The 72,089-nt window shown below is 37.0% G+C and overlaps 2 protein-coding genes and 1 non-coding gene across 3 annotated transcripts; 2 read left to right on the top strand and 1 right to left on the bottom strand.

The window, feature by feature from the left end:
- The first annotated feature begins 20,543 nt into the window (after positions 1-20,543).
- LOC130972055 (small nucleolar RNA R71) lies at positions 20,544-20,651 on the top strand. The gene has a single exon (XR_009083256.1). It is a non-coding gene; the product is annotated as a small nucleolar RNA R71 (small nucleolar RNA).
- A 31,767-nt stretch (positions 20,652-52,418) lies between these two features.
- LOC130969272 (short-chain dehydrogenase TIC 32, chloroplastic-like) lies at positions 52,419-54,971 on the top strand. The gene is made up of 8 exons (XM_057894929.1): positions 52,419-52,664; positions 53,016-53,247; positions 53,381-53,460; positions 53,598-53,751; positions 53,925-54,003; positions 54,099-54,183; positions 54,389-54,435; positions 54,518-54,971. Exons 1-8 carry the CDS (start codon positions 52,559-52,561, stop codon positions 54,680-54,682), a joined length of 948 nt encoding a protein of 315 aa, XP_057750912.1. The 5' UTR covers positions 52,419-52,558; the 3' UTR covers positions 54,683-54,971.
- LOC130969271 (mitogen-activated protein kinase kinase kinase YODA) lies at positions 54,963-62,122 on the bottom strand. The gene is made up of 14 exons (XM_057894928.1): positions 61,919-62,122; positions 61,422-61,506; positions 61,167-61,297; positions 59,336-60,064; positions 58,531-59,241; positions 58,217-58,304; positions 58,025-58,087; positions 57,554-57,714; positions 57,354-57,429; positions 57,181-57,240; positions 56,987-57,094; positions 56,654-56,890; positions 56,286-56,380; positions 54,963-55,931 (listed from the first exon to the last, which is right to left on the bottom strand). The coding sequence occupies exons 4-14, from the start codon at positions 59,899-59,901 to the stop codon at positions 55,424-55,426; spliced, it is 2,673 nt and encodes an 890-aa protein (XP_057750911.1). The 5' UTR covers positions 59,902-60,064; positions 61,167-61,297; positions 61,422-61,506; positions 61,919-62,122; the 3' UTR covers positions 54,963-55,423.
- Between the last annotated feature and the right edge of the window lie 9,967 nt (positions 62,123-72,089).

Raw genomic sequence — 72,089 nt, 5'->3', positions numbered from 1 at the left:
AAGCGCAAACAAGGGTAAAACAAAGTTTCAAAGCGCTAGCTAAAAAGTTGTTATCCAAAAACAACTAAAAAAGCATAAAAGCGGAACAAAAAGTCAAAGCAAAACACCGCATAATAAGCTAAAAAAGTTACTACAAAGTAGCTAATAGCAGAAAGGCGTCCAAAGCGTTCACAGAAACCATCCAAAAACAAAAGAGCCCACAGGCCGGGCAAAGAACCAAAAATAAAAGATTACAGAGGATCAAGGTCCTTTCCGGACTCCACATCAACAGAAGGCTGCGGAGGAAACATAGAAATCGGGACTGCATCGACGGCACCGTCATCCCGGTTTAAAACCTCCACGCCAGATCCATCCCCGGCCAAAGGTGAAGTCGGGTTCGCAACCGGAACATTGGGGTCGGACACCGGAACCTCATCCTCGTTGGGAGCAGGAACAATCTTTCCCTCCACAACAACGTTATCCGTACTAAATAAGCTCAGATCCAGGTCAGGAGCAAGAACCCGGACCTGATCCTTCAAATTTCCAAACATAGCATCCATACTCTTGGCCACATGACCCTCTAGCTCGTAAAAATCATCCCGAGCAGATTGCAACCTCTCCTTTGTCTCCACAAGCTCGGCATATATCCGAGTATAATTCTCCGTCGCCGCCTTCGCCATCTCCTCAGATGCTTTCACTGCCGCCACAGCCGCGGTAGCCTTAGCTTTCTCCCTCTCCAAAGACGCCTCCAGCTCAGTAATCCTAGCAGCCTTCAGTTCACTAATCCTCTCGAACTCAGACTGAGCCTTCTCAAGTCAGGAGCTGGTCGCACCAAGGGGGGATTTCTTGAACTCCCGAGCAATAGCGGCATGAAGACTAGCCATCCGGACACAACTCCGCGCCATATACTGAAAATGATGCTCCATAGACACATCATCAGTAGAAATAAAAGTCTGAGGGAGAATATGCTGTTCAATCCAACCAAGAGCATCAAAATCCTTGTCATTAAAACTCGCAAGCTCTTGAGAAGTCTTCTGTTTCTTGGGAGGAGGACCCGAGGACGAAGGCGGGGAAGAGTGACCGGGTCCAGAGGTCGGAGGATCTTGATTTATAGCTCGGAACTGGGGAGTCGGAATAGTCTTCGACCGAGTCATAACACCCACAGTAGTCTTCTGCGGAGAAGATCGGACAGAAACCTCCCCAGCCTCGATATTTCGAGCAGCCACAGACTTCTTCGTCCGACGAAGGAACTTCATGGAATCCGCCTGAGAAGACATCTCTGCAGAAATAAAAGAAAAAGGATTACCACATCAGAAACTCCACCAAAACAAGCAAAACCAAAATACTAAAAAAGATGAATCTCGGAGAGGTCGGGAACTACCTAACTCGGAACGGAGAAGGCTTGGATCTCCCAACATTTTCTTCGTGTCCAAGTGAGGTGCCCGACCCCATAAACTGCTCACCAAACCCACAAAAGCCTGCTCCACCTCATCTAGACTCTCAAAGGTATACTTAGCAGACACTACATTCTCCTGCCAACAAAGAGGAAAAGAAGGCTCCCCACTCTCATCTAGAAAGAAAGGTCGGACGTCTCCAGTAGCCCGAACCTTGAAATAAAAGTTCTTAAAATCATGAAAGGACTCATCATACAGGGTACAAAACTTCCTTCCCTGGTTAGCCCTAAAAGAGACCCAAGATACCTTCCCTCCACCCGACCCCGGCTTCGTCAACACAAACAAGTAGGAAAAAAGAGAAATAGAGGGAGCGACGCCCAAAAACTGACACAAAAGTTGAAACAGCTTCAAAAACGCCCAAGAATTTGGATGGAGCTGCGTAGGGGCAAGGTTGCAAGACCATAACACCTCGGACTCCAGGTCGGTAAAAGGAAGTCGGACACTCAGCTTAGAGAAAAAACAATCATAAGCATAGAAAAAGAGCTTCTCGGAACTATCTAAGGGCGGGAAGCACACTCTCTCCTCGGAATCCGGGGCTACTAGTTCATAATCCCTCTCAGACTCTCTATTTTCACATATGCTACAGTGCCTACGGAACCTAGCCAAATACTCAGAATCTACCACAGAAGGGACTCTTAGAGGAAGAGGGTCTACCCAACCAAGACCACTTGGAGTCTTGGTCGACACCGCTTGAAGAACCTTTCGAGACATAAAATTCTTACCTACAAGGAAGAATACAATAGCAAAGCAAAAATCACATAAAGCAGACAGCGAAAACCCACTCAGCAAAACAAGAAACAGAAACCCAAACGAAGAAAATGCAGCAAACCCGGAACAGAATACCAGAGAACAAAAAAAAGAGCCCCCCCCCATATACAAACAACAACGCAATGGCGGCGCCTCTTTTCGGGGCAACCCAGGCATAAAGAAAAAGAAACAAACAAGAACCACACAAAGAACAAAAGCATATGTGCACGAGAAAAGAAAAGCATGGGAACAAACCTGGAGAAAAGAAACGAAGACGACAAGCTCCGAAGCAAGGAGAACGAAACACAGAGGAAACCCCAGAAAGGCACACGGCGAGATTCGGGGAAGAAGAGCAAAAAGAAAGAAGAAGCAGCGCTCGAAAAAAGGATAAAACGCAGAAAAGGAGGAAAGGGGCAAATAAATAATGCCTTCACAGAGCCCGAACGGAAATCGAGGAGAAACGGTAAAATGCAATAAATGCAGGAACGGCCATTTTTGAATTTTGAAAAACTACTATGCCCGAGCTCGACCTCCCAAAAAGGACGAACTCGGGCAGGGGCACTGTTCATACCCTGACCGGGCTCCTCCAACTCGGCAAATTCATAAAAGGTCCAACCTCGTCCTAAGGTTCACGCCTGAAAGGTCGGACCTCGGACATTAAAGCAAGGAAGGCCCATCAAAAGGAACGCAGCCCAAAACCTAAAGGCCGAAATAGGCCTAGAGGAGGCGGTTCCACAAAGATAGAGATCAAACTCCCAAAAGATAAGATAAGATAAGAATATCTTATCCAGGGAAGATCACGGCCAACTACTATAAATACACTGGAGCACCCAGGTATGGCATTCATTCTACATTCTACATATATCTGCTTGAACCCATGCTAACTTAAGCATCGGAGTGTCATTGCAGGTACAACCACCAACCACTCTACATATCAAGCTCGGGTCCCTGACCCCCACCTCGGGCCTCTCCAGACGACCGAGCTACACGTTTCAGGTAACCCTCGGAACACTTTTTGTAAAGCGATCGAAATTTTCGAGGGCAAAAATTTTTATTAGGGGGTAGGATGTAAACCCCGGGTAATTAGTAAATAATTAACCAATAAATTAATTATTATTTAAAGAAATTAGAAAATTAAATTTTATAGTTTCATGAAGTAGAAATAATTAAAATATGAAATTTAACACTAATTTTAAAAATTTTGGCCTAAAACCAAGCTAACAAACTGAACCGGTAAAACTGGGCCTAAACCGGGCCCAAGGCCCACTTATATAAACCTAATCACCAGCCTTCTTGTCCATTGCTTCAGTGGAAGCACGTAGAAGAGTGAAAAATTACGTCAAAACCTAACCTTAACGTCTCTAAAAATTCAATCATCCATAACTTTCAATCTGGAGCTCCGATTAATGAGCCGTCAGTGGCCACGCGTTTGTCTCAAAATTCTCTACAAAATTCATCAAACAATTTGGTAAGAAAATGAAATTTTATCACCCAGTTCTCCTCTCTTCAATTCGTGATTTGAGTTTTAGTATTGAGAAATTTGTGATTTTGATGGTTTAGGGGTTCTCTAGCGGTGGATAATCACCGAATTTTGTCCATTTGACTTATGGGTAACGGTAAGGAAATTCTAACCCTTATGAATTGGTGATTTAGTGAGCTCAATGTTGATTATTATGATATTGTATGAATTAGATCGTGTATCTTGTTGAATTGGAGTTAAATTGGTGGATATTGGAAGCTTGGAATTAAATCCTGAGAGCTGGAAATTCAATTGGTGAGGAGTTAGAGCTTTGGAGCTTGAGGAACGGTAGATAATTGAGGTGTTTCGAGCTCAGTGAAGAATCAGCCAAGGTATGATGTTGGTTTATCGTAGATAATATATAATGTTTCGTGAAAACATAGGCTAGATGACCATAGGATAAGTTGTATGATATGGAAGGTTGAGGTTTAGTGACTCGTTGTTGGAAATTATTTAGTGGGTGGTTGAAATGCATGATGATTAATTATTAATGATTGTGAATCATGATGAGGAGAATGATTGATAATTGATAAATGATATTGAATTATAATGATGAGTGTTGAAATGAATAATAAATGTGATAAATAATATTGATGGTAAATGATGATGAGGATAGGTTATGGGGAATTTTTGAATGTATGTATGTATGTATGCATGTATGTATTGTGGATGATTGAATGGTTTGGATGGGACCCGAGAAGGGTGACAAAGTCCGAGTTTTAGGGGAGGTGCTGCCGAAATTTTATGAGAATTTTGGAAAGTTTTGTATTGGTTAATTTGGATGAAGAATAGTTTATCTGATTGAGATTGAATGAATGTATGTTTGTGATACTTGGGCAGTAGCAAGGATTGTGGTTCGTCCCACTTGCTTCGGGTCAATGTTTGAGATACCTGGGCAGTAGCAAGAATTGTGGTTTGTTCCGCTTGCTCCAAGTTGAGATTATAAATACCCACCTAGGTAGTAGCAGCAGTAGTGGTTATTCCACTTGCTCCAGGTTGAGCGCATAGTAGCAAGGAGGTTGTGACTCAGCCTCGGTTGCTCCACGAAGCGTGTTTTTGTCCACGGTTAGCTACCAGGACATGTCAGGATTGACTATATAACCGACAGATGATATCATCAGCCATAGGACAGGCATACATCATAAGCATACCTATTTTGTTTGATTGTGCATTAATTGGGCTTGTTTATGTGGTTATTATGTTTACCTGTTGTATCTGTATCCTACTTGTGTTTGCTTTGTTTGTATTGCTTGTCTATGCACTGGAGTTTTGGAGGATTGGAAGAAGGTGAAAATTAGGGCTTATGTTAGAAAGGAATTAGAAATAAGAACCTTAGATAACCTACCCTATTTATGATTTTCAATTTATAAACTTTAAGATATAAATTTGAGTGTTGGAGTTCTAGGATTGCTTCTGGCTTTTCCGGGACCTTATATCTTATGTACGTCGGCACCTTTACCATATTGAAAATCCACGGTTCTCATTCCATACATATATTGTGGTTTCAAATGTAGGTCAAGAGGTACCTCACTGAGCATTCTGGAGACTCTGTGGAAGCGAAGAACTATGGAGACTTAGAATTGTACTTTATTTATGTTTATATATGTATATAGATTCTCCATCTTGTATTTTAAGCTTGTCCTTCTTAGAGGTTGATTTGGAGAAACAGGTTGTCAGTTTTACGAGTCTGAAATATTTTGGGTTATATATATGCCCGGCCTTTGCTTCGTAGGTCAAGTTCAGAGCTTGATATTTGTATTTTAGAATTTTAATCTATGTTTATGGTCTTATAGCTTTCCTTTCGATCTTGCTTATCCGTCCACGTTTATCTTTCGTGAGCAATGCAATTTCTGTTTCGATTTTGCTTAACTTTTTTTTTCAAGGCTCATAGTTATAACTCCTTTCAACTATATCTATGTACGTATTTTTATTTTAGAGGTCATAGCGCCTCACCACCTTTGATTTACGTCCTAGGCATAAAGTTTTGTATGGTAGGGTGTTACAAGGAGAGGGGTAAATTAAGAAAAAAAATAGGGCAAATTTAATGCAAGTTTTGGTATTGAAAATATGGATAATTTAAATACATAATATTATAGATTGAAGCATGTAACCAAATGTTTAAAATGATAGAAGTCTGAAAATGCTTTAGTTGGTATATATTGCCTTAAACCTGGATCAGTTGTGCAAGATGTGAAGAACCAGCCTTGGGTGCAACTATAACCAGAGTATATGATCTGCAACCAAGAAAAAAAAAGCAAGCAAAAATTCTAAACTTCATCTAACTAATAGTTTAACTGTAGGGGCTTGCTTCCACCCATTGCCTCATACTCAGATCAAATTTTTTGCTTCATAACATCAGATAGCTCTCTCTACAATTCAAATAGCCACACTATTGAATTTTTAATTCCTTTCTTCTTCATTTAAGACTTCCTAATTTTACATGGATATCACATGATTTGAAAATACTACTTCTTGTAATACTAAAAGAAGATACTGGGATAAGAAAACATGACACTTGTTTTTAATCCTGCACCAAACCAAAAAAATTGAAACAATGAACAATATGCGCAGATATATAAAATTTCTTGTGTTAGTCTTTCACGAGATTTAAAATTTTAACAGTTCTAGACTTGTGTCTCACCTGGTTACCATAACTAAATTTCCAGTCAAACATGAATCAAGCTCTATAACTGCACTTTTTCCCAAAATTTATGCAAGTCTGAATAACCAAATTGTTTGTCTGTTTTTGTTTTATGTTTGTTTGGGTTCAAATTTTGTTAAAAATTTTTGTTTTTGGCTAGAATAGGTTGAGCTAATTGAAGTTTTGAAGATAACAATGAAGATTAAAACAGATAAATGTATTCACTTCTTAAGCCATCATAGATATTCATCATTGTTTATAAAAACGTAATACAAATAATTGAAGGTATTAACGTTTTCATCTTTCATTTGGAGAGATGGGCACAATGAAGCATTAATCCTTGTCAAATTACTCTTAATGCTACCAGAAAAGCTAAACTGATAAGATTCAAATCACATATGCTTTCTAATATGAAACAAAACATTACACCTATGGAGAGAAAAAAGATTTTTATACCTGATTTGCCACATTCTCTAAATTGTGTCCCAGCATTCTGAGAGCCTTAGAATAAAGGCTTGAAAGTTGTAAATTTCCATTTTCATTTAGCAATGGCCTACCCTGCACACTTATAATAGGTTAAAAAAATTGGTTAAATATCTTTGCATTGAAAAATGAATCTGCCTCTAGTGAAAATTCAATATGAACTTGTAGATACTCCATGTACATATAGTAAGCTTGCTTAACATTCATTCTCTCATAATATTCATATGTTGCATTCCATTTATGATGAGCGAATCACCAACACTCTCTGCAGTTGCATAGAATGCTTTACTTAGCTCAAACTTCTCCGGAGAGAAAGACGGGGTGAACTCGGCATGATACTTAATGCTTGCAGCAATAGATGCAGAATCTGGCACAAATTTATCTAAAATTTTTGCAAATGTTAATGTTACATACCCAACTAAGAATGAAGTATTAGGAATAGAAGCTTCTAATTATAAAGGGAATCAAATTTCTTCTCTGCCCTTACATTACACTAGAAGGAAAAGGGTGGATGGTAAAATAGGAAATAATAGGGAAGAGAATCATGACAATGTTAGTGGAAAAAATATAAAAGATTGTCAGTAGGGATAATTCTAACAGATTTTCATGATTGGAGTGAGGAGAGTATAAGTATTAGCAAAATAAGGAGAGGAAAGGGCAGACTTATAGAAAAGAATGAAGGATAAACCAGGAGAGTGAGGCTGGCTCTTACCATTACAGCCATCATCCTTTCTTTCTTGTGTTTCCTTTCTTCTATATCAGTAAATTGAGTAAAATCATCTTGTTTTACTCTTTATTGCTCTAGCTGCTCTATTTTGTCTGTTAATTTCACTACCTAAGGTACCAGTTGTTACAACTGGTATCAGAGCAAGATTCTGGGAGTACGTTGTGTATGGTATCCACGCGAGCCGTTACAATGGAAGCAAGGATGGACAGACTAAAACACCGGATAAATATGATGTAGGAGGAACAAACTAAAAATATGGAGATGATTCTGAAGAGACTAGAGGAGTTGGGGCCACGAAAAAGGCAAGAAGGGAATGAGGTGGGTGAGCAACAGAATGAAAATCAGAACGATAGAGAAATAGAGGAAAACTCGACGAAGAAAAGGAGCGAGAATCTGGTAACCCAACGCGTGGAGGTAAGCGGAGGGTGGAACTCCCAACCTTTGAGGGAGAGGATGTGTGTGGGTGGCTGGTGAAGATTGAGAGGTATTTTTGCATGGCACAAATTCAGTCTAGGGAAAAACTCAATTACGTGACGCTGGCATTCAGTGGAGAAGCCTTGACGTGGTTAGAATGACAGGAGGAATAGACTCCATTCTTCACATGGAGGAGATTCAAGGAAGACTTGCTGAAGAGGTTCCAACCTGGTGCTATCCCAAATCCGATGGGTCCGCTTTTGATCGTGAAACATACGAGAACAGTAGCCCAATATCGCCAGGAGTTCAAGTCAGCAGCGAGAACACAACGTGGCCTGGGGCACGAAGCCTTTATGTTCATCTTCTTGAATGGATTGAAACCGGAGGTGTGCACGAAGATTGCAATCTCAGATTTTTCGAACCTCCAAGAGTTGATGGATCGCGCGACAGTGATCGAACACCAAAACAATGTGTGGTGGGATATGGGGATGATTCTGGGAGGAAGAAGAGTGGATTCAGTGACTAGGGGCAGTGGGTTCATTTTGGGTCGGAGCTCCAATTAGATCTGGCAAGGCCCAAGTGTCCAAGTGGGTAATGAGATCCGAAATGGGGGTGTGGCTAATACACAAAGCTTTAAGTCTAATGCTGGGCCAAATTCTATTTCCACTTCAGTGAATTTAGGGGGAGTAAGTAGTAGTGGGTCAAATGGGCTGAGAGACAGAAAAAATGCCTGTTTTAAATGTGGAAAGAAGTAGAGACCAAAACCTGTGTGCCAAATGAAGCATTGTGAAATTATTCTTTTGGGCCAAGCAGAGGAGGAAGAAGTGGCTGAGGAGTGGGATACATGGACCTTGAAGAAAATGAAACTGAACTAGAGACACTGGAGTTGAAGCTCTCTTCTTACAGTTTTTAGGGTTTGACTACCCATAAGACTTTTAAGGTTTAAGGGAGAATGATGGGCCAAAGAGTAATTGTTCTCGTCGATCCTAGAGCTTCCACAAATTTCATAGCAACCAAGGTGGTGAAGAGACTTAGCCTTCCAACATGTAAACTTCGAAAATTCAAGGTTAAAGTGGGAAACGGTACGTATGAGTGTGGGACGAGTAGTGTGACAGGGGTAGAGCTGGAAGTACAAGGAGTCACCATTAGGCAATCTTACTTTGTGATAGAGTTGGGGAGCACTGAGGTGGTGCTAGGTGCTGGATGGGTGGCAAGTTTGGGGAGATTTTGGGCCGATTATAATAAGATGATCCTTTGTTGGGTGGAGTAGGGACGAGAATTGTGCATAAGAGGCGATCCCGCTATGTCCCAGAAACGTGACTCTTGGAAAGCCACCCTCCAATCTTTAAAGGAAGAAGATGAAGGATTCCTTATCACTCCGGTTATGATGTGCAGTGAGCTTGAGCTACTGGCGGTGGAGAATTAGCCCCTCCAAAAGTTGTTACAGCAGCTTGAGTATCTATTCCAAGCCCTTGAAGGACTTCCCCTTAAACGTGCGAAGGATCACGCCATAGTTTTACAGGAAGGAGCTTAGATTCTACGGATTCGGCCATACCGATACCCATATTATCAAAAAATGGAGATAGAAAAAATAGTTGAAGAAATGCTGCAATCGGGAGTAATTCGGCCAAACACCAGTCCTTTTTCTAGCCCAGTCAAACTAATAAAAAAAAAGGATGGTGGGTGGCAATTTTGCATAGATTATCGGGCACTCAATAGGATCACTATAGAGGATAAATTTCCTATCCCTATAATAGACAAGCTGCTGGATGAGTTAGGAGAGGCTAGGGTGTTTTCCAAGCTTGACCTGAAGTCCGGATACCACCAAATTAGAATGAAAGAGGAAGACAATCACAAGACAGCTTTCCGCACACATGAAGGCCATTACGAATTTCTAGTGATGCCGTTCGGACTTACTAATGCGTCTTTGACATTTCAGGCACTCATGAATCAGATACTTCGATCATTTTTTAGGAAATTCATTTTAGTTTTCTTTGATGACATCTTGGTGTATAGTGCTGGATGGGAGGAACATTCGGTCCATTTATCCATGATTTTTAAGGTGCTGCAAAAGAATAATTTGTGCTTGAATAGAAAGAAATGTAGCTTTGCACAAGAAAAGGTTGAGTATTTAGGTCATATCATATCGGCAAGAAGGGTGGAGGCTGACCCAAAGAAGGTTCAAGATATGCTAGATTGGCCAACCCCTAGGGACCTTAAAGGGTTGCGGGATTTTTTGGGTCTTACAAGCTACTACCGACGATTTATGAAATTTTACAGCAAGATAGCATGGCCTCTTACACAACTTCTGAAGAAGGACAATTTTAGGTAGGGAACGGAGGCACAAGAGGCTTTTGAAGCACTTAAGAAAGCCATGGCAACAGTTCCAGTCTTGGCTGTTCCATCTTTCTCTAAGCCTTTTGCTCTGAAGACTGATGCCTCTGGTAGAGGAGTGGGAGCAATCTTACTGCAAGAGGGAAAACCAATTGCGTACATGAGCCAGAAGCTATCAGAGCGTGCCCAAGCTAAGTAAGTGTTTGAGAGGGAACTCATGGCAATAGTATTAGCAGTCCAACGTTAGAGGCACTATCTTTTGGGACAACATTTTACTGTGTATACGGACCAGAAAAACCTCAAATTACTTTGGGATAAGAGAATAGGAGGGGAGAAACAGCAATGGTGGACGACGAAGCTTCTTGGGTATAATTTTGACATAAAGTACAAAGAGGGAAGTGAAAATACAGTAGTCGATGCCCGTTCTCGGAAGTTTTAGCTCTCTTCATTGTCAATTGTGCAGTCAGCCGAGTGGGATAAACTAGAGGAGGAGATTCAAGCAGATGAGAGACTTCGAACCATAATATAGAGGCTGCTCAGAAGGGACGAAGTGCTGTTGGGGTATGAGTTAAAGCAAGGGAAGCTACTACATATGGGGAGGATGGTAATTCCAAAGAATTCGAAGTGGATACCTAGGATTTTACAGGAGTTTCATGACTCACGACTTGGGGCCATTTGGGATTCTTTCGCACATATAAGAGAATTTTGAGAGTGTTATTTTGGGAGGGAATGAAAAAAGCTATTTTGGACTATGTGCGGCAATGTGAAGTTTGTCAAAAGAATAAATATTCGACATTGTTTTTAGCTGGGTAATTGCAGCCACTGCCTATATCTGGGAATGTTTGGTTTGATGTGGCCATGGATTTCATTGGCGGGATCCCAAAAGCAGCAGGTAAGGATACTAAAATTGGTGGTGGTGGATAGGATGTTGAAGTACGGGCATTTTTTTGCTTTACTTCACCCCTTTACTGTAAAGGAGGTGGATAAGGTTTTTGTCCGCGGAGTTGTTTCACTTCATGGCTTTCCTAATTCAATTGTATCCGATAGGGACCATTTGTTTATGAGCGCCTTTTGGTTTGAGTTATTCAAGGCTGTGGGCACCACCCTCAAGATGAGTTTGGCATACCACTCAGAGACAGATGGGCAAAGCGAAGCTGTAAATAAGTGTGTTGAAATGTATCTTCGCTGTTTTAATGGCACCAAACTGAAGCCGTGGCCAAACTAGTTGCATTGGGAAGAGTATTGGTACAACACCAATTACCATGGCTCAATCAAGATGACTCCCTTCAAGGCTTTATATGGGAGGGAACCCCCAGTTCTATTGTGGGGGGAAGGCAAGACCAGTGTGGATGCCATGAAGGTGTTGTTAGAAGAAAAGACCCAAGTGATTGATGAATTGAAGCATTACTTGACTCGTGCTCAAGAGCGCATAAAGCAGTATGCGGATAGAAAGAGAAGGGAGTTGAATTTTCAAGTGGGAGATTCAGTTTATTAAGATTCAACCTTATAGGTTGAGATCCTTGGCTAAACGACACAATCAAAACTTGAGTCTACGATATTATGGCCTGTTTGAAGTTTTGGCAAGGGTGGGACATGTTGCTTATAAACTCAAGCATCCGGAAGGGTCGAAGGTCCATCCTATTTTCCATGTTTTGTTGCTCAAGAAAAGTGTGAAGTCCACTGCTCATTCTCAGCTACTGCCCATGGCTTTGCAAGAAGATTACGAGCTACAGACTGAACCTAAACAGTTGCTGGCAGTGCAGGAGAATACTGCTAGTCCATTGGAGGTCCTAATTAAATGGAAAGACTTGCCAGAATTTGAGAACTCTTGGGAGGCAGCAGCAAATATTTTGGAGGCTTTTCCCTCTTTCCACCTTGAGGACAAGGTGCATCTTCAAGAAGGGGATTGATGAGTGGATAATTTATACGCTTTTTGGCATTGTTTTTATATAGTTTTTAGTATATTTTATTCACTTTTTAGTATATTTTTATTAGTTTTTAAGCAAAATTTACATTTCTGAACTTTACTATGACTTTGTGTGTTTTTCTGTGATTTCAGGTATTTTCTAGCTGAAATTGAGGGACTTGAGCAAAAATCTGATTTAGAGGCTGAAAAAGGACTGCTGATGCTGTTGGATTCTGACCTCCCTGCACTCGAAATGAAATTTTTGGAGCTACAGAAACCCAAATGGTGCGCTCTCAATTGCGTTGGAAAGTCGACATCTAGGGCTTTCCAGCAATATATAATAGTCCATACTTTGCCCGAGTTTAGATGACGCAAACTGGCGTTCAACGCCAGCTTTCTGCCCTATTCTGGCGTTAAACGCCAGAAACAAGTTGCAAACTAGAGTCAAACGCCAGAAACAAGTTACAAACTGGTGTTTAACTCCAAAAAAAGTCTCTACATATGAAAGCTTCAATGCTCAGCCCAAGCACACACTAAGTGGGCCCGAAAGTGGATTTCTGCATCATTTACTTATTTCTGTAACCCTAGTAACTAGTTTAGTATAAATATGACTTTTTACTATTGTATTAGTGGTCTTGGTCATTTTGGTTCCCTCTCTGGGGCCGAAGCCAATGAACACCATTATCACTTATGTATTTTCAATGGTGGAGTTTCTACACCCCATAGATTAAGGTGTGGAGCTCTACTGTTCCTCGAGTATTAATGCAAAGTACTATTGTTCTTCTATTCAATTCATGCTTATTCTTATTCTAAGATATTCATTCGCACACAAGAACATGATGAATGTGATGATTATGTGACACTCATCACCATTCTCACTTATGAACGCGTGATTGACAACCACTTCCGTTCTACATGAAGACAAACTTGAATGTATATCTCTTGGGTTTCTAATCAACGATTCACATCGACTCCCCTCTGATAATGGGGCATCTGAATCTGAGATTAGAATCTTCGTGGTATAGGCTAGAATCCATTGGCAGCATTCCTGAGATCCGGAAAGTCTAAACCTTGTTTGTGGTATTCCGAGTAGGATCTGGGATGGGATGACTGTGACGAGCTTCAAACTCGCGACTGTAGGGCGTAGTAACAGACACAAAAGGATAGTAAATCCTATTCCTACACGATCGAGAACCAACAGTTGATTAGCCATACGATATCTGTGCATGGTATTTTTCATCCGAGACGAGAAATCCGACAGTTGATTAGCCGTACAGAAACCGTAGAGGACCATTTTCACTGAGAGGACGAGAAGTAGCAATTGACAACGGTGATACCCAACATACAACTTGCCATAGAAAGGAGTATGAAGGATTGGATGAAGGCAGTAGAAAAGCAGAGATTCAGAAGGAACAACGCATCTCCATACGCTTATATGAAACTCCCACCAATGAATTACATAAGTATCTCTATCTTTATTTTATGTTTATTTATCTTTTAATTATTAAAACTCTATAACCATTTGAATCTGCCTGACTGAGATTTACAAGATGACCATAGCTTGCTTCAAGTCGACAATCTCCGTGGGATCGACCCTTACTCACATAAGGTTTATTACTTGGACGACCCAGTGCACTTGTTGGTTAGTTGTGCGAAGTTGTGAAAAAGAGTTGAGATTACAATTGTGCATACCAAGTTGTTGGCGCTATTGAAGATCACAATTTCATGCACCAAATTTTCGGCGCCGTTGCCGGAGATTGTTCGAGTTTGGACAACTGACGGTTCATCTTGTTGCTCAGATTAGGTAATTTTTTTCTTGTTTTAACCATTATTTTATTTTCAAAAATTTTTCTTCTTTTTCGCTTTTCCAAAATTATTTTCAAAAAATTCAACAAAATTAGTAAAATCATAAAATCAAAAATATTTTTTGTGTTTCTTGTTTGAGTCTAGAGTCAATTTTTAAGTTTGGTGTCAATTGCATCTTTTTAATTTTCAAAAAAAAATTACAAAAAAAATTCATGCATACTGTTCTTCATGATTGGTGCGCGAAATTGTGAACAATACTTTTCACAACTCTCATAATCCCTGGTCATGAACTCCAAAAACTTGGTGGTTCAATTCCATGGCATTACACAACTTCGCACAACTAACCAGCAAGTGCACTGGGTCGTCCAAGTAATACCTTACGTGAGTAAGGGTCGATCCCACGGAGATTGTTAGCATTGAAGCAAGCTATGGTCATCTTGTAAATCTTAGTCAGGCAAACTCAAATGTATATGATGATGAACGAAAATAACATAGAAGATAAAGATAGTGATACTTATGTATATCATTGGTGTAAGAGCTTCAGACAAGTGTATGAAGATGCCTTCCCTTCCGTCTCTCTGCTTTCCTAATGCCTTCATCCAATCCTTTCTTACTCCTTTCCATGGCAAGCTCGTGTAAGGTTTCACTGTTGTCAGCAGCTACCTCCCATCCGCGCAGTGAAAGCTAATGCACGCACTCTGTGACAGTGCTGCCAATCACCGGTTTGGTTCCCTCCCCTACCGGAATAGAATCACTCTTTTGCGTCTGTCACTAACGCCCAGTAGGTTACAGGTTTGAAGCACGTCACAGTCATTCAATCATTGAATCCTACTCAGAATACCACAGACAAGGTTAGACCTTCCGGATTCTTTTGAATGCCGCCATCAGTTCTTGCCTATACCACGAAGACTCTGATCTCACGGAATGGTTGGCTCGTTTGTCAGGCGAGCACTCGGTTGTCAGGCGATCAACCATGCATCGTGCAATCAGGAATCCAAGAGATATTCACTAAGCCTCAGATGCTTGTAGAACAAGAATGGTTGTCAGTCACCTTGTTCATGGGTGAGAATGGTGATGGGCGTCAATCATCACCTTCATCATGTTGAAGAACAAGTGATATCTTGGATAAAGAACAAGCGGAATTGAATGGAAGAACAATAGTAATTGCATTAATACTCGAGGTACAGCAAAGCTCCACACCTTAATCTATGGTGTGTAGAAACTCCACCGTTGAAAATACATAAGCATAAGGTCTAGGCATGGCCGAATGGCCAGCCTCCCAAAAGTCTAAGATAGCATAAAAACAAAGATAGCTACCCCGATCTCTGATCTCTGATCTCTGATCTCTGATACAATAGTAAAAGGTCCTACTTATAGAAAACTAGTACATAGATGAGTAAATGACATAAAAATCCACTTCCGGGCCCACTTGGTGTGTGCTTGGGCTGAGCAATGAAGCTTTTTTCGTGTAGAGACTCTCCTTGGAGTTAAACGCCAGCTTTAGTGCCAGTTTGGGCGTTTAACTCCCAATTAGGTGCCAGTTCCGGCGTTTAACGCTGGAATTTCTTGAGGTGACTTTGAACGCCGGTTTGGGCCATCAAATCTTGGGCAAAGTATGGACTATTATATATTGCTGGAAAGCCCAGGATGTCTACTTTCCAACGCCATTGAGAGCGCGCCAATTGGGCTTCTGTAGCTCCAGAAAATCCACTTCGAGTGCAGGGAGGTCAGAATCCAACAGCATCTGCAGTCCTTTTGAGTCTCTGGATCAGATTTTTGCTCAGGTCCCTCAATTTCAGCCAGAAAATACCTGAAATCACAGAAAAACACACAAACTCATAGTGAAGTCCAGAAAAGTGAATTTTAACTAAAAACTAATAAAAATATACTAAAAACTAACTAGATCATACTAAAAATATACTAAAAACAATGCCAAAAAGCATACAAATTATCCGCTCATCACAACACCAAACTTAAATTGTTGCTTGTCCCCAAGCAACTTAAGATCAAATAAGATAAAAAGAAGAGAATATGCAATGAACTCCAAAAACATCTATGAAGATCAGTATTAATTAGATGAGCGGGGCTTTTATCTTTTTGCTTCTGAATAGTTTTGGCATCTCACTCTATCCCTTGTAATTCAGAATGATTGGCTTCCTTAGGAACTTAGAATCCAGATAGTGTTAATGATTCTCCTAGTAAAGTATGATGATTCTTGAACATAGCTATTTATTGAGTCTTGGCTGTGGCCCAAAGCACTCTGTCTTCCAGTATTACCACCGGATACATACATGCCACAGACACATAATTGGGTGAACCTTTTCAGATTGTGACTCAGCTTTGCTAAAGTCCCCAATTAGAGGTGTCCAGGGTTCTTAAGCACACTCTTATTGCCTTGGATCACAACTTTATTTCTTTCTTTTTCTTTTTTTTTTTGATTTTTTTTTTTCGTTTGCTTTTTCTCTCTCTTTTTTTTTCTGCTTTTTCTTGCTTCAAGAATCATTTTTAATGATTTTTCAGATCCTCAGTAACATGTCTCCTTTTTCATCATTCTTTCAAGAGCCAACATCCATGAACCACAAATTCAAAAGACATATGCACTGTTCAAGCATACATTCAGAGAACAAAAGTGTTGCCACCACATCAAAATAATTAAACTATTATAAAATTCAGAATTCATGCAATTCTTTCCTTTTCAATTAAGCACGTTTTTATTCAAGAAAGGTGATGGATTCATAGGACATTCATAACTTTAAGGCATAGACACTAAGACACTAATGATCACAAGACACAAACATGGATAACCATAAGCATAAAAATCGAAAAACAGAAGAATAAAGATCAAGGAAATCAAGGAACGGGTCCACCTTAGTGATGGCGGCTCTTTCTTGCTCTTGAAGATCCTATGGAGTGTTTGAGCTCCTCAATGTCTCTTCCTTGTCTTTGTTGCTCCTCCCTCATGATTCTTTGGTCTTCTCTAATTTCATGGAGGAGAATGGAGTGTTCTTGATGCTCCACCCTTAGTTGTCCCATGTTGGAACTTAATTCTCCTAGGGAGGTGTTTACTTGCTCCCAATAGTTTTGTGGAGGAAAGTGCATCCCTTGAGGTATCTCAGGGATCTCATGGTGAGAGGGGTCTCTTGTGTGCTCCATCCTTTTCTTGGTAATGGGCTTATCCTCATCAATGGTGATGTCTCCCTCTATGTCAACTCCAACTGAATAACAGAGGTGACAAATGAGGTGAGGAAAGGCTAACCTTGCCAAAGTGGAGGTCTTGTCCGCCACCTTGTAGAGTTCTTGGGCTATAACCTCATGAACTTCTATTTCTTCTCCAATCATGATGCTATGGATCATGATGGCCCGGTCTATGGTAACTTCGGACCGGTTGCTAGTGGGAATGATTGAGCGTTGTATGAACTCTAACCATCCTCTAGCCACGGGCTTGAGGTCATGCCTTCTCAATTGAACCGGCTTTCCTCTTGAATCTTGCTTCCATTGTGCGCCCTCTTCACATATGGTTGTGAGGACTTGGTCTAACCTTTGATCAAAGTTGACCCTTCTAGTGTAAGGGTGCTCATCTCCTTGCATCATAGGCAAGTTGAACGCCACCCTCACACTCTCCGGACTAAAATCCAAGTATTTCCCCCGAACCATAGTGAGATAATTCTTTGGATTCGGGTTCACACTTTGGTCATGGTTCTTGGTGATCCATGCATTGGCATAGAACTCTTGAACCATCAAGATTCCGACTTGTTGAATGGGGTTGGTAAGTACTTCCCAACCTCTTCTTCGGATCTCATGGCGGATCTCCGGATATTCACCCTTTTTGAGTGAAAAGGGGACCTCGGGGATCACCTTCTTCAAGGCCACAACTTCATAGAAGTGGTCTTGATGCACCCTTGAGAGGAATCTATCCATCTCCCATGACTCGGAGGTGGAAGCCTTTGCCTTCCCTTTCCTCTTTCTAGAGGTTTCTCCGGCCTTGGATGCCATAAATGGTTATGAAAAAGCAACGCTTTTACCACACCAAACTTAAAATGTTTGCTCGTCCTCGAGCAAAAGAAGAAAGAAGAGAGTAGAAGAAGAAGAAATGAGGAAGAGGGGGAAGGTGGTGTGTTCGGCCAAGAAGGGGAAGAAAGGGTGTTTAGGTTGTGTGAAAATGAAGGGTTGGAGAAGGGTATTTATAGGAGAGAGGGGGGGTAATGGTTCGGCCATGGAGGGTGGGTTTGGGAGGTAAAGTGGTTTGAATTTGAAGGGTGAGGTTGGTGGGGATTTATGAAGGATGGATGTGATTGGTGAAGAGAAAGATGGGATTTGATAGGTGAAGGGTTTTTGGGGAAGAGGTATTGAGGTGATTGGTGAATGGGGGAAGAAGAGAGAGAGTGATGGTGGGGTCCTGTGGGGTCCACAGATCCTGTGGTGTCAAGGAAAAGTCATCCCTGCACCAAATGTTGCTCAAAATCACATTTTGAGCTATTTCTGGCGTTAAACGCCGGGCTGGTGCCCATTCCTGGCGTTTAACGCCAGGTTGTTGCCCTTTACTGGCGTTTAACGCCAGTCTGGTGCCCCTTTCTGGCGTTAAACGCCCAGAATGGTGCCAGACTGGGCGTTAAACGCCCAACAGCTAGCATTACTGGCGTCTGAACGCCAGCTTCTTCTTCTCCAGGGTGTGCTATTTTTCTTCCTGTTTTTCATTCTGTTTTTGCTTTTTTCATTGTTTTTGTGACTTCTTATGATCATCAACCTACAAAAAAGATAAAATAACAAAAGAAAATAGTTAACCATAAAACATTGGGTTGCCTCCCAACAAGCGCTTCTTTAATGTCATTAGCTTGACAGAGGACTCTCATGGAGCCTCAGAAATGCTCAGAGCCGTGTTGGAACCTCCCAACACCAAACTTAGAGTTTGAATGTGGGGGTTCAACACCAAACTTAGAGTTTGGTTGTGGCCTCCCAACACCAAACTTAGAGTTTGACTGTGGGGGCTCTGCTTGGCTCTGTTTTGAGAGAAGCTCTTCATGCTTCCTCTCCATGATGATAGAGGGATGTCCTTGGGCCTTAAACACCAAGGATTCTTCATTCACTTGAATGATCAACTCTCCTCTATCAACATCAATCACAGCCTTTGCTATGGCTAGGAAGGGTCTGCCAAGGATGATGGATTCATCCATGCACTTCCCAGTCTCTAGGACTATGAAGTCAGTAGGGATGTAATGGTCCTCAATCTTCACCAAAACATTCTCTACAAGTCCATGAGCTTGTTTTCTTGAATTGTCTGCCATCTCTAATGAGATTCTTGCAGCTTGCACCTCAAGGATCCCTAATTCCTCCATTACAGAGAGGGGCATGAGGTTTACACTTGACCCTAAGTCACACAAGGCCTTCTTGAAGGTCATGGTGCCTATGGTACAAGGTATAGAAAACTTCCCAGGATCTTGCCTCTTTAGAGGCAGTTTCTGCCTAGACAAGTCATCCAGTTCTTTGGTGAGCAAGGGTGGTTCATCCTCCCAAGTCTCATTTCCAAATAACTTGTCATTCAGTTTCATGATTGCTCCAAGGTATTTAGCAACTTGCTCTTCAGTGACATACTCATCCTCTTCAGAGGAAGAATACTCATCAGAGCTCATGAATGGCAGAAGTAAGTCCAATGGAATCTCTATGGTCTCATTTTGAGCCTCAGATTCCCATTGGAACTCAGAGGAGATTGGTACACGCCCACTGAGGTCTACCTCAGTGGCGGCCTCCTCCTCTCTTTCCTCTCCATATTCGGCCATGTCTATGGCTTTGCACTCTCCTTTTGGATTTTCTTCTGTATTACTTGGGAGAGTGCTAGGAGGGAGTTCAGTAACTTTCTTGCTCAGCTGACCCACTTGTCCTTCCAAATTTCTGATGGAGGACCTTGTTTCATTCATGAAACTTTGAGTGGTCTTTATTAGATCAGAGACCATTGTTGCTAAGTCAGAAGTATTCTGCTTAGAACTCTCTGTCTGTTGCTGAGAAGATGATGGAAAAGGCTTGCCATTGCTAAACCTATTTCTTCCACCATTATTGTTATTGAAACCTTGTTGAGGTCTCTCTTGATTCTTCCATGAGAGATTTGGGTGATTTCTCCATGAAGAATTATAGGCGTTTCCATAGGGTTCTCCTAGGTAATTCACCTCTTCCATTGAAGGGTTCTCAGGATCATAAGCTTCTTCCTCAGATGAAGCCTCCTTAGTACTGTTTGGTGCATTTTGCATTCCAGACAGACTTTGAGAAATCAAATTGACTTGTTGAGTCAATATCTTGTTCTGAGCCAATATGGCATTCAGAGTGTCAATCTCAAGAACTCCTTTCTTCTGACTAGTCCCATTGTTCACAGGATTCCTTTCAGAAGTGTACATGAATTGGTTATTTGCAACCATTTCAATCAATTCTTGAGCTTCTGCAGGCGTCTTCTTCAGATGAAGAGATCCTCCAGCAGAGCTATCCAAAGACATCTTGGATAGTTTAGAGAGACCATCATAGAAAATACCTATGATGCTCCATTCAGAAAGCATGTCTGAAGGACATCTTCTGATCAATTGTTTGTATCTTTCCCAAGCTTCATAGAGGGATTCTCCATCCTTCTGTCTGAAGGTTTGGACTTCCACTCTAAGCTTACTCCATCTTTGTGGTGGAAAGAACTTTGCCAAGAAGGCATTGACTAGCTTTTCCCAAGAGTCCAGGCTTTCTTTAGGTTGAGAGTCCAACCATATTCTAGCTCTGTCTCTTACAGCAAAAGGGAATAGCATCAGTCTGTAGACCTCAGGGTTAACCCCATTAGTCTTGACTGTGTCACAGATTTGCAGGAATTCAGCTAAGAACTGATGAGGATCTTCCATTGGAAGTCCATGGAACTTGCAATTCTGTTGCATTAGAGAAACCAATTGAGGCTTAAGCTCAAAGTTGTTTGCTCCAATGGCAGGGATAGAGATGCTTCTCCCATAAAAATCAGGAGTAGGTGCAGTAAAGTCACCCAGCACCTTCCTTGCATTGTTGGCATTGTTGTTGTTTTCGGCTGCCATGTGTTCTTCTTCCTTGAAGAATTCGGTCAGGTCCTCTAAAGAGAGTTGTGCCTTGGCTTCTCTTAGTTTTCTCTTCAAGGTTCTCTCGGGTTCAGGGTCAGCTTCAACAAGAATACCTTTGTCTCTGCTCCTGCTCATATGAAAGAGAAGAGAAACAGAAAGTGTGGAATCCTCTATGTCACAATATAGAGATTCCTTGAAATGTCAGAGGAAAAGAGAAATAGAAAGAAGAAGGAGAGGAAGAATTCGAACTTTAATTAGATAAGGTTCGAATTGTGCATTTAGAAGGAGTGGTACTCCATAAATAGAAGGATGTGGGAAGGAGGGAAGAGAATTTTCGAAAATTCATTTAAAAGATTTTGAAAACATTTTGAAAATTTGATTGATAATTTTCGAAAATTAAAAGTGAAAAAGAAATCAAGTGATTTTTGAAAAAGATTTTGAAATTAGAAATTAAAAAGATTTGATTGAAAACTATTTTGAAAAAGATGTGATTAAAAAGATTTAATTGAAAAGTTATGGTTTTAAAAAGATGTGATTGAGAAGATATGATTTGAAAATAATTTTAAAAGATATGATTTTAAAAATTAATGACTTGCCTAACAAGAAAAGATATGATTGAAACATAAAACCGTTCTAAAAAAAAGGCAAAAAATGTTCAATCAAATCATTAATTGTTAGTAAGTATCTTTGAAAAAGGAAAGAAATTGATTTTGAAAACATTTGATTGAAAAGATATGATTTGAAAAAGATTTGATTTTGGAAAACTTTGAAAACTTGAAAAAATCTGATTTTGAAAACAGAATCTTCGCCCTAGCACCATCCTGGCGTTAAAAGCCCAGAATGGTATACATTCTGGCGTTTAACGCCCAAAATGCTACCTCTTTGGGCGTTAAACGCCCAACCAGGTGCCCTGGCTGGCGTTTAAACGCCAGTCTGCCTTCTTCACTGGGCATTTTTGAATGCTCAGCTTTTTCTGTATAATTCCTCTGCAGTATGTTCTGAATCTTCAATTCTTTGTATCATTGACTTGAAAAGACACAAATTAAAAATATTTTTGGATTTTTAATAATCAAAATGCAAAAGGAATCAATTAACAATGCATGCAAGACACCAAACTTAGCAGTTTGTATACTACTGACACTAACAATATGAGAATGCATATGAGACACACAAAATGCTTCAAGTCAATAGAATTCAAAGATTAGAACACAAAAATCATCAAGAATTACTTGAGGATCCTTAAGACACATGAATGAATGCATGCAATTGACACTAAACTTAAGATGAGACACTAGACTTAAGCATGAAACATCAAATATTTTTGGTTTTTATGATTTTGTAAAATTTTTTTGTGTTTTTCAAAAATTAAGTGGGAAAAGGTATCAAAATCCTTGATGAGAATTCCAGGAATCAGTGCAATGCTAGTCTAAGACTCCGGTCCAGGAATTAGACATGGCTTCACAGCCAGCCAAGCTCTCAAAGAAAGCTTCGGTCCAAAACACTAGACATGACCAAAGGTCAGCCAAATCTTAGCAGATCACTGCTCCAAGAGCAAAATTGATGAGAATCAACAAGCTCTTGTGGTGATAAGTTGAAACCTCGGTCCAATCAGATTAGACATGGCTTCTCAGCCAGCCAGATTTCAACAAATCATCATGAAACTCTAGAATTCATCTTCAAGAATTTCGAAAAAAATAAATACCTAATCTAAGCAACAAGATGAACCGTCAGTTGTCCAAACTAGAACAATCCCAGGCATTGTTACCAAAAGCTTGCTCAAAACTTGAACAATCCCCGGCAACGGCGCCAAAAACTTGGTGCGCGAAATTGTGAACAATACTTTTCACAACTCTCATAATCCCTGGTCATGAACTCCAAAAACTTGGTGGTTCAATTCCATGGCATTACACAACTTCGCACAACTAACCAGCAAGTGCACTGGGTCGTCCAAGTAATACCTTACGTGAGTAAGGGTCGATCCCACGGAGATTGTTAGCATTGAAGCAAGCTATGGTCATCTTGTAAATCATAGTCAGGCAAACTCAAATGTATATGATGATGAACGAAAATAACATAGAAGATAAAGATAGTGATACTTATGTATATCATTGGTGTAAGAGCTTCAGACAAGTGTATGAAGATGCCTTCCCTTCCGTCTCTCTGCTTTCCTAATGCCTTCATCCAATCCTTTCTTACTCCTTTCCATGGCAAGCTCGTGTAAGGTTTCACTGTTGTCAGCAGCTACCTCCCATCCGCGCAGTGAAAGCTAATGCACGCACTCTGTCACAGTGCTGCCAATCACCGGTTTGGTTCCCTCCCCTACCGGAATAGAATCACTCTTTTGCGTCTGTCACTAACGCCCAGTAGGTTACAGGTTTGAAGCACGTCACAGTCATTCAATCATTGAATCCTACTCAGAATACCACAGACAAGGTTAGACCTTCCGGATTCTTTTGAATGCCGCCATCAGTTCTTGCCTATACCACGAAGACTCTGATCTCACGGAATGGTTGGCTCGTTTGTCAGGCGAGCACTCGGTTGTCAGGCGATCAACCATGCATCGTGCAATCAGGAATCCAAGAGATATTCACTAAGCCTCAGATGCTTGTAGAACAAGAATGGTTGTCAGTCACCTTGTTCATGGGTGAGAATGGTGATGGGCGTCAATCATCACCTTCATCATGTTGAAGAACAAGTGATATCTTGGATAAAGAACAAGCGGAATTGAATGGAAGAACAATAGTAATTGCATTAATACTCGAGGTACAGCAGAGCTCCACACCTTAATCTATGGTGTGTAGAAACTCCACCGTTGAAAATACATAAGCATAAGGTCTAGGCATGGCCGAATGGCCAGCCTCCCAATGGTCTAAGATAGCATAAAAACAAAGATAGCTACCCCGATCTCTGATCTCTGATCTCTGATCTCTGATACAATAGTAAAAGGTCCTACTTATAGAAAACTAGTACATAGATGAGTAAATGACATAAAAATCCACTTCCGGGCCCACTTGGTGTGTGCTTGGGCTGAGCAATGAAGCTTTTTTCGTGTAGAGACTCTCCTTGGAGTTAAACGCCAGCTTTAGTGCCAGTTTGGGCGTTTAACTCCCAATTAGGTGCCAGTTCCGGCGTTTAACGCTGGAATTTCTTGAGGTGACTTTGAACGCCGGTTTGGGCCATCAAATCTTGGGCAAAGTATGGACTATTATATATTGCTGGAAAGCCCAGGATGTCTACTTTCCAACGCCGTTAAGAGCGCGCCAATTGGGCTTCTGTAGCTCCAGAAAATCCACTTCGAGTGCAGGGAGGTCAGAATCCAACAGCATCTGCAGTCCTTTTGAGTCTCTGAATCAGATTTTTGCTCAGGTCCCTCAATTTCAGCCAGAAAATACCTGAAATCACAGAAAAACACACAAACTCATAGTGAAGTCCAGAAAAGTGAATTTTAACTAAAAACTAATAAAAATATACTAAAAACTAACTAGATCATACTAAAAATATACTAAAAACAATGCCAAAAAGCATACAAATTATCCGCTCATCAATGATCTTCAAGTTGTTCTTGGTAAGTCTCCTTGTTTGATCTTTAAATTTTCTTGTTTTGTGTCTTTTCTTGTTTTTCATATGCATTTTTGAATTCTTAGTGTCTAAATATTAAAAATTTCTAAGTTTGGTGTCTTGCATGTTTTTCTTTTCTTGAAAATTTTTCAAAAATAAGTTCTTGATGTTCATCATGATCTTCAAAAGTGTTCTTGGTGTTCATCTTGACATTCAAAGTGTTCTTGCATGCATCATTTGTTTTAATCCAAAATTTTCATGTGTTAAGTCATTTTGTGGTTTTTCTCTTTCCTCATTAAATTCAAAAAAATCAAAAAAATATCTTTTTCTTATTTTACTCATAAATTTCAAAATCTTTGGGTTAACTTAGTCAAAAATTTTAAAAAATAAGTTGCTTCTTGTTAGTCAAGTCAAGATTTCAATTTTAAAAATCTTATCTTTTCAAAACTTTTTCAAAAATCAAATCTTTTTTATTTTTCTTTTATATACTTTCAAAAATTTTTTAAAATTGATTTCCAAAATCTTTTTCTTATCTTTATTTCATAATTTTGAAATTAACACTAACAGTTAATGTTTTGATTCAAAAATTTAAAGAGAGTGCAAGGCCATAACCTTACTTGGTGTGGCCGAACCTAAAGAGGAGGAGGAGGACGTGATTCCCAATGAAGAAGACCTCATGGGACGTCCTCTGGACAAAAAGGAGTTCCCAGTTGAGGAACCTAAGGAATCTGAGGCTCATCTAGAGACCATAGAGATTCTATTAAACCTACTTCTACCATTTATGAGCTCTGATGAGTATTCTTCCTCTGAGAAGGATGAAGATATTACTGAAGAGCAAGTTGTTAAGTACCTTGGAGCAATCATGAAGCTGAATGCCAAGTTATTTGGTAATGAGACTTGGGTGGATGAACCCCCCTTGCTCACCAATGAACTAAATGACTTGGCTAGGCAGACATTACCTCAAAAGAAATAGGATCCTGGTAAATTCTTAATTCCCTGTACCATAGGCACCATGACCTTTGAGAAGGCTCTGTGTGACCTGGGGTCAGACATAAACTTAATGCCACTCTCTGTAATGGAGAAATTAGGAATCTTTGAGGTACAGGCTGCCAAATTCTCATTAGAGATGGCAGACAAATCCATGATAAGGGCTTATGGACAAGTAGAGGACGTGCTAGTAAAGGTCAAAGGCCTTTACATACCTACTGATTTCATAATCCTAGACACTGGGAAGGATGAGGATGAATCCATCATCCTTGGAAGACCCTTCCTAGCCACAGCAAAAGCTGTGATTGATGTGGACAGAGGAGAGTTGATCCTTCAATTGAATGAGGACTACCTTGTGTTTAAAACTCAAGGATCTCCATCTGTAACCATGGAGACGAAGCAAGAAAAGCTTCTCTCAATGCAGAGTCAAACAAAGCCCCCACAGTCAAACTCTAAGTTTGGTGTTGGGAGGCCACAACTAAACTCTAAGTTTGGTGTTGAACCCCCACATTCAAACTCTAAGTTTGGTGTTGGGAGGCCCCAACAATGCTCTGAACATCTGTGAAGCTCCATGAGAGCTTGGTGCACAAAATTGTAATCACACTTTTGCAATTCCGCACAACTAACCAGCAAGTGCACTGGGTCGTCCAAGTAATACCTTACGTGAGTAAGGGTCGATCCCACGGAGATTGTCGGCTTGAAGCAAGCTATGGTTATCTTGTAACTCTTAGTCAGGATATCAATAATTATCAGATTTGATTGTGAAAGGTAAAAGAACATGACATAAGTACTTGTTTTGCAGTAATGGAGAATAGGTTGAGGTTTTGGAGATGCTCTATCTTCTGAATCTCTGCTTTCCTACTGTCTTCTTCTTCATGCACGCAAGGCTCCTTCCATGGCAAGTTGTATGTAGGGTTTCACTGTTGTCAATGGCTACCTCCCATCCTCTCAGTGAAAATAGTCCAAATGCTCTGTCACAGCATGGCTAATCATCTATCGATTCTCAATCAGGTTGGAATAGAATCCAGTGATTCTTTTGCGTCTGTCACTAACGCCCAGCCCTCAGGAGTTTGAAGCTCGTCACAGTCATTCAATCCTTGAATCCTACTCAGAATACCACAGACAAGGTTTAGACCTTCCGGATTCTCTTGAATGCCGCCATCAATTCTAGCTTATACCACGAAGATTCTGATTAAAGAATCCAAGAGATATCTACTCAATCTAAGGTAGAACGGAGGTGGTTGTCAGGCACACGTTCATAGGCAAGAATAATGATGAGTGTCACGGATCATCACATTCATCAAGTTTAGGAGCAAGTGATATCTTATAATAGAAACAAGCGTGATTGAATGAAAAACAGTAGTAATTGCATTAATCCATCAAGACACAGCAGAGCTCCTCACCCCCAACCATGGGGTTTAGAGACTCATGCCGTAGAAGATACAATAAGAAACGTGTAATGTGTCATGAGGTAGAGATACAATATCAAAAGGTCCTATTAATAGTGAACTAGTAACCTAGGGTATACAGAAATGAGTAAATGACGTAAAAATCCACTTTCGGGGTCAACTTGGTGTGTGCTTGGGCTGAGCATTGAAGCTTCCATGTGTAGAGACTTTTTCTGGAGTTAAACGCCAGCTTTTATGCCAGTTTGGGCGTTTAACTCCAATTTTTGTGCCAGTTTGGGCGTTTAACGCCGGGATTTCTGAAGCTGATTTGCAACGCCGGTTTGGGCCATCAAATCTCGGGCAAAGTATGGACTATTATACATTGCTGAAAAGCCCAGGATGTCTACTTTCCAACGTAATTGAGAGCGCGCCAATTGGGCTTCTGTAGCTCCAGAAAATCTACTTTGACTGCAGGGAGGTCAGAATCCAACAGCATCTGCAGTCCTTTTCAGACTCTGAATCAGATTTTTGCTCAGGTCCCTCAATTTCAGCCAGAAAGTACCTGAAATCACAGAAAAACACACAAACTCATAGTAAAGCCCAGAAAAGTGAATTTTAACTAAAAACTAATAAAAATGTAATAAAAACTAACTAAAATATACTAAAAACATACTAAAAATAATGCCAAAAAGTGTATAAATTATCCGCTCATCACAACACCAAACTTAAATTGTTGCTTGTCCCCAAGCAACTGAAAATCAAAATAGAATAAAAAGAAGATAATATACTATAGACTCCAAAATATCAAAGAAACTTGGCTCCAATTAGATGAGCGGGACTAGTAGCTTTTTGCTTCTGAACAGTTTTGGCATCTCACTTTATCCTTTGAAGTTTTGAATGATTGGCATCTATAGAAACTCAGAACTCAGATAGTGTTATTGATTCTTCTAGTTAAGTATGATGATTCTTGAACATAGCTACTTTATGAGTCTTGGCTATGACCCAAAGCACTCTGTCTTCCAATATTACCACCGGATACATACATGCCACAGACACATGACTGGGTGAACCTTTTTAGATTGTGACTCAGCTTTGCTAGAGTCCCCAATCAGAGGTGTCCAGGGTTCTTAAGCACACTCTTTTGCTTTGGATCACAACTTTATATGTTTTTTTTTGTATTCACTGCTTTTTCTTACTTCAAGAATCAATTTGATGATTTTTCAGATCCTCAATAACATTTCTCCTTTTCCATCATTCCTTCAAGAGCCAACAATTTTAACATTCTTAAAACAACAAATTCAAAATACATATGCACTGTTCAAGCATTCATTCAGAAAACAAAAAGTATTGTCACCACATCAAACTAATTCAACTAGTTTCAAAGATGAATTCGAAATCCTGTACTTCTTGTTCTTTTGTGATTAAAGCCTTTTTTTCATTTAAGAGAGGTGATGGATTCATAGGACATTCATAGCTTTAAGACATGAACCTTAAATTTTATTAATCATGAATTAAGAACAAGACTCAAAAATAGATATAAGATAAGACTAATAGTAATAGAAAATAGAATTTTAAATGACTCTAAAATAGACTCCTAATGATAGAGATTATCACAGAGTTAGGACTCAACAACCTTGATCTTGAGAAGTGGATGCTCCCTCAACTTGTGGGGTATTTGACCCTTCAAGGGAGAGCTTTTGGCGCTTCAGCTCCTGTAGCTCACGCCCCTTCTTCTCTTGTTCCTTCAGCAATTTACAGAGCATGCAATTTTGATTCTGCTGTTCTTCCTTAATTTGTTCCATAGCTTCTTGCAACTTGGCAACAGATGCTTCTAGGCGAGTCCAGTAGTCAATTTCAGGAAGTTCAGGGAGGAACTCATGCGCCCTCCTTTTGATAGAGTTATCTTGCATTTGTCCTTCCATTGACCTCTTGGTGATTGGGTGCTCAATTGGGATGAATTCATCTACTCTCATCCTCACCCCAGCATCTTTACATAGCAAAGAGATTAAGCTTGGGTAAGCCAGTTTGGCCTCAGTGGAGTTCTTATTTGCAATTGTGTAAATCTCACAAGCAATCAGATGATGAATCTCCACTTCTTTTCCCAGCATAATGCAATGAATCATCACTGCTCTCTTGATAGTAACCTCAGAACGGTTACTAGTGGGCAAGATAGAACGCCCTATGAAATCCAACCAGCCTCTTGCAACTTGTTTGAGATCTCCCTTCTTGAGTTGGTTTGGGACACCTTTTGAATTGGTCATCCACTTGGTTCCAGGGAGGCATATGTCCTCTAGAACTTGATCCAACCCCTTATCTACTCTCACCATTCTCCTATTAAAGGATTCAGGATCATCTTGTAGTTGAGGAAATTTGAAGACCTCTCTTATTTTGTCCAGATAGAAGTAAATAATTCTCCCTCTGACCATGGTTCTGTAGGTATGAAAAGCGGTTCCAGTCATTCTCTGCTTATCTGTCAGTCACAGATTTGAGTAGAATTCCTGAACCATATTTCTTCCAACCTTTGTCTCAGGGTTGGTTAGAACTTCCCATCCTCTGTTTCGAATTTGCTCTTGGATCTTCGGATATTCATCTTCTTTCAGATCAAATTTAACTTCCGGGATTACTGACTTTAGACCCATTATTTTGTGGTAATGGTTGATGTGTGGAAAACGATCCAACACAAAACTCACCGGCAAGTGTACCGGGTCGCATCAAGTAATAAAACTCACGGGAGTGAGGTCGATCCCACAGGGATTGAAGGATTGAGCAATTTTAGTTTAATGGTTGATTTAGTCAAGCGAATCAAGTTTTGGTTGAGTGATTTTGTATCCAACAGTAAGTAAATGATAGAAAATGTAAAAGGGGAGGGAAGAATTGCAGAAATTAAAGAAAACTGAAAGTAAAAGAGCTGAATCTTAAAGAACAAGAAATTAAATGACTAAAACTTAAAGTGCAAGAAATGTAAATTGCAGTAACTTAAAGTGCAAGAAATATAAATTGCAGAAATGAAAAAGGATTTAAGGACTGGGATGTTAGAATTCAAGCAAGGGAAAGTAAATTGCAACAATTATCAAAGCAAGAAGTGATTTGAATTCTGTTAAATCTCAAATAGAAAGGGAAATTAAATTGCAGCAGAGGTTCACAGAAGAACCAAAAGGAAAATTGGATCTCAGGACTCCAGAGACTAAATAGCAAGGTTTTGATCTCAATTGCCTTCCCAGATCCAAGTTCACAAAGCAATTAGCAAGAAATTAAAGAAGAAGCAGTAAAGGAAATGTAGTTGAACTTAATTATGCAGAAGAGGAATTAAAGAGCTCTTGAATGGAGATTGAGACAGAAATTCCTCAATTCTTCACACCCAAGACTCAAATAAGAAAAATAAAAATGCTCAAGCAAGAACTAGGAAGAAGAGAGATCAATTCTCCTCCCCAATTCTCTGAAATCTCAGTTCCTAGCTCTCAATGAAATCTCCAAAATTCAAAAGAAGGTTCAAAATTCCAAAGTGAAAAGAAAGGTCCTAATTACATCAAACTATCTCCTATTTATACACTTTCTATTCTTGGATTTTGGAATTTGGATGGGCTTTTAATTTGGTGAAGAAATGAATTTAATTGGATTTTTAATCCAATTTCAGCCCATGAAGAAAGTAGCTCCCAGGAGGCTGCCCTGCCCTTGTGGAGGGTAGGGCAGGAAATGATGCGTGCGGCCTTGTGCGTGCGTGCTTGGTGCGTTGATGCTTCAGGATGCTGCCCTGCCCTTGTGGAGGGCAGGGCAGAGTTTTTTGGTGCGCCAGATTCTGCTGCCCGTGCGTGCTTGCTGTGCCAAAGCTCCCTTGGTGCGCCAATCTTGTGCGCTGGTCCGTGCATCACAAAATGCTGCCCTGCCCTTGTGGAGGGCAGGGCAATGTGCCAAAGATGAGGTCCCACGTTCGATACTCGGTGGAGGCACATGTTGCTTCTTTTCCTTGGTTTTCTTGGCACCAAAGTAATGCTTAGTTCCTTGCTTCCTCATGGTGCCGTGTTTGATCCAGGGAGAATGAAAGCAAGCTAATTTTTGCTTGATTCTATTGTGCTTGAGCGCTACTCCTTTCCTCCTTGTCCTTGGGTTCGAAACCCATAGGAAGCATTATGAAGCAATTCCTTTTGAATTTCTCTTGGTTGAAGCCCGATATTGCTCTTGAGGAGGGCAGGGCAGAGTTTTTGTTCTCCTTGATCCTTAGCATCAAATTGTGCTCCGCCCTTGTTGTGGGCAGGGCAGTGTTGCCTCTCAAAGCTTGGTTCATTATGTTGCCCTCCTAGAGGGCAGTGTGCCCTTGTGGAGGGCAATGTTTGCTTCCTCCCTTCCATGCGCCACACTTCTTCTTCCCTTGGGCCACGCTTTCTTTAAGCCACGCTTTTCCTCTTTTCTTCCTTTCTTCTCCTTCAAATAATCAAAACAACCAATCAAAGTATCACTAAATTCACAAGGCTTATAAATCAATTAAAAATCAATTAAATTTAGCTTAAACCTCATTAGTTAGCATCAATTTAATGGTGGTTGTTTGATTTAGAGAAGTTATGCATTTTCATTCCAAATCACTTACTTAGGATGCAAGAAAGTGCATAAAGACTAGTAAAACAAGTGAAATTAGCTTGAAAAATGGGTATATGATGACCCGTCATCAATGGTCTGCATGTTCTTTGGTTAAGAACCTCTCTTGACTCCAAAGGTCTTTTAGAGTATTCTCTTTCTTGCCTCTTGAATTGGTTTGTTTTCCTTTGGGAGCCATGATCTTGATGAGCCTTAGCTTAGTGATCACGGAAAAACACACCAAACTTAGAGGTTTGCTTGTCCTCAAGCAAAAGAAAAGGAAAAGGGAGAGAGGAGAGGAGAGCAAATTCGAATTGTGGGAAAGGGGGTGTGGCCGAACATATATTTATAAGGAAGGGGGAGAGATTTCGAAAATTTTGAAGGAGATTTGAGAAGATATGGAAAGAAATTGAGAGATATTTGAGTTTTTGAAGAAGATTTGGAAAGGATTTGAAAGAGATTTGAAGAATGATTTTAATTTTGAAAATTTGAAGGTGAATGATGAAAGTTTGAAATGTGTTTATGTAGAAAATTATGGATCAAAACAGGAAAGTTTGAAAAAAATTGAATTGGAAAGCAAAATCTCTGTCCCCCACCTTTCTGGCGTTAAACGCCCAGAATGGTATCCATTCTGGCGTTTAACACCCAAATGTTGGCCAATTTGGGCGTTTAATGCCCAGCCAGGTACCCTGACTGGCGTTAAACACCAGAAACCCCTTCATCACTGGGCGTTTTGCTAAACGCCCAGGATGCTGCACACCTGGCGTTAAACGCCCAGAATGGTGCCCATTCTGGCGTTTAACGCCCAAAATGGCACCTTTACTGGCGTTAAACGCCCAGAATGGTGCCCATTCTGGCGTTTAACGCCCAAAGTACCCCTTACTGGCGTTTTTTCGCCAGCAAGCCCCTTTTCTCTGCTTTTTACACTGAATTCTTCTGTAACTCTGTGAATTCCTTCAACTTTTGATGATCCCCCTTTGAGAATATGTATCAAACTTTTATTAAACAAAACATATAACCTGCTAATCACTGGGTTGCCTCCCAGCAAGCGCTTCTTTATTGTCTTTAGCTGGACCTTCACTGAGAATCATTCAAGCCTCAGTTTTGAGCATTCTTGCTCAAAGTTGCTTTCAAGATAATGTTTGATCCTCTGTCCATTAACAATGAACTTTTTGTCAGAATCAATATCCTGAAGCTCAACATATCCATATGGTGACACTCCTGTAATCACATACGGACCCCTCCACCGGGATTAAAGTTTTCCTGGGAATAGTCTGAGCCTAGAGTTGAAGAGCAGAACTTTTTGTCCTGGCTCAAAGACTCTGGATGACAACTTCTTGTCATGCCACTTCTTTGCCTTTTCCTTATAAATTTTTGCATTTTCAAAGGCACTGAGTCTAAATTCATCTAGCTCATTTAGCTGGAGTAATCTTTTTTCACCAGCTAACTTAGCATCCAAGTTTAAGAATCTGGTTGCCCAGTAGGCTTTATGTTCCAGTTCCACGGGCAGATGACAGGCCTTGCCATACACAAGTTGGTATGGAGAGGTTCCTATAGGAGTCTTGAATGATGTTCTGTATGCCCACAGAGCATCATCCAAGCTCTTTGCCCAATCCTTTCTATGGGCAATTACAGTCCGTTCCAGGATCCTTTTTAGCTCTCTGTTAGAGACTTCAGCTTGCCCATTTGTCTGTGGATGATACGGAGTTGCTACTTTGTGGCTAATTCCATATCGGACCATAGCAGAGTACAGCTGTTTATTGCAGAAATGAGTGCCCCCATCACTGATTAGTACTCTGGGAACACCAAACCTGCTGAAGATGTGTTTCTGGAGGAATTTCAGCACGGTCTTAGTATCATTAGTGGGTGTAGCAATTGCTTCTACCCATTTAGATACATAGTCCATTGCCACCAGAATGTAAGTGTTTGAGTATGATGGTGGGAACGGACCCACGAAGTCTATACCCCATACATCAAACAATTCAATCTCTAGGATCCCTTGTTAAGGCATGGCGTATCCATGAGGCAAGTTACCAGCTCTTTGGCAACTGTCACAGTTACGCACAAACTCTCGGGCATCTTTATAGAGAGTAGGCCAGTAAAAGCCACATTGGAGGACCTTAGTGGCTGTTCGCTCACTTCCGAAATGTCCCCCATACTGTGATCCATGGCAATGCCACAGGATCCTTTGTGCTTCCTCTCTAGGTACACATCTACGGATCATTCCATCTGCACATCTCTTAAAGAGATATGGCTCATCCCAGAGGTAGTACTTGGCATCTGAAATTAATTTTTTTCTTTGCACCTGGCTGTACTCCTGGGGTATGAACCTCACAGCTTTATAATTTGCAATGTCTGCAAACCATGGAGCTTCCTGAATGGCAAAAAGTTGCTCATCTGGGAAGGTCTTAGAGATCTCAGTAGAATGGAGGGACGCCCCAGCTACTGGTTCTATTCGGGACAAATGATCAGCTACTTGGTTCTCTGTCCCTTTTTTGTCTCTTATTTCTATATCAAACTCTTGCAGAAGCAACACCCATCTTATGAGTCTGGGTTTTGAATCCTGCTTTGTGAGTAAGTACTTAAGAGCAGCATGGTCAGTGTACACAATCACCTTTGATCCTACTAAATAGGATCTAAACTTGTCAATGGCATAGACCACTGCAAGTAACTCTTTTTCTGTGGTTGTGTAATTCTTCTGTGCGTCATTTAGAACACGGCTGGCATAATAAATGACGTGCAGAAGCTTGTTATGCCTCTGTCCCAACACTGCACCAATGGCATGGTCACTGGCATCACACATTAGTTCGAATGGCAATGTCTAGTCTGGTGCAGAGATGACTGGTGCTGTGACCAGCTTGGCTTTCAGGGTCTCAAATGCCTGTAGACACTGTGTGTCAAACACAAATGGTGTGTCAGCAGCTAGCAGGTTGCTTAGAGGTTTTGCAATTTTTGAAAAATCCTTTATAAACCTTCTGTAGAAACCTGCATGCCCCAGAAAGCTTCTGATTGCCTTAACATTGGTAGGTGGTGGTAATTTTTTAATTACCTCCACCTTTGCTTTATCCACCTCTATTCCCTTGCCTGAAATTTTGTGCCCAAGGACAATTCCTTCAGTCACCATAAAGTGACATTTCTCCCAGTTTAAGACCAAGTTAGTCTCTTGGCACCTTTTCAGGACAAGTGTTAGATGGTTAAGACAGGAGCTGAATGAGTCTCCATATAATGAGAAGTCATCCATGAAGACTTCCAGGAATTTTTCCACCATATCAGAGAAGATGGATAGCATGCATCTCTGAAAAGTTGCAGGAGCATTACACAGACCAAAAGGCATTCTCCTGTAGGCAAACACGCTAGAGGGACAAGTGAATGCTGTTTTCTCTTGGTCTTGAGAATCTACTGCAATTTGGTTATAACCTGAATAGCCATCCAAAAAGCAGTAATAATCATGACCAGCTAGTCTTTCTAGCATTTGGTCTATGAATGGTAAAGGAAAATGATCCTTTCTGGTGGCTGTATTGAGCCTTCTGTAGTCAATACACATACGCCACCCTGTAACTGTTCTTGTAGGAACCAGTTCATTTTTTTCATTATGAACTACTGTCATGCCTCCCTTCTTGGGGACAACTTGGACAGGGCTCACCCAGGGGCTATCAGAAATGGGATAAATAATCCCAGCCTCTAGTAATTTAGTGACCTCTTTCTGCACCACCTCCTTCATGGCTGGATTTAGCCGCCTTTGTGGTTGAATCACTGGTTTGGCATTATCCTCCAATAGGATCTTGTGCATGCATCTTGCTGGGCTAATGCCCTTAAGATCACTTATGGACCACCCAAGAGTTGTCTTGTGTGTCCTTAGCACTTGAATCAGTGCTTCCTCTTCCTGTGGATTTAAAGCAGAGCTTATGATCACTGGAAAAGTGTCACCCTCTCCCAGAAATGCATACTTCAGGGATGGGGGTAGTGGTTTGAGCTCAGGTTTGGGAGGCTTATCCTCTTCCTGAGGAATTTTCAAAAATTCTTTTGTTTCCTCTGGTTCTTCCTGATCAGGCTGAACATCCTTGAAGATGTCCTCTAGCTCTAATTCTAGACTTTCAGTCATATTGATCTCTTCCACCAAAAAGTCAATAATGTTAGCGCTCATGCAGTCATTTGGTGTGTCTGGATGCTGCATAGCTTTTACAGCATTCAACTTGAACTCATCCTTATTGACTCTCAGGGTTACTTCCCCTTTTTGTACATCAATAAGAGTTCGTCCAGTTGCTAGGAAAGGTCTTCCTAGAATGAGAGTTGCACTCTTGTGCTCCTCCATTTCCAGCACTACAAAGTCAGTTGGAAAGGCGAATGGTCCAACCTTGACAATCATGTCCTCAATTATGCCTGATGGATATTTAATGGAGCCATCAGTAAGTTGGAGACATATCTGGGTTGGTTTGACTTCTTCAGTCAACCCAAGCTTTCTGATAGTGGATACAGGTATTAGATTGATACTTGCTCCAAGGTCACACAGGGCTGTCTTGGTGCAAGCACCTTCTAATGTGCATGGTATCATAAAGCTTCCTGGATCTTGAAGCTTTTCTGGTAAGCTTTTTAGAATGATTGTACTGCATTCTTCAGTGAGAAACACTTTTTCAGTTTCTCTCCAATCCTTCTTATGACTTAAGATCTCTTTCATGAACTTAGCATAAGAAGGTATTTGCTCAAGTGCCTCTGCAAACGGAATCTTTATTTCAAGAGTCCTTAGATAGTCTGCAAAGCGGGCAAATTTCTTATCCTGTTCTGCTTGGCGAAGCTTCTGAGGATAAGGCATCTTGGCTTTATATTCTTCAACCTTAGTTGCTGCAGGTTTATTCCTTACAGAAGTGGTTGGAGAAGCCTTTTTAGAGGGGTTACTATCAGCACTCTCATGTATCTGATTCCTCCTTGGCGTTTGAACGCCAGGATTGGGTGAGGAATGGGCGTTTAACGCCAACTTTTTCCCCTTTTTTGGCGTTTGAACGCCAGAACTGGGCAAGGAATGGGCGTTTAACGCCAACTTTTTCCCCTTTCTGGCGTTTGAACACCAGGAGTATTCATCTCTGGGCTCTTACTGTCCTCAGAGGAATTTTGGGCAGTGGTTTGATTATCCTCTGTCAACTGTTCCTTTATTGGCTTTTTGCTACTTTGAGCAGTGTTATTCAATGCCTTCCCACTCCTCAGTTGAACTGCTTGGCATTCTTCTGTTATCTGTTTAGATAACTGCTGTTTTGTCTGATTCAACTGTGATTCTATGTTCTTGTTGGCAATTTTAGTTTCTTGGAGCATCTCTTTAAATTCTGCCAACTGTTTTATCATCAGGAGTAATTGCTGATTAAGCTCAACAATCTGTTCTTGAGGATTAGGATCAATAGCTTCTTCTTTTGTAGAGGGCTCACTGCTAGAGTACAAATGTTGATTTCTAGCAACAGTATCTATGAGTTCTTGAGCCTCTTCAATCGTCTTCCTCATATGTATAGATCCACCAGCTGAGTGGTCTAGAGACATCTGAGCTTTTTCTGTAAGCCCATTGTAGAAGATGTCTAACTGTACCCACTCTGAAAACATTTCAGAGGGGCATTTTCTTAGCATACCTCTATACCTCCCCCAGGCATTATAAAGGGATTCATTATCCTCTTGTTTAAAGCCTTGGATGTCCAGCCTTAGCTGTGTCATCCTTTTTGGAGGGTAAAATTGATTCAGGAATTTGTCTGATAACTGTCTCCATGTTTTTATGCTTGCTGTGGGTTGGTTATTCAACCACCTCTTAGCTTGATCTCTTACAGCAAATGGAAACAATAATAATCTGTAGACATCCTGATCCACCTCTTTATCATGTACTATGTCAGCAATTTGTAAGAACTGTGCCAGAAACTCAGTAGGTTCTTCCTGTGGAAGACCGGAATACTGGCAATTTTGCTGCACCATGATAATGAGTTGAGGATTTAGCTCAAAGCTGCTTGCTTTAATGGGAGGTATACAGATGCTACTCCCATATGCAGCTGTAATGGGGTTAGTATATGACCCCATAGTCCTTCTGGACTGCTCAATTCCACTTAGGTCCATGATGGAAAAAGGGAATATGATATGGATTCACAAGTAAAGTAAAAATTTTTTTTTAGTTGACCGAAAAAAATAAAATAAACCAAATGGAAAATAAAATAAATTTTCGAAAACTAAAAGAAAATAATATCAAAGCAAATTGAAAACTAGATCAATTAGTTAATTAAAATGATTTTGAGGTTAGCAATTGAAAAGATATGATTGAAAATTATTTTGAAAAAGATTTGATTTTTGAAATGAGGAAAGAGAAAAAACACAAAATGACACCAAACTTAAAATTTTTAGAAAATCAAACACAAATTTTCAAAAATTTGAAGGAAAACACAAAGAAGACACCAAACTTAAAATATGAAACTAAACTCAAATAAAAGACTCAAAACCAACAAAAATAAAACAGTCCTAATCTAAGCAACAGGATAAACCGTCAGTTGTCCAAACTCGAACAATCCCCGACAATGGCGCCAAAAACTTGGTGCACAAAGTTGTGATCATCAATGGCGCCATCAACATGGTACGCTCAATTGCAATCTCAACTCTTTATGACAACTTCGCACAACTAACCAGCAAGTGCACTGGGTCGTCCAAGTAATACCTTACGTGAGTAAGGGTCGATCCCACGGAGATTGTCGGCTTGAAGCAAGCTATGGTTATCTTGTAACTCTTAGTCAGGATATCAATAATTATCATATTTGATTGTGAAAGGTAAAAGAACATGAAATAAGAACTTGTTTTGCAGTAATGGAGAATAGGTTGAGGTTTTGGAGATGCTCTATCTTCTGAATCTCTGCTTTCCTACTGTCTTCTTCTTCATCCACGCAAGGCTCCTTCCATGGCAAGCTGTATGTAGGGTTTCACTGTTGTCAATGGCTACCTCCCATTCTCTCAGTGAAAATGGTCCAAATGCTCTGTCACAGCATGGCTAATCATCTGTCGGTTCTCAATCAGGTTGGAATAGAATCCGGTGATTCTTTTGCATCTGTCACTAACGCCCAGCCCTCAGGAGTTTGAAGCTCGTCACAGTCATTCAATCCTTGAATCCTACTCAGAATACCACAGACAAGGTTTAGACCTTCCGGATTCTCTTGAATGCCGCCATCAATTCTAGCTTATACCACGAAGATTCTGATTAAATAATCCAAGAGATATCTACTCAATCTAAGGTAGAACGGAGGTGGTTGTCAGGCACACGTTCATAGGCGAGAATAATGATGAGTGTCACGGATCATCACATTCATCAAGTTTAGGAGCAAGTGATATCTTAGAATAGAAACAAGCGTGATTGAATGAAAAACAGTAGTAATTGCATTAATCCATCAAGACACAGCAGAGCTCCTCACCCCCAACCATGGGGTTTAGAGACTCATTCCGTAGAAGATACAATAAGAAACGTGTAATGTGTCATGAGGTAGAGATACAATATCAAAAGGTCTTATTAATAGTGAACTAGTAACCTAGGGTATACAGAAATGAGTAAATGACGTAAAAATCCACTTTCGGGGTCCACTTGTTGTGTGCTTGGGCTGAGCATTGAAGCTTCCATGTGTAGAGACTTTTTCTGGAGTTAAACGCCAGCTTTTATGCCAGTTTGGGCGTTTAACTCCAATTTTTGTGCCAGTTTGGGCGTTTAACGCCGGGATTTCTGAAGCTGATTTTCTATGCCGGTTTGGGCCATCAAATCTCGGGCAAAATATGGACTATTATACATTGCTGGAAAGCCCAGGATGTCTACTTTCCAACGCAATTGAGAGCGCGCCAATTAGGCTTCTGTATCTCCAGAAAATCCTCTTCGAGTGCAGGGAGGTCAGAATCCAACAGCATCTGCAGTCCTTTTCAGCCTCTGAATCAGATTTTTGCTCAGGTCCCTCAATTTCAGCCAGAAAGTACCTGAAATCACAGAAAAACACACAAACTCATAGTAAAGCCCAGAAAAGTGAATTTTAACTAAAAACTAATAAAAATGTAATAAAAACTAACTAAAATATACTAAAAACATACTAAAAACAATGCCAAAAAGCGTATAAATTATCCGCTCATCAGAGCTCACTATCAAGCTATTGACATTAAAGAAGCGCTTATTGGGAGGCAACCCAATTTTATTTATCTATGTTATTTCATGTTTTCTTTAGGTTGATGATCATGTGGAGTCACAAAAACAACTGCAGAAATCAAAGCGAATTCAAAAACAACATTAAAAATCGCACACCCTAGAGGAGAAACTTACTGGCGTTTAAACGCCAGTAAGGGTAGCGAATGGGCATTTAACGCCCAGTCTGGCACCATTCTGGGCGTTAAACGCCAGAAAGAAGCACCAGACTGGCGTTAAACGCCAAAAAGAAGTAACAAACTGGCGTTAAACGCCAGAAACAGGTTGCAGCTTGGTGTTTAACGCCAGGAAAGGAATAAAAGCTGGCGTTTAACGCCAGAAACAAGCAGCAGTCTGGCGTTAAATGCCAGGATTGCACAATAGGCGCATTTTGCACGTCTAAAAAGAGCAGTGATGAGAAATCCTTGGCCTCTCAGGATCTATGGACCCCACAGGATCCCTACCTACCCCACCTCTCTCTCTCTTCCTCACACATCTCTATAACACTCCACCCAAAACACCACTCACCAATCAAATCCTATCCTCTTCCCTATATTCTCTTCACCAATCACCTCCATATCTCTTTCCCAAAAATCCCACCTACCTCACTTTCAAATTCAAACACTTTTCCCTCCCAAACCCACCCAATTCCATTCGGCCACTCTCCCTCTCTTTTCCTATAAATACCCCTCTTCACTCTTTCACTTTCACACATCACAAGCTTCTACCCCTTGGCTGAACCACATTCTACCCTCTATCTTCTCTATTTTCTCTTTCTCTTTCCCTTATTTCTTTCTTCTTCTGCTCGAGAACGAGCAAACTTTTTAAGTTTGGTGTGGTAAAAGCATTGCTTTTTTGTTTTTTCATAACCATTTATGGCACCTAAGGCCGGAGAAACCTCTAGAAAGAGAAAAGGGAAGGCAAAAGCTTCCACCTCCGAGTCATGGGAAATGGAGAGATTCATCTCAAAGGTCTATCAAGACCACTTCTATGAAGTTGTGGCCAAGAAGAAGGTGATCCCTGAGGTCCCTTTTATGCTCAAGAAGAATGAGTATCCGGAAATCCGACATGAGATCCGAAGAAGAGGTTGGGAAGTTCTCACCAACCCCATTCAACAAGTCAAAATCTTAATGGTTCAAGAGTTCTATGCCAATGCATGGATCACTAGGAACCATGATCAAAGTATGAACCCGAATCCAAAGAATTGGCTTACAATGGTTCGGGGAAAATACTTATATTTCAGTCCGAAAAATGTAAGGTTGGCGTTCCACTTGCCAATGATGTAAGAAAACGCACGCCCCTACACTAGAAGGGTCAACTTTGATCAAAGGTTGGACTAAGTCCTCATGGACATATGTGTGGAAGGAGTTCAATGGAAAAGAGACTCAAAGGGCAATCCGATTCAATTGAGAAGACCGGACCTTAAGCCTGTAGCTAGAGGATGGTTGGAGTTCATCCAACACTCCATCATTCCTACTAGCAACCGATCTGAAGTGACTGTGGATCGGGCCATCATGATCCATAGTATCATGATTGGGGAGGAAGTGGAAGTTCATGAGATCATACCTCTAAAACTCTACAAGGTGGCTGACAAGTCATCCACCTTGGCAAGGTTAGCCTTCCCTCATCTTATTTGTCACCTATGCAATTTGGCTGGGATTGACATAGAAGGAGACATCCTCATTGAAGAGGACAAGCCCATCAGTAAGAAAAGGATGGAGCAAATAAGAGAGCCCACTCATGAACCTCAACAAGAGCATGAGAAAATTCCTCATGAAATCCTTGAGATGCCTCAAGGGATGTATTTTTTTCCACACAACTATTGGGAGCAACTCAACACCTCTTTGGAAGGCTTGAGTTACAACATGGACCAACTAAGGGTGGAGCACCAAGAGCACTCCATCATTCTCCATGAGATTAGAGAAGATCAAAGAGCTATGAGGGAGGAGCAACAAAGGCAAGGAAGAGACATAGAGGAGCTTAGGCGTTCCATTGGATCTTCAAGAGAAAGAACTAGCCGCCATCACTAAGGTGGACCCGTTCTTTAATTTCCTTGTTCTTATTTTTTCTATTTTTCGATTTTTATGCTTTATGTGCTATCTATGTTTGTGTCTTCATTACATGATCATTAGTGTCTAGTGTCTATGTCTTAAAGCTATGAATAATTCTATAAATCCTTCACCTCTCTTAAATGAAAAATGTGCCTAATTACAAAAGAACAAGAAGTACTTGGATTTCAAATTTTATCTTGAAATTAGTTTAATTATTTTGATGTGGTGGCAATACTTTTTGTTTTCTGAATGAATGCTTGAACAGTGCATATTTTTTATCTTGTTGTTTATGAATGTTAAAATTGTTAGCTCTTGAAAGATTAATGAAAAAGGAGAAATGTTATTGATAATCTGAAAAAACATAAAATTGATTCTTGAAGCAAGAAAAAGCAATGAATGACAAGGCTTGTGAAAAAAAAGAGAAAAAGCAAAAATGAAAAAGAAAGAAAAAGAAAAAGCAAGCAGAAAAAGCCAATAGCCCTTAAAACCAAAAGGCAAGGGTAAAGAGGATCCAAGGCTTTGAGCATTAATGGATAGGAGGGCCTAAAGGAATAAAATTCAAGCCAAAGCGGCTAAATCAAGCTTTCCCTAACCATGTGCTTGTGGCATGAAGGTCCAAGTGAAAAGCTTGAGACTGAGTGGTTAAAGTCGTGATCCAAAGCAAAAGAGTGTGCTTAAGAACTCTGGACACCTCTAATTGGGGACTTTAGCAAAGCTAAGTCACAATCTGAAAAGGTTCACCCAGTTATGTGTCTGTGGCATTTATATATCCGGTGGTAATACTGGAAAACAAAGTGCTTAGGACCACGGCCAAGACTCATAAAGTAGCTGTGTTCAAGAATCAACATACTGAACTAGGAGAATCAATAACACTATCTAAAATTCTGAGTTCCTATAGATGCCAATCATTCTAAATTTTAAAGGATAAAGTGAGATGCCAAAACTGTTCGGAAGCAAAAATCTACTAGCCCCGCTCATCTAATTGAGACTAAGTTTCATTGATATTGTGAGATTCATTGTATATTCTCTTCTTTTTATCCTATTTTTTTTTCAGTTGCTTGGGGACAAGCAACAATTTAAGTTTGGTGTTGTGATGAGCGGATAATTTATACGCTTTTTGGAATTGTTTTTATATAGTTTTTAGTATGTTTTATTCACTTTTTAGTATATTTTTATTAGTTTTTAAGCAAAATTCACATTTCTGGACTTTACCAAGAGTTTGTGTGTTTTTCTGTGATTTCAGATATTTTCTGGCTGAAATTGAGGGACCTGAGCAAAAATCTTATTCAGAGGCTGAAAAAGGACTGCTGATGCTGTTGGATTCTGACCTCCCTGCACTCGAAATGAAATTTTTCGAGCTACAGAAACCTAAATGGTGCGCTCTCAATTGCGTTGAAAAGTAGACATCCAGGGCTTTCCAGCAATATATAATATTCCATACTTTGTCTGAGTTTAGATGATGCAAATTGGCGTTCAACGCCAGCTTTCTGCCCTATTCTGGCGTTAAACGCCAGAAACAAGTTGCAAACTAGAGTCAAACGCCAGAAACAAGTTATAAACTGGCGTTTAACTCCAAGAAAAGTCTCTACACATGAAAGCTTCAATGCTCAGCCCAAGCACACACCAAGTGGGCCCGGAAGTGGATTTCTGCATCATTTACTTATTTCTGTAACCCTAGTAACTAGTTTAGTATAAATAGGACTTTTTACTATTGTATTAGTGGTCTTGGTCATTCTGGTTCCCTCTCTGGGGCCGAAGCCAATGAACACCATTATCACTTATGTATTTTCAACGGTAGAGTTTCTACACCCATAGATTAAAGTGTGGAGCTCTGCTGTTCCTCGAGTATTAATGCAAAGTACTATTATTCTTCTATTCAATTCATGCTTATTCTTATTCTAAGATATTCATTCGCACACAAGAACATGATGAATGTGATGATTATGTGACACTCATCACCATTCTCACTTATGAATGTGTGATTGACAACCACTTCCGTTCTACATGAAGACAAGCTTGAATGTATATCTCTTGGGTTTCTAATCAACGATTCACATCAACTCCCCTCTGAAAATGGGGCATCTGAATCTGAGATTAGAATCTTCGTGGTATAGGCTAGAATCCATTGGCAGCATTCTTGAGATCCGGAAAGTTTAAACCTTGTCTGTGGTATTCCGAGTAGGATCTGGGATGGGATGACTGTGACGAGCTTCAAAATCGTGACTGTAGGGCGTAGTGACAGATGCAAAAGGATTGTAAATCCTATTTCTACACGATCGAGAACCAACAGCTGATTAGCCATACGATATCTGTGCATGGTATTTTTCATCCGAGACGAGAAATCCGACAGTTGATTAGCTGTACAGAAACCGTAGAGGACCATTTTCACTGAGAGGACGGGAAGTAGCCATTGACAACGATGATACCCAACATACAGCTTGCCATAGAAAGGAGTATGAAGGATTGGATGAAAGCAGTAGGAAAGCAGAGATTCAGAAGGAACAACGCATCTCCATACGCTTATCTAAAACTCCCACCAATGAATTACATAAGTATCTCTATCTTTATTTTATGTTTATTTACATTTTAATTATCAAAACTCTATGACCATTTGAATCCGCCTGACTGAGATTTACAAGATGACCATAGCTTGCTTCAAGCCGACAATCTCCGTGGGATCGATCCTTACTCACGTAAGGTTTATTACTTGGACGACCCAGTGCACTTGCTGGTTAGTTGTGCGAAGTTGTGAAAAAGAGTTGAGATTACAATTGTGCGTACCAAGTTGTTGGCGCCATTGAAGATCACAATTTCGTGCACTAGGGGTATTGTTACATACCCAAGCAAGAATGAAGTGTTAGGAATAGAAGCTTATAATCATAAAGGGAAGCAAATTTTTCCTATGTCCTTACATTACACTAGAAGGAAGAGAGTGGAGTGTAAAATAGGAAAGATAATTATGACAGTGTTAGTGGGAAAAATATAAAAGATTGTCAGTAGGGATGATTCTAATGGATTTTCATGATTAGAGTGAGGAGAGTATAAGTATTAGCAAAATAGGGAGAGGAAGTGGCAGACTTATGGAAAGAATGAAGGATAGACCAGGACAGTGAGGCTGGCTCTTACCATCACAGACATTATCCTTTCTTTCTTGTATTTCCTTTCTTCTATGTCAGTAAATTGAGTGAAATCATCTTGCTTTACTCTTTATTGCTCTAGCCGCTTGATTTTTTCTGTTAATTTTACTACCTAAGGTACCAGTTGTTACAGTTAAGCATGAATGAATTAGCATTTTAGGCATATATGCATAAAATAACAAACAAAGTTGTAGCCTAATATTATAAATTGAAAGTTTTAGTTCAATAGAAACATAAAATCTGAATGAATAAACACCTAATGCCAACGTCTAAAAAGAGGTTTCAACATTTGTACCATCAAAATACTATATCATTTTAAAAATTTGATCACTATTCAATACAAATTAATAGGAAAAAGATAATATGAATTCTGAATTTTTTGAATATTGTATTCAGAATGAAAAGAGCTCAACCGAAGAAGTAAAGCAAGCGAAAAATCATGAGAAAATGACATCAAGCAGGAAGCAACCTTGTTCAGTGAGTGGTTCATTCTGTTCCTATTTTTTATCACTGGCAGCATTCTTAACATTCTTCACACATAACTTTCTTACTACCCTTCTGAAGCTGCACTTCCTAATAAGAAACTGGCCAATATTGTTTCTCTGATTGAAAACAGTGAAGCTTGATTTGGAATTAGAGTGTAAAGATGAATTGGAATGCTTGTAAGTTATTGAGAAGGTTAGAGCTACCATAGCTACAATGACTACAACGCTTTCATTAAGTGAAAGAGAAAGTGTATTTGTCTTCTTATCTTTATTTTAATATCTTGGAGTTTGAAGACAGTGGTTACTTCATGTTGAAAATGAGCCAAAATATGAGCTTTGTCGTTATCCCTAATTCCTTACTATTTTTGTGACAATAGTTGGTTTGATTGGTCCTTCTCCTTCAAGATTATGAGGCATCATGTGCCTGCTTTGAACCAGCTAATTACTAAATGATCCCTCAAATATTTCTGGGTTTCAGCCTCAACTATTTACCAATTTGGGTTTTTTAGTATTTCCTTGTCCACATATGAAGGACATTCCCAAATTCCGCCATGTAATTCTGGTGTAGCTTCAAGTCTCCTACAATATTAGCTATTTATAGAAGTTTAGTATAATAGAATCAGCTAAGAAGTTATTACAAAAAGAGAAATTCCACTCCAGCAGTATAATTTTGATGAATTGCATTTGAATAAGCATCTATTATAGTAGAGTTGGAGTAAAAAATGGCGAACAAAATTAGCCAATATTAGTAAAAAAAAAGGACATGTAAAAGAAAAAGAGAGCAGAATTGAACAGAAATTGATTCTTTATTTGGCATCAATTTGGAGCATGCATATTTATTAGATTGTTTTTCCAGTTTTCTTAATAATCATTCATATAAGAGAAGATGTCCTCTAACCTTTAATTTTCTTCAATATTCATTTGAAAGAAAGATAGATGTATGATTGGCTAAGAAATCTTCTATGTGGTGTTTGTCAAAACTGTGAACAAAAGATGGATGGTAACAATAAGAAACTTAAAAATTGTCCATCTAATGGAAATTAATTATAACTTAGACTTATAAAAAAATCAATAACAGCAAGCGAATATTCATCTAATGGAATTAGTGGATTGGAGTTCCTTCACAGAAAATTTGCCATCTCTGTCTCTGAAATAAAACCTTAAATTGTTTTGAGCAGATAGAAACTGTGAAGAAAAATTGATAAACCTAAAATTTGCACAGAAAAATGGATCCTTAAGTAACAGAATCATAAAAACAAAGTATACCTCTTTATCGCCATGGAGCGTTTCCCAGGAGAACCTGGTGGTTGCTCTAAAAAGAATCTCACAGATAACGATGTTGGACATGGTGGCAAAGTGATGGAAGAAAAACGCCAATGGTAAAGGAGGAGGAGAAGTGCGTGGGATGAGGAGGAGGCTCCGGGAGCAAAATTGGCGGAGGTGTATGAAGCGAAGGGGTAGGAAAAGGAGTGTGAGGAGGACGGTATTTGGTTTCTAGAGGAAGGTGAAGCCACAATGGCCATTTTTGAATTGATATGAATTGGATGTGACTGAAGCAGTGTAAAGAAAGAAACTAGAGAAAGAAAGAGAGTGTGTGCGATTTTTCATCAGCATTTAGCAGTGAGGAGATGCGACACGAGCGGCGGCGGCAGCAGCATAAGAAGCTCGTGCGACGGAGAGAAGAAGCAGCTCGTGCGATGGAGAGAGGAAGAAGCTTGTGTTTTATTTGTGTGGAGTGTGAATCGAGCACTCTAGAGTTAGGTTTAACTCAATATTTTTCGACAGAATATTTTAAATTACAGAAAAAAATTTTATCTGTAATAATTTGATAAAATGTAGTATTTTTATTTATTTAAATATAGACATATTTTTCATCGGTAACTATTTTTCATGAAGAAAACTACTTTTTTTGACAGATTCTCTTTTCTGTTTGTAATTTATGCTAATTCATTTTTTTTGTTTCCGACAAAAATTCTCTCGCAAAATATATCTATATTTCCATGGGTTAAAATCTGTCAAAAATATGCATCTGTAATAAGTAGTTTTTTAGTAGTGGACCATGCAATATTTTTGACACTTGACAATGATTAAAGTCTAAACTTGTCGAGCACTTAACTTGTCAAAAAATTCAATATTTTTTATCAAAAATATTATTTTTGATATAACAAATGTCTCTAAGTATTTATTTTTTGACTAGGAGAAAGAAAATATAAATACTTAATATTATTCAATATTTTCAACTATCCTCAGAGTCATCAACTAGTTCTCTAATGATCGTTTCCATCATCAAATATCATCCACTTAGATTACCTTTATATTGTCCAACAAGTTCAGAAGGTATGATCGACACAGTACCAGTTATTTCTTCATCTTTCTCGAAATACTCCTCATCGACATAGTTGAATTTATTTTAGGGAGTGGAGTTTCAACTGTTTTGCCTTTTTATTTGATCAACATGGGCTTTTCTCCTTTTGAAATTGTTTCATCATTTGCTAAAAAGACAATTTAATTTAAAGGAAAAGATTTTTCCCTTGATGGGTCGAAGTAGAAAGAACATCAGTATTAACTCAACGCAACTGTCGACCACCTTAGTTACCACCAATTCGACCTTGAAAATTAGTATTTCTACCATGACCTCAACCAAAATAACTACACCGAGCCTGTTGCTATTGATATTCTCTTATTTTCGATCACCAAACTTTTTCCAGTTCTTTATCTATCCAACCTCAATAGCCTGGGATCGACAAAACGAAGGTGAATAATTGTCCTGTGAATTTTGAGAAGATTGAGCATCTGGGCATCTTACCGGATGTCTTTGTCTTGCTTGCTCTTCTTTGTCGAAATTGATCTTCGATGGCTTGATAAATTTGAAATCAATTCCAACTAATCGTTTGATCAACTTTATATATCGTATAAATTTTTACAAATATTTTCACGTAGTGCATGGCGAATATTAGTGAAACATAATGTCATCGTTGAAGAACCAAAGATAATAAAATGAATAAATATGATCCCATGTTTCAACCATACTTTTCTATTTTCTTTCAATTTATCAAAGAAAAATTATCTTCGATATAACAAATGCCCTTAAGTATTTATTTTTTGACATCTTGAGGCAAAACGACTGTTTGTCGAACTATTAGATCTTCGATATTTTGTTGAATATTTTCAACCATACTCATTTTCAACATTTTATTGATTTTTTTATGATAACATATTTTTTAAATCATGGTAACTCTTTCTTATTTCTTCTTGGATCATTGCGTAAGAGAGTTTGTCATATTTAATGATTCGAAAATATCATGATCATTACTCATGAAATTGTTTTTAAATTTCCAACTTCACAGAACTTCAAAGTTGAACAGAAAAACTTTTTATTTTCTAAAATTTGATCAACTTTACATAATTTCAAAGTTGGATAAAGATTTTTTTTCACAATTATATCTAACAACTGCCAAAAACTATTTGTTGAGGACTTCTTCTTGTAGACATATTTGTATAGACTTTAACAGAATACGTAACTGAGTACGTAACTGCTTTCGAAGGGTTCCAATATGTACTTGTAACTTTATCAAAGTTTAAATTTGTCAAATATTGACTTGTCAAGGAGTTCAACAATAACTTGTCGAAAATATTATTTTTGATACAATAAAATATTATTTTTTAACTAGAAAGACAAAAGCAAAAATACTTATCATCATTAGATATTCTTTTTAACAAACTCATATTCAACCAATTTTCTCTCTTTCTTTTCTTCTTTTATTTTTTCAACTTGTCGAACTCTCTCAGCCAAATGGGCTAAATAAAAAATATGCACATTGAATAATTTTCGATGCATATTAAAGCCAAGACCTTTAATGGCTAGTTTGACGATCTTGCTTTCAGAAATCGACATATCACATCATTGCGAGCTTTTTTAATCGAATTATATAGTCATCTATCAATTCTTCATCGTCTCTTTTTAGAGCAAACAAGTCTGTTAAAGTTACTGTCAATTCTCCTCTATAAAATTGACTACGAAAAGTATTTTTCAATTGAGCCCATGTTAAAATTGAATTAGCCTTAAATTCGAAAACCATGCAAAAGTATTTTGTGTCAAAAAAGAAAGAAAAAACTTAATTTTCAACTCTTCATTGTTTGCTAAATTTTCAAGTTCTAGCAAATATCAAGCAATATGCTCTATAGTTGGTTTTCCTGCTTCTCCAACAAATTTCGTCACAATTTTAGGATTCTTTACCCCTCTTGACACTTTAGCTATTTGAATTGCATTTGGAAATGCTGGCACAAAATATGGTCGATTCATGAAGCCTATATTTTTTCCTACGTGACTAAGGACATCTTCCAAAATCCTAGTCACCTGATATTGATCCCCACGCTGATTAGTTTGAATTCTATTCACTACCTCATCAGCATTTTGACTCGGTTGAACAATATGAGGAATGACCTCCTTACCAAGATTATCTTGTGGGCTATCTTCATTTTCAAAAGCTATAATATTCTGGGAATTATTATGCCCCTCATCATACTCGACAATTCTAGCAATCGTTTCAACTTATCTGGCCAATTTATCATATTTAAAATTATTATAAACCATAACAGGATTTAAGATGGTAGTTATTTGTTATGTTAGCAAATTTACTAAATTATGATGACTTTCATCTATGTGTTGTCAAAAAGCATCCATCGATCTTATACTATTCAATTTCAAATCACCTTGATAATCCTAACTCATGTCAGAAAACAAGAATGGTAATTGGTTATTTACTGCAACTGAGATACTTTCAAATCAACTTAGAGGCACATAATTTTTTCTACTAATGGCATTGTAGTTATAGGAAGAAGACCAAATGGGATCACTCTGTAGTTACTGGTGGTTGATTTTGCACTGTGTACATTGCATTCATGAGTCCCTGAATTTGCATTAAATTGAACCATATTTTCTCCAAAATTATTCCGAATATTGACACTGGATTCACAAAAGGTTTGTGCAACAATCACTGACGCATTTGACTCCATGTTACCATTAGGAACTTCTTCAACCATATTAATAAGTTTACCACTGCACAACATGCACTAATGATAAAAAATTTTATGCATGACACTATGAAGACAAATAATTTTGACACAACTTAAGAAAAACTATCCCAACGGGCGTGCCAATTTGTTATGTAAATTTTTAACAAATCTGTGTTGGTTCAATATCTATTATCTGGGAGCGAAACCTACTCCTTTTTTGTAAGTTCCAGTTTTATCATGCATCAAAGTCGTCCATTTTTGTCATGAAAAAAAAAGATATTTTTTATATTTTTTTAAATGAAATGAAAATAAAATTGACTTGCAAATTGAAATAATTGAATGTAAAGTTTGCTATAAACATAAATAAAAGAAAATTATGAAAATTGTGAAATATAAAATGACTGAATTATAAAAGTAAATTGCAGAATTTACAGAATTCAAAAGAACCATGAAAGAAATGATGGAAGGAACCCAACAGAAAATGAACTCATGTGCAAGAATATTTTTTGGAGTGGAATTCTAACTTTTTATTCTAATCTTAAAACTCCTCTTTACAGAGAATAATAATAATTAAAAAATTATAAGTATATCTAATAACTTTTAAAAATTGCTTGTAAAAGACTTGTTCTACATACTTGGACAGTTATAATTCCATTATGAGAGAGTTCTTAATAGCCCCCTCTCAAAAAATAAATTATCAAATAATTCGTTTATATGATCATTCGGGGTTGAGTTTATTTTTCAAATTCAATTTTGTCAAAGGAGTAAAAAATTTATTAGATTTCCAATCCAATATATAAGTAAATAGTTTCTATCCCAAAAATAGAAGATTGTGTCGGTTATAAAAAGTGTAAAAAATACAGATCCTACAAAAAAAAATTTGTAATTTGTTATCCTTTTGTCTAATGGGCAAAACATACATAGACAGTTATAATTCCATTATAAAAAAATATGAAATCGTTTAATAGTAACCACTTCTAGAATAATTTTAATTTGTATTTAGAAATTGATCGACCATACAATATTTTTAAGGTGAACTCTACCATACCCTCTCTAAAATAAAGGATAAATTACCCCTTGTGGCATATACAGTGATTATCGATCAATTATCTTTTAACCAGAGTTCTAAAGTTCGAATAAGATTGTCAAATCTAATTGTTATCTCTAATACGATTGCTAGAAAATCTTAAAAATGAGAGAGCTAAAAAACTGATAAAAATTTGTGATATATTAATTAAAAATGATGGTAATTAGTGCGTGAAAGAAGACACCAAAGTATTTTATTTTTTATTTTTTCTCTTTAATTGCTCTTAAATTATTTTTCAATCATTATTCAGATAATGAAAATTCTAAAATGGTAATTATTGACTCATTATTTTTATGACTAACTAATATTTTGATTTGTGTTTGTTATATAGTTATACAAGATTATGAGGGTTGGTTATCTGAAGAGGAGTATCATTGTTGATCCGACTGAATTTTAAGAAAAAATACTAGGAAAAAAATCTTAGGAAAGAGAGAGCTGAAAAATTAATAGATGTGCTCGTTGAAATAGGAGATTGAAAGCATATGAACAAGTTCAACCTAATTGATTGGAAATGGTGATTGGATTTGAGAGGAATTATGGTTTTAAAATTAGAGAAGAAGAGGTGTATTTGGTGGAAATTATGAAAATGACACTACTATCAAATTTCAAGAGAAACATTGCGTCAATTGAAAAAAAAATAGAAGATAATGTAAATCTTGGAGCTCTAGTAGAAGAATAATTTATGAATAATCACTGGATATGTCGCAAGGGATAATTTACCCTTTATTTTAGAAAGGATAAAGTAGAATTTCTCTATTTTTAATACTTAACAATAATCAAAATCTAAACTTTTTGAGCTGAATTTATCAAAAAGTTTAATAATATCTTTATAAAAAATGTTATTTTTGATATAACAATACTTAAATATAAATCCATATGGTGTATTGTTGATTAAAATATGCAAATCCATGTTAGTGTTATCCGAAAGAAATAAACTCCATATTATATTCCTACTTTAATGGAAAGTTTCAAACTACGATGACACTTATTTTTGACTGAGTGAGTGAGATAGTGAAAGTGTGTGTAATCGATCACAAAGAAAGAGCGAACGGAAAGGAATATGTGGTTTCTTGGTTGGAAAGGAGAATCTGGCTTCTCAGCCTCCTCCACGGCGGAGCAAGTCACTCAAGGCATTGATGGACACGGCCTCACCGCCATCGTCTCCGGTTCCTTCCTCCTCCTTCCTTTTTAGTTTTTACTTTCCTTTTATTAGGTTGTTTTACTCATCGCAATATCATCGTCGATCAGTTTCGATCACACCTCTGCTGATCTCATATATAAATCCAATAATCACACTATATTGTAGATCTGATTTATTTTTAAATTTTCTATGATGTCTTTTCAACTACAAAGCTGATTACGGCCACTTATTGGAGTATAGTGTTATTTTTCCGATTGGTGATCAATTTTTCCTGAAATAGTCATATGATCCCTGCAAATTGTTATTTAATTTTAATTTAAATTTGCATCGGTGTTGAGTAATCAATAATTTAATTACTTATTATGTTTGATATTAGGGGCTACAAGTGGCCTTGGTTTGGAGACGACGCGAGTTTTTGCACTGCGCGGTGTCCATGTTGTTATGGCTGTAAGGAGTGTTGAATCTGGCACCAAGGTCAAAGAAACAATATTGAAGGAAATTCCCTCAGCTAAAATTGATGTCATGGAATTAGATCTTTGCTCTATGGCATCTGTTAGGAAGTTTGCATCAGATTATATTTCATCTGGACGTCCACTCAATATCCTAATGTATGTCTTGTTTGACATAGATGAACTCTTCCAGTACAACTTTCTATACAAGTCTTTCTGTTTTGTCTTCAGCATCTGCACCTGCTCTGATTGCATGTTTTAAAATAAAATGAAGTTCTTCTTTCGATTGAAGTAACAATGCAGGGGTGATGGCAACTCCATTCCAGCTTTCTCAAGACAACATTGAGATGCAGTTTGCAACGAATCATTTGAGTATGTTCTATTACCTGTTTTCCTCACATATTGAGTTTCCTCATGTTACCTTGTTGGGTTGATAGAACCGAAAATTGTCATTCACTCTGCTAAAATATAAAAGGAATTAAAGAGATTCTAATTATACTATTTTGTAGGTCATTTTCTCTTGACAAACCTTTTATTAGAAACTATGAAAAGAACTGTACGTGAATGCAAACGGGAGGGAAGGATAGTCATTCTATCTTCGGAAGCACACAGACTTCCATATCAAGAAGGAATTCGTTTTGATAAGATAAATGATGAATCAGTGTAATTTTGGAATCATAGATCCTTGGTTTCTCGTTTTTCTTTATTTGCTAATTGCTACTGAGATTGTACTGCAAATATGCTTGATGACATTTTTCTTTTCATTTACATTGTTTTAGGTTCCCAAATTTGTACAATTCACCCTGTTTTATACCTTCTTTTTTTTGGGGGGGCAGGTACAACAGTTATTATGCTTATGGACAATCAAAGCTTGCTAATATTTTGCATGCCAAAGAACTTACGAGGCGCTTTAAGGTATTTTTTTTACATCCGTTTGTCTTTTTGACCGTTTGGTGTGAACTTCTTGGTTGATTTTAATGTAGAACAATGCATACTCCTTTTTCTGACAGGAAGAAGGAGTTGAAATAACCGCTAACGCACTTCATCCAGGATCAATTATTACAAATATTCTGCGTTACCATGGTTACATTAATGGTTAGTGGCTATACTATTCGAGTAAGGCTTGATTTGGTATTGTTGTGCATTATAGATGAGACACAAAATTCAATTCAATATGCTTGGTCACGATAGCATTCAAAAGGAAGCAAAACAGAATTATGCCGGGTCCTAGTTGTCAATTCATATACATAAATTGTTTGTTTGAATTTGTATTCATGTATCCACCACTTGGCTTTTGCAGCTGTTGCTAATATGGTGGGTAAATACTTACTTAAAAATGTGCAACAGGTATTTCGTACATCTGTTGCTGATATGCTAAATGCTTATATGCTATGGCAGATATATTGAGTTGTTCTGACATGTTTTACAGGGAGCTGCCACTCAATGTTATGTAGCATTGCATCCACAAGTTAAGGGAATATCTGGTGAGTACTTTATGGACAGCAATAAGGCAACGCCAACCCATCTGGCTAATGATTCAGAGCTGGCTAAAAAACTATGGGAGTTCAGCGTAAGCCTAACTAATCAAAAGTAGCTCACAGGATTGTCTGACTACTAAGTAAGGGCAAAACATAGTTGTATTGAAAAAATGTTTAGCAGAATAGAAACTTGCAGTTACTCACAAGCTGTATATATGTAAATTTAAGACGCGATGCATAACCACCCAAGGAGTGCTATAATTTGGCATATTGTTTCCTTTATTTCTATCACGGTGCTATCGAATTCCATGAAAGCATTTGCGCTTGTGGGCAATACATTACATGAAGCCTTTGCATTTTCAATTTGCAAAAGAGTAATGACTTTCCTTCCAGCAAAAAGTCCAGACAGAGGTAGATTTATTTTTGAAATATATAAAGTTTATTCAATACAACGCCTCTTGTAGCACACAATCCCACAGAACATTATTCAAAATGGAGGAAATTCTAGCTAAACTCAAAATTGTGTTGAGTTTCTACTTTCTAGTTATATATATATATTCTATACAGTAAATATGTTTCTACAAATCTGCTTTTTGGTCCCTCCACCATTTTCAGCTGAGATGATGAAATATAAAATACCTTGGGTGAGGACAGCAAATTTTGCATCTACAAGGGGTTTTGGTCCCACTCTGTAAACTACTGTCTCAAACATGAGTCAATTGGGGAACGCTTACATCCCCGCGCAAAACACTCACGTTTGACTATAGATAATAGTTAAACTATATTCCTCCAGCATGTTTATGGTATATGTTTATGCTAATGCACCCTATGATGTATATACCGTCTTAGAACGTTTATTATTCACATGCACGGTGTCCCCTCTGGTCACTGAAGTGCAGGTGACATGCCATTTGTGTTGTCGGGCCTTGCCTGGGAGTACTGGCTCGGCAGTCTAAGTAAGTATTCATCCGAACACAATCCCTCATGGGCGTTTGAGGCACATTATAAAATTCTCTTCGGACAACCCTCTTATAATTGGTTGCAAGAGCATCATCATCAGATGAAATTATTACATCCCGAGAAGGTCTGGTTACTCGAAGGGCATCATGTGTAAGATCCTGATAATGAAACCCATCCTGAGACCTTAGCATCAGACATGCAGCTTCATGTGAGAACATCGGCTGCTTGTTTCCATGAAACGAGATTGTACGACCACTATCATTGAATGGTGTGGATAGGCCAGATGTGGTACGAGGACTAACTACTGGAACTGTAGGCACTCTTCCAGCCACATCAAATGTTCCCAAAGGCCGCTGTCCAAGGGGAGAAACGGGGCATGACATGTTCCTTGGTATATGCACATCGCTAGAAACAAGTTAGATAGACAGTTAATACCTTCATTGCCGAAGTATCAAAAGTATCTAGAACTGAATAAAAACTAGCATTGCAGAAGTTTGACCGAATTTTCTTTCACAAAGCCACAACATTCTTATCAATTAATCAAGCTTAATTATGAACAACTAAAAGTATCTAACCAGCTTATAGAATACACAACGTACTAGTGAATGCTACAAAAATTAAGATGAACGAAAATATTCTTGTTTTATTAGTGTATTTATTTATCCATATATGTCATATAAACACGAGTGGGCATTTTATTTTTTATTTATTTATTTATTTATTTATTTTGGTGGAGGAGAGGGGGGTTGGGGGACCAACCTTGATGCAGAGCCGATTCTCAACCTTCTTGGCCGACTGGTACCACCACCCATTTCTGACTCTAAGCACAAATTATGTTTTGCAGGTCCAATGGCCTGAAAGAACATTCAAGAGAATGATAAATAGTTCACTCAAAAATCTGCGAAACACAAAAAAGAAATGAAAATAAAAAACATACATCCATTTCTTCACTGTTGATGGAATACTATTATATTTTAATATTTTGTTATATTTTAGCCTACTTTTGGAGCCCTTCTTTTGTTACTATTTTTCTTTCAACAAAATTATGCAAAACCTCAAACACAAATCTATGCAAAGAATGATAGTATGTAATCAGTCACTGAATATACACTTTCAATTGCTTTTACCAGAGATTTCAGTTCATCTACAATAGCTGGTGATGCTTCTGAAGGATGTACAGTCAGAATGGTTCTTTCTAGTGTAGCCTTTTTGACAAATGGATGCTCTAGAAGTTGCGCAGCCGATGGGCGGTCCTGGGGATTTTTTTGCAGACAAAGCCTCACAAAGTCTTTCCCATCTTCTGATAGATGTTCTGGTGCTTCAGGCAGTTTCTTCATCTGTAAAATCTTAAATATAGCAGCCACCTTCAAGGGTGTAGGGTACCAAAGAAAAAAAAAATTATGAAACGAAGTTAAATTATATAATCCAATATATAGATCCATATATCAAACTCTGCTTACCCCCTCAAACTGGCTCCAAGGTGGTTTTGTCGTAGCCATCTCCAGAACAGTGCAGCCAAGACTCCATATATCAACAGCAAGATTACAATCATTTGAATTATGTACAACCTAAGTAATTGAGGCATTGTCACAAACAGAACCATGTGAAAAACAAGTGTCAAACGGTACTTATGGAGGAGGGAAATCATGCTGACCTCAGGTGCCATCCAGTGAGGACTTCCTTTGAATGAAAATGGACAAGACTCCCCAGTTATCTGTAAATAATTTCAGATAGGAAATATTCAACTCCATTTAAATTATCTAACCAAGGCAGTTCCTTCATTAACATGAACATCATACATAAGAAAACATATATAAATTCTCTTACATGCTTTGCCATCCCAAAATCTGCCAATTTTATCTGTCCATTAGGGTCCACTAGTATATTGGCTCCCTTAATGTCCCTGGAAGAGAATATAGTAATTAGACCAAGAAATTTTTGTTTCACAAGCAAAAATGTAATTAGAGATGTTACTTGAAACACGGATGTAATTATAAGAATTTCATATGATGATCTACCAAACTCACCGGTGGACAGTGTTCTTAGCATGCAGATACGCAAGTCCTAATAGAATTTGCCGAGTATAATTACGAATGGCATTTTCACCTAACTGGCCATACTCTCGAAGCAGTTTGTAAATAGACCCGGCGGAGACATACTCCAAGTATATGTAAAGTTTGTCCTCTACCTGTTAGGCATAAAAAATCACAGTACAGTTAACACAATTCTAAGTATTGATAGCCAACAGCATGAAAGAATATTATGCAACCAAATTCCATGTTACTAAAATAAATTGAGAAAACAAATTTAAGAACCCATAAGATATATTGAACTTGCAATTGTAAAGAGATATAATAAAATGTTGCTCAAAGCATAGAAGCAATTGATGTGGTGGCTGATTTGTTTAGAGAAATCTGTTTTAATGTCTTGATTGTAACTGAGAATTCGAAATGAAATCAGTTACTGAATGAATTAAGTAACTAATTCAGTAAACATACCGTTTCAGAACCATAATATCGAACTATATTTGGATGCTGCAACTGACTTAGAAGCATAATTTCCTGAAAATGTATCAGGTACATGAGAATACTTGTTGTCCTGAAAATGTATAGTCCTTTGTTCCTTTTCATTCAAAAGGAAAAGTAAATGTTTTATTTTTTGTAAACTTTTCATGTGGTGAGCAAGCTTACTTGTTGAAGTTGCTGTGCGCATTCCCTTGATTTAGCATCATCTGCAAAAAGCGTTACCTCCTTCATCGCGCACATCTCACCACTTTCACTACAGATCAGAGAACTTGATATAAATCAGATCAAGCTTTAAAGGTTCAAAAGATAAAATGCAAGAAAAATCATGATTGTGTCAAACTAACAGACAAAGATGAGTTAAAATGCTGATATATGTATATCAAATGCAATCTGAATGTTTGAGTATTCCAAAATCGAGATAAGAATGTCCAAATGTGTACATGGCATGGGCACACGCAAAACACCCACATGATACGGACCTGTCAAAACCAAGATAAACATGTCCAAATGTCCCCCTTCCGAGCAACTTCCCCTTTTTCCAGCGTGAAACTTGGCTTGTTTGGATCTCTGCTCTGGCAGGACTGCGAGGAGCTGATGGAGTTGTAGATGAAGAATAGTTTGGAGAAAGACAATAACTGGTGACTGTTATCGGAGGAAGCGGTAAAGGATGAGTTTTTTTAGTAACATCATCAGGATGTCTTGTAGTTATTTCCAAAGGGAAGGTGCCAGCTCGTGGATGAAGAGGTGTGACAGCACCACCCTGTATTCTGGAACGGGGACCAGGGCTTGTCATTCTCGGACTAGGTATAGGAGAACACTCAGGGCTGTACCTGTTAAGAGGCAAAATTACCTGTCCTGGCAGATCCCCAACATCTGAGTTTTGGCCTGAACCAGGACTAGAGTAATTCCCTGATGCTGCATATGGACAAGGCTTTCCTGTCCATAGTGCAGAGTTTAATAGCTGGTCAGGGCCAAGTGCTCTCACTGGACTTCTAGAAGGACTTGATGTTGACCTTTCTTGAGCACTGAATAAACCACAGGTACGGCCTATTTTTAGATTGGGCAAATGCAAACGACTCCGTTTTGGTGAAGTAGATGGATTCTTAACACCGCACATTTGAGGAGCTGGGCTTGAGGATGCTCCTAAGTCATTCTGGAAAGTAACAGGTGATCTGTTCCTGTGCACCAACCTTTAGGAGCATATGAATTATTAGTAAAGGAAAAGAATATAAGGTAAATGCATAGTATGTTTAAAGCAATGTATTCAGATGGAAGCAAACCGACCTGAAAGACCTGTTAATGGTGGCCCTGTTTCCAATTTCATAGTCGGTTGCCAGAGGACTAATGAGATGTGAATCAGATGAGTCACCACTATAACCAGAGCTATCACTTGAAACAGATGCGGTATCTATATATCCCTCAGCATCAGTAGGATATCCCCTGTTGGAAACAACACCAGATGCCGGTAGGGGACAATATGGAGATTGCTTAGAACCACTAGCTCTTTCCATTCTTGATGGTAAACAAATTCCAGAATTTGCGTCACTGACAACAGGAAGGTGCGACCCTGACAGTGGGAGCTGCTGAAATAGAGGCCTTTCTAATTCTGATAAACTTCGACAGCGGGACACATATGTGGAGGAGGGTGATGATATTCTTGAAGCTACAACAGATTGGGATTGCTTCTCTGACCTGGTGCCAATAACATGTCTTCTAGATCCTTTGGATTTGTCATTGCGTATCTTTTCAGAAGCATTCTTAAATTTTTGCTGTATTGCATCAATAATACTTTCCCTTTTTGACTTCTTTCTCTCCTTCGCCTCTTTAGACTTCACCCACCATATCGGCATGTTTAGGCAAAAGCTTGTCAAACACAGGGAAAATAAGAGAAAACTGAAGGAAATCTTGGCAAACTATGTGTGCGAAGTCTTATGTGGCATTGAAATGTATCTCTTCTAATGAAGAGTGCTGCATTGTTCTTATAAATTATAGCTCATGTAGAACCACAAGAACCTATATAGCAAACTTCAAATGTTAGTTAGGTCTTTCCAAAATTTTAAACATTTAATAAATTTATTCAGTGACAGAAATGAGCAGAATCCAAGAAAAGAGAACTGCTATGCAGGAACTAAATGGGGCACATAAGTGAATAACCACAAACAATAATGAATGAGTGGGGCTATAAATGATTTCCGTCCCTTTAGATATGTAATATTAAACTGTCAATCACAATCGAACACGTATTACACAAATAAATGAATAACAGCAAAAAATAACAAATCAATGATGCTATAACTGTAATCGTCTCCCAGTATATACGAGACAATGCATATTGTCAATCACAATGCAAGACGTCATGAACAAGTTTCTCCACAGGTTCCCTGATTCCCGGATAAATTTCCGTTAACCATTTGACATAGTATAAGAGTTCATTTAATAACTTGTGTAACTGAGGTCAGAACAAATCAATCATTTGAACTCTTTTCATTGGTTGAAAGTTCATATTTACAATCTATTGCATGCATGAAGTAATTAGAGTATATCAATTTGAAATTCAATTTCTTGATAATTATGAGATCAAACAAATCATCCACCCAAAGATTCAGAACCGAAAAAATGAAAAGGGAAACAAAAATGATAAGGAGAGATGATCCATTCGGAATATTTATACAATAGATGACAGAGTTGAAATATTAATATCACATGCTAGTGACTAAACACAGGTGCTGAAGTAGCGAAAAAGATCATTCGAAAGGGTAGCTTTAATAATATCACCAAGCAAATGATGGACCCTAACACAAGACAATGACATTACAAATGCTTTCAGATCCTAACAAGAAATCCACGGAGCCAGGGAAAATTATCTGCTTGAAAAGTATGCTGATAATATCAGGGCTCCAGCAAAGTTTTTAAATTAATAAATAAATAAAAATGAAAAAAGTCACCAATGAAATTTAATTGATTTTGTCACAAACAGTTGAATCTAGAGTATCACTTAAAAGCCTCGAAACCATGGTTCTATATCAACGAAGATGACATCCATTTCATACTTAAGACCTCAAAAGGGGGGACCACTGACAAAGAAGTCGTGAACAAAATTCAAACGGAGGCTTACTATGCAGGATTCAAAATTTGACAAAAATGGACTTAAGGCAGGATTTGCACTCCAACAAAGAAAGAATCACTCCAAGGATTCGATGATTCTGAAGGTACATTGCATGACTTAGCATTTATTAGAGAAATTTCCTGCAAATGGCAGATTGAAGCAAAACCAAAACTCAATAAAAGCATATATTCAAAATTTTGCAGCCTCTCCTACCAGAATAATTATAACATGAAGAATGATCTCTTTTCTTGATAACGAACTTACCAGTAAGGGAGAAAAAATTATCAAAGTTCCTTGCCTCCGTTTTATCTCTCTAAGCGGTTTTTTTTTTCACGGAAGATTAGAAAACCTAGACGATTCAGCAAACAATCATCAGACGAGAACACAAGTCAGCAAATGAAGCATAATCAGCAGCTACGTTCAAATCCGATCAACTTGCTGAAACAACTCTATGGAACTCAGACGATATAAAAAAAATCAACGACGAAAAGAAAAATTCGAGTTATAACAACAAACAAGCAAAGCTACCAGCGATGATAATAATAATAATAATAATAAACACCGTTGGAGCCAACGGAAAATGCAGAAGAAAAAGAAAACGTAACGGAACAAATTCGAATTCAATAGATAAACATGCAGAAGGATTGCTTCCGAAGGACAGGTTTCGAAATGAACCGACAAGTGTTACATCAATTCAGCAGAAAAAAAAAAAAAAAAATCAAAGCAGCAGATGACAGTGTACCCTATCTTTGATCACTTACTCAATGCTGTGTTTCTTAGCATCCAAAACGTCGACGTTTTGACGGATAGACGAAGCTCAGGGTGTTATTTAAAGACACCGCTAAGAGAAGAAGCTAAGAAAGCACAGAGAGTGTGACAAGAACGAAGAGAAAGGAGGACGAGGAAGAACAAGAATATGAACGGGGAGAGAGTAGAGAGTAGAAGAGAGAACTAGCGCTAGAAACAGTTCACCGTGTGAGAAAATTGATTATTTCATTTCACCTTTTATAATTAAAATAAAAATGTGCATCAGTGTCCGGGCTATTCTCCGCGCGTAGGAACCTATGGTGTTGGGGATCGAATGGTTCTGATTAAATTTGAGTTCACGGAGATGCTACGTGGCGGAATATTATAATGGCTCCCTCACTTGAGATTGGTTAGGAGTATGGGATTTTGGTGCACCTTCGTGTACTGGAAATATCTTCATAAAATGGTTTTTAACGGCAACTTAACTTACTCAAGAATCTGTGTTTTATTATTTTCCATTTTCTTTATTTTTTGGATTTGATTCCTTTCTATTTTCATGGTGATTACTTTGGCAACCGTAGATTTCCTCTCTCCCTGCCCCTTGGCGGCGAAAGATTTTTTGGGTGGGCCTGGCGGTGGGGCTCACTGCAATATAAATTGTCGTCTTACCAACAAATATAAAAAGGAAAAGTCTAGGGAGTCAGCAATTTTATTGAATTTTGGCCAGCATGTAACCAGCAGAGAAAGGTGAGCCATTGGATGAAATCTCACACCAATCTCACATCATCAAATCATCATTGATGGCTAGTTGATGACTAACAATTACAAAAATTACTGGCCCCCTAGCATTGCTCATATAAAAAAAAGCGTGTTTTTTTTACTAAAAAAAGCGTTTATTTTGTGAGACTAAAATTAGAATTGAAGAATTAAAATTTAATATTATATTTAATAATTAGAGATTTAATTAAAGTTTTAGTTTTAAAATGTGAAATCAATTATTAAATTATTATTATATATTTGCATATAAATATATATTATTTAATTTATTTTAATATATATTTTATAATAAAAATTTATGTGTAATTAAAAATTATTAAATAATTATTTAATTAAATTTGTCAAATATTTAAAAAATTTTAAATTTTAATTATTAATTTTATATAAAAATAACTATATATAAATTTGTATACATAAAAATGATTTAATAATTAATCTTGTATATAATATAATTGAATAATAATATATATGTGTCAATGCTATTTGATAAAATTTCATTATATGTATTTTGTATTAGGAGTAATATTTCTTAATTTGAGAGTAACTCTTTTAATTTGAAGTGGAAAAAATCACACTATTTTTCTAACTGGTATGCTTGAGTTTCATATGGGTTTTGCCAACAGAGACACTTATTTTACATTTTTTTAAGTTTTTATTCACCTTTTATATAAAAATACTTTGAAAATTTTAAAATGCTTAATCTTTCAATACAAACTTTCTACGGTCACTCCTCATGCAAGAAAAAAGTCTAAAATTTTGTATTATTTGTGCCACTTATAAATAATTACAAGTTAATAAAGAATTAATTAATGTATTTTGTTATAATATAATGTGAATGCCTTGGTTAATAAATAATTAATATATTTTACCACTTATAAATAATTACAAGTTAATGCACATGTTTATCACCAAACTATATTCTAGTATTAGTTAAATTCGGCTAATTCATTTATAATATATTTTATATTTTTATATTTTGAATTGATGAATAACTTTAAATAAGTCAAACTCATCATATTCATAACACACCAAATAAGAAGTAAGTGAGTATACATTAACCAGTGTTGTTTTGAATAACACTAGTGTATCTATCTGTATTAGAGTTAAACCTCAAAGTGGTCCCTGAGATTTATAAAATGCATCGATTTAGTCCCTGACTTTTCAATTGCACTAATTACGTTCTCCAGATTGCAAAAAATGCATCAACGTGGTCTCTCTCGAATTTTCCGTTCATATTTCTTGCCGGCGGGAGTGACGTGGCGAATGATTGCCACGCTGGAGTGTCTAACGGTTACATGATGTGGCAAATAAAAGTTTATGACCTAATTTGGTCTCTAATCCCTTTTTAAACACTAACTCAGAAGTAGCGCACCACTTCTTCGTCTTCATCATCTTCTTCGTCTTCTTCTTCTTTTTCTTTTTCTTCTTCTTCTTCCCTGCTCATTCTCGTAGCCATTGTTTTGCTGGTTGGATGATGGTTGGACGTGCTGATGAAGGAGAGAAAAGTTCTATGCGATCAACCACAAGAAGGCCAAGTCAGAGCAGAGGTTCGCAAGTACCAGATCAGTGTGGGTGTAGGAAACGTCCTGTGAAGAGCCCATAGAAAATCATGTCAAAATCAAACTATTAAAATCTAAATCCCTTTAAATGTTTGTCAATAGTTTTCTCTTGGACTCAATTTAACTCTAAATCTTCGGATACCCTCCATCTAGTTAAGCCAAACAAGAATTCATTCCGATGCCTTGTATTGGAGAAACACAATGCCTAAAGGAAAGCTTTAAACATTTTTCTTGTTCTCAAGAAGGAAATATAGAATGGATGATGCATCTAAACCCTTCTAAAAGATTCTAATTTCAAGAAGCCAACATCATAAATCAATAATTGAGCATTAAATCTGAAAAATTCCATTTGATAACTGATGCATCAGAAGTTGAGAACACATAATGAACACTAGTGTTTGATAAGGAATTAAGATTGCATCAAGTCTCCCAAGAGTGATAAATGAGGGTGCTACAAACGAAAGGTAATGCAAGCTTTAAAATATCGGCTTCCAACATCACAGGTCAGCAAGAAGCATTAGGTTTTTGATAGTTAACTCAAGCATAACTCATTCACAACATCTAGGAAAAATAAAAACCAAGTACAACATTGCGTATGGGAACAGTTAGAATGGCATGTGCATTGTGCATGTCTGTTGCAATAAATTCTCTTCGCCAAACATGTCAAGCAAAAACTATTACTTCAAATTTTAGCCGAATTAATTGTTTTCTAACCTGTGAAAGGTCGTGTGAGCCACAACTGCATCACCATCAAAGACACAACCAACAAAGTGTCCACCAGATGCAAGCAGTACGATTCGCACTTTGACCTGATTGAAGACCAACAAATAGATTTTGTTTAAAAATTTCTCTTGATTTATCACGTACTTCATTGCGATTTTGAGACTCATTTTCACAATTGCATTTCCAGGACCTCAATATTTAGTTATTAAATAGTTTAGTTCTTTCACTGACAAGAGAATAAATTTCAAACAGTACAACAAGAATATAACACAATTGCAATTTCAGGTACCCCAATCAAAAAATGTTTGAACATTACTTTTGTTCGTATGGTAAATTTGACCCATATTTAGTGCGAGGATAAAATTGTAAGTGAATTTTGAAACTGAAAATTCTAAAGAAATGATTGAATCTCACATTGATTTGTCATCTGGCATTTCATTTAAGGTATTCTCAGGGGTGTTCTTTTTGTTTACACCTCCAGGCTCCTCTTGTGGAACATAATCCAGACACAGAACAACTTCTTTCCCCTCCATCAGTTTAGGCGTCGAAACTCCACATTCGAAATAAACCAATCTTCCATCAACATTCTTCTTAAATGTTCCACCATGATGGAACATGATATCCAGCAACTTTTTCATCTGTAACGAAAAAAATACATTTTATCTAACATATGGAATCAGCAAACAACAATAGACCATATTCCAAAATTGCTTACTAACAACTACTTCAGTGACTATGCCATTATAGAAATGTCCATATTTTCGATTTGAAAACAGAGCTTTCTGATAACCCCTACCCACACCACCAGGTGCAAAAAAACCCTAGCTACTAACATAGCATCCATGGTTTTTCATCAATCTACACCAAATTTCCAAGTAAAATCCATAATGATGGATACCTGACCACTATGAAAAACAAAACAACATTATCTAATATACTACATGCCTACCTCTGTCACAGGGAATTTCACACAGAATCTTTGCTCCTTCCTTCAGCAATCTTGAGCCAACGATGACCAAGTTCCTCTGAACTTCGAATTGTTTCACTCCGAAAAGTCTCACCAAGGCTCTCGAATGCCAGGGTTTGGCGCTTTCAGTTCACAGAAGATGAGGAAGACGAAGTGATCTCTTTGAATATGGGGGGAGGTTGGTTGAACGTTTTGTTAATACTTCCTACTTGAAACGTCGTCGTCTAGTTATGGGTTTAGCGCCAAAACTCAATACGACGACGTTTCCCATCCTCCAGCGTGGCAATCATTCGCCACGTCACTCTCGCCGGCAAGAAATATGAACGGAAAATTCGAGAGGGACCATGTTGATGCATTTTTTACAATCTGGAGGACGTAATTAGTGCAATTGGGAAGTCAAGGACTAAATCGGTTTATTTTGTGAATTTCAGGGACCATTTTGAGGTTTAACTCATCCATATTATGTACGAATAATATTTATTTTATTGTATTTATATCTGAAATATATTTTTAAATATAATTAACTTATAGAAAATAACTTCATTTTTTTTGTTATTTATACGAACCAAACAATGGAATAATAATAATAATAATAATAATAATAATAATAATAATAATAATAATAATATCATTTTGAATAGTAGCTAGAAATTAGTGATATATTATTAAAAATAGTAATACATAATTCTCTAAATATAATAAGGTTAATTTAATAGACAAAAATAAAATAAATATATCAAAGACATCAATACATTATACAAAAATTGTGTGAATTATATTCATTGTACTTTTAATGTCTTAGATGTGTCACAAAAATTTATTCTATCAGAATTATTTTTTAAATATGTGACAAAAAAAAACATTAACCAATGAAAACATATCTAATATTACTTGTACATTTATCTAAAGTTGAGTTCTATTCACCGAGACAAATTTGTATTTTTCTTTGTATGCCAAAATCTAAGCATCATCTTAGCACAACTTATTCAAATGATACGCTCATGGTTGATAGGAATTAATATTTTGCACTTCAACGTTCATCTTAAAAAGTATAAGTTTGTCTCTAAATATACATATCCGTTCAAGGAAAGATATTTGCATTCAAACACTTTCACAATATCAAATAAATATATTAATTGTTATAGTATATTAAAATATAATAATATTTGACTTATTTTAAATATTATTTAAATACCAACATTTTTAAAGATAAAACAACACATTTTATTACAGCTCATTTTTAAAAAATTCTGAGCCTCACACTCAATTACTATGAATGAGACATTAGTCTCATCAACAATTGTAAGATGTATCTTGTATTTAAATATATGTATATATAGGTTTATAAATAAAAATATCATGCCTTACTAATCACATTCTCTTTATAAATTTAGGAATTCGATTCATGTTCACACGCCTAGGCGAGAACGCAAAATATTTTTTTTCATAGTCACCACACTCGTACTTTTTTCTAATATCTTTCAAAGATCGATCTAACACATAACCACAGTATCACCACTCATACTCGGTCTCACTTTTCAGATTTTACTGTTTAAAATTGTGATATAAGATTCAATCAAGCAGAATTTATAAATTTAGGAATTCGATTCATGTTCACACGCCTAGGCGAGAACGCAAAATATTTTTTTTCATAGTCACCACACTCGTACTTTTTTCTAATATCTTTCAAAGATCGATCTAACACATAACCACAGTATCACCACTCATACTCGGTCTCACTTTTCAGTTTTCACTGTTTAAAATTGTGATATAAGATTCAATCAAGCAGAAGAAAAAAAAAAGAGGTCATTTAGATAAAGACGCCTAAAATGTCTTTTTTTTAAAGATGTTTTCATGTTGTGTTTTAATTGATTTTTGTATAATTTATTTGGTATTCCTCATTACATATTATTAAATTTCTCAAAAAATTTTCTTTCCAAAAACAATAAAAAAATATTTAATTTGGACTAAAACAAAAAAGATAATACATTAATTATTAGATTTTTTTAAAAGATTGTTTACAAAAAAAATATCACATTCACCAATATATATATATATAACAAACTCAAGCTTCTTAAAATTTTTATAAATAAAAAAATAATTAGTTTATATTCATACAATATATAAAATAATTACTATATTATTATTATATTATACATTAAGATTCACTAATTTAAATTTTTTTATTTTTAATATAAGCATTATAAATAAATAAAATTTTTATAACTAAATATAGTGTAACAAAATATATATAATATTAATTAGTTCTTAAAAATTTTAAAAAAATAGTTTCTTTCATTTTAGTAAAATAACTATTTATTAAAGTAGACAAATTAATTTTTTCTTCTCATCTACAGTTTTTCTAAGACATAAAAGTAATTAATTAGGACATTGGTTAAGATAATTGAAGTTACTATTTCATTAAATTTTTAATTTAAAGAAAAATCCTAGTTAATTTTGGTATAGAAATTTTGAATTTGAAAACATTGATAAAAATTATGTTGAATTTTGATTTATTTAATTCTCATTTAAATTAATCACTACATAAGTTAAAGTTCTGTTTTAAAGTTATATTCGAGCTTTAATCTGATTTTTAAAGTTTCAATTTACTTAGTTTGATTTTTTAACTTAGGTATCCGTGACTCATATTAGGGTTTTAAGTGTTTAGTTGAAAAAAATAAGGTAAAAAAATTTCAATTGTCACATCAAATAGTCGCTAGAATGTATAATGTAGCAGTCGTTAGTCCATCTCAGAATGTCGTTAACGATTTTGTGAGACAGTGACAAAAATAAGATTAGGAACTAATGTGAGTCATAACTATTAAGTTGGGAGACTAAATTGAGTAAATCGAAATTTTTGAAATTAGATTGAAACATAGTTGTTAGAACTGAACTAGTGATCGAACCGGTCAAGCTATTGGTTCACTGATTTATTGGTTCAATCGATAAATCACTGGTTGTACCGATAAAACCAGTCTCACGTAAATATAAAATATAAAATAGTTAAAAACTTAAAATTAAAATTTGAAATACATATCTTCAATAACATTTTATGAAGAATCAAGTCTCAACTTCTAAAAATAACTAATATAAAAAAAATCATAAAATTTTAATACTACAATAGTATCTTATTTTGACAGAATAAAAAAATAATTAATTCATAAAGCCTATCATCTAACTATAATATCAGTAGATTTTAACACTAACATAAAAACAAATAACCTTAATCACAATACTAGCAATAAAATAGATCAAGTAAATTAATAAATTTTTAGTGAAATTTATATTTATATTAATAATGGTATATAATTAAAATATAAATTTTAAAAATAGAAAAACAAAAATTAAATTAAATTAGATATTTATGTATACTATATAATTAGTATTTGTCAAATTTATTACTTAGAAGTGCAATGACTAAGTGGCAAGTAGAGGTTGTTTTTGTTCCAAGGTTCTTGGTTCGAGACCTTGTGAAGACATTTTAAAAAATTTTTCAAGCAGACCGGTTTGCACCGGTTCATACCGGTTTTATTTCTTAAACGGTCCAAGGAGTAAATCGAACCGGACTAGAGTCTAGTTCTAGTCCGATTCACTAGTTTTTCGGTCGAATCAGCCGATCTAGTTCGGTTTTTACAACTATAGATTGAAATACGAACATAATTTCAGAGACTAATAAGTATTATCTCTTTGTTGACAATTAAGTTGTTTTAATGGTAATTAAGATCTAATAATGGTTTATAATAAAAGAAGCATTCTTTTGCAACAATGAACCTATAGTAGTAGTTAGGGGTGTTCATAGATTAGATCATATCCATATAAATCCACAGTATTTATCTGTATCTGATCTGTAATTTGAGGATATGATATGATCTGTAAGATGATCGGATTGGATCGAATCGGATCCACACTCTAATCAGATAGAAGTAAATATGTTTAAAAAAGTAAACAAAAAAATTTATTGACTTTTTTTTTATAAAAATAAATTTTTTAATATTTTTTATTTTATGGATATATTTGATATCTGATCCAAACATAAAAAGTGCGAATATCGAATTTGATCTAATGAGTTTAGTGCGGATTGGATCGAAATTTCAGCCATATCCCATCTGTAAATACCCCTAGCAATAATAACTAAAAAATTATAATGATTATATTTTTAACTAAGAGAAAGTGCAAAAAAAAGTACTAAATACAAGAACATTTAATCAAATATTAAAAAAATTTACTTTAAAACAGTTGGACTTTTTTTGCTCATATATATATAATGTAATAATAATAATAATAATAATAATAATAATATAATAATAATAATAATAATAATAATAATAATAATAATAATAATAATAATAATAATAATATGATAATTGTTTTATATATCACACAAATATAAACGTTTTTTCTATGATCTTAAGAAAGGTTTTGTAAATCCCTAACCTTGTTATCGATTTTTGTAATGTTAGCCCTCATATTATCAATTTGATTCATATATAATTCGGATAATAAATTATTTGGTGACGTGCTTCCTTTTTTACTGTGATATACTTCTTTATTATTATTATTATTATTATTATTATTATTATTATTATTATTATTATTAAAAAATAACAGGCCAAATTATTGCCATAACATAATAGAAGTATGGAAGTTTATCATTCTTCTCTAATGGAGGAAACAAAATTCTTTTCAATAGTTTATTTAACGTTTAGTAGAATAAAAATAAATTTTATTAGAATAAATTTTAGTACGAGTTTAATATTTTTATTCATCATAAAATATTTATAGAATTACTCGTAGATAAATTTTGGAAAAAAGAAAAAAATATGATTTTTAATTTTATTTTTAAATAAACTTTATTTTTAATTTTAAAATAAATTTTAATTTTATTTTTTAATAATATTAATTTTTTACCGTATATAATTATTCATTATTTTTAATCATATATAAATAAATTACTCTTAATAAGACTTTTTTGTGTTATTCAATTATCTTTTTTAAAAAATAATTAATTATTAAAAGGTTTAATTACTCTGTTGGTCTCTATAGTTTCGCGAAATTTTCAATTAGGTCCCTATACTTTTTTTCCTTTTAATTGAGTTCTTGCACCAATTTTTTTTTTTAATTGGGTCCCTACACTTTTTTTTTATTTAGGTCCCTATACCAATTCTTTTTTTAGTTGGGTTCCTATAAAATTAAGCCAATTACTACTAAGAGGGACTTAATTGAAAAAAAAAATTAGTGCAGGGACCCAATTAAAAAGAAAAAAAGTATAAGGACCTAATTGAAAATTTCACGAAACTATAGGGATCAACAGAGTAATTAAACCTTATTAAAATAATTAAACTTTTCACAACAAAAATAATAAAAAAATTATGAACGAAAAAAATTAACCATCCTGATAATTTTTTGTATTTTTATTCATATTTTAATTATAAACATAAATATAATTTAATTATATTATTTATGAAATGTGACTATAGATGTAGATAAAATTTAGTTATATTACTTATATATAGTTTCATTGTATTGTATTGCTTATAAAGTTAGATTATAATTATGACAATAGAATGATTCTTGTATTTTTATATGTGTGACTAATTGGTGGTGTTAAAACATTATTCTTAATTATAAATAAGATTTATAATTTAAAAAAATCAAAGATTCAATTAAAAAGATACGAAAAAAATGATGTTAAAATATTCTAACTCTTTAAAATAAAAATATTCAAAATTTAATTAAAAATTATTTAAAATTTAAACTCAACAAAAATTTATATTCAATGTGTTTTGTATTAAATATATTTAATAATCTATTATATCATATTGGTTGAAATTAGTTTTATAATGTTAATTTTTTAATAACACTTTATTAGAAAAAACCATCTTTTCAGAATTTTTTAAAAACTAATTAATATTATATATATTTTGTTACATTACATTTTGTTATAAAAAATTTATTTATTTCTAATGCTTATATTAAAAATAAAAACAAAATTTAAATTAATAAATTTTAATCTATAATATAATAATAATAATATAGTAATTGTTTTATATATTATACGAATAAAAATTAATTATTTTTTATTTGTAAAAATTTTAAGAGCATATATATATATATATATATATATATATATATATATATATATTTTGATGAATGTGATAT

This window comes from Arachis stenosperma, chromosome 3 (assembly GCF_014773155.1).
Source record: "Arachis stenosperma cultivar V10309 chromosome 3, arast.V10309.gnm1.PFL2, whole genome shotgun sequence".
NCBI lineage: Eukaryota > Viridiplantae > Streptophyta > Magnoliopsida > Fabales > Fabaceae > Arachis > Arachis stenosperma.
Note: the sequence above shows the minus strand (reverse complement) of the source record. Positions and strands in the feature narration are given on the sequence as shown.

Excerpts from the sequence above, each read along its gene's own strand:
- LOC130969271 (XM_057894928.1), bottom strand. The coding sequence starts at position 59,901 with ATGCCGATATGGTGGGTGAAGTCTAAAGAGGCGAAGGAGAGAAAGAAG. Across the intron at positions 59,242-59,335 it reads ACCATTAACAGGTCTTTCAG|GTTGGTGCACAGGAACAGAT; the intron begins GTCGGTTTGCTT and ends ATGCTCCTAAAG. Across the intron at positions 57,095-57,180 it reads CTCACTGGATGGCACCTGAG|GTTGTACATAATTCAAATGA; the intron begins GTCAGCATGATT and ends TCAATTACTTAG.
- LOC130969272 (XM_057894929.1), top strand. The coding sequence starts at position 52,559 with ATGTGGTTTCTTGGTTGGAAAGGAGAATCTGGCTTCTCAGCCTCCTCC. Across the intron at positions 54,004-54,098 it reads AACTTACGAGGCGCTTTAAG|GAAGAAGGAGTTGAAATAAC; the intron begins GTATTTTTTTTA and ends TTTTTCTGACAG. Across the intron at positions 54,184-54,388 it reads TTACCATGGTTACATTAATG|CTGTTGCTAATATGGTGGGT; the intron begins GTTAGTGGCTAT and ends TGGCTTTTGCAG.